This window comes from Bombina bombina, chromosome 1 (genome assembly GCF_027579735.1).
Source record: "Bombina bombina isolate aBomBom1 chromosome 1, aBomBom1.pri, whole genome shotgun sequence".
NCBI classification, from domain to species: Eukaryota; Metazoa; Chordata; class Amphibia; order Anura; family Bombinatoridae; genus Bombina; species Bombina bombina.
The window spans coordinates 527,809,863-527,881,951 of NC_069499.1; the positions used below are offsets into that span (position 1 = coordinate 527,809,863).

At 37.0% G+C, this 72,089-nt stretch overlaps 2 protein-coding genes across 3 annotated transcripts; one reads left to right on the top strand and one right to left on the bottom strand.

The window, feature by feature from the left end:
- Window positions 1-11,225: 11,225 nt before the first annotated feature.
- On the bottom strand, window positions 11,226-22,001 carry LOC128638542 (gamma-crystallin-3-like). Of its 2 annotated transcripts, XM_053690574.1 has the most exons (4): window positions 21,993-22,001; window positions 18,125-18,367; window positions 12,025-12,045; window positions 11,226-11,477 (listed from the first exon to the last, which is right to left on the bottom strand). In XM_053690574.1, the coding sequence occupies exons 1-4, from the start codon at window positions 21,999-22,001 to the stop codon at window positions 11,226-11,228; spliced, it is 525 nt and encodes a 174-aa protein (XP_053546549.1). The 2 variants fall into 2 exon arrangements, with proteins under 2 accessions (XP_053546549.1, XP_053546540.1); XM_053690565.1 differs by lacking the exon at window positions 12,025-12,045 and having other exon boundaries at window positions 11,226-11,501.
- An 8,573-nt stretch (window positions 22,002-30,574) lies between these two features.
- On the top strand, window positions 30,575-36,956 carry LOC128638556 (gamma-crystallin 1-like). Its single transcript, XM_053690585.1, has 3 exons — window positions 30,575-30,589; window positions 35,866-36,108; window positions 36,681-36,956. Exons 1-3 carry the CDS (start codon window positions 30,575-30,577, stop codon window positions 36,954-36,956), a joined length of 534 nt encoding a protein of 177 aa, XP_053546560.1.
- Window positions 36,957-72,089: the final 35,133 nt, after the last annotated feature.

The window sequence follows — 72,089 nt, forward strand, 5'->3', positions numbered from 1 at the left end:
AGTTTATAAAGAACCTTTTTCAAACAGTCGCTCCTCTCACTGAATTGACAAAACAGAACAAAGACTGTAAACATTGGCCTCCCAAAGCCATAAATGCCTTCACCTGTCTGAAAAGGGCTTTCTGTTCAACTCCTGTGCTCCGCCATCCTGATCCTGACCTGCAGTTCACTTTAGAGGTTGATGCCCCCGAGATAGGGGCTTGAGCAGTTCTTACCCAAAGGGATCCTTTGACTTCCAAGTCACACCCTGTAGCCTTTTTCTCCAAACGCTTTACTTCTGCTGAGAGGAACTACGATGTGGGTAATCGTGAACTCTTAGCCATTAAGATGGCTTTGACTGAATGGCATCATTGGTTAGAGGGCGCCACCAATCCCATTCACATTTTCACCGACCACAAGAATCTTACTTAGAGTCTGCTCATCGACTCAATCCTCGACAGGCCAGATGGGCCTTGTTTTTTTCCTGTTTTAACTTTGTGGTCTCTTATCTTCCTGGGACCAAGAACAAGAAGGCAGACGCCCTTTCCAGTCAGTTCCCGCACTCAAGTGACTCCTCTGAAGCTCCTATTGAACACATCATACCTCCCTCCTGTGTGGTTGCTCAACTAAATACCACCCTTCTGCGTAGAATGCAATATGCCCAGTCTAGTAAACCTCCTGGAGCTACGTAGCCTCCAATATCCTCTTTGTACCTCTGAACCTACGCACTCCTGTTCTATCCTGGACTCATGATAGTAAACTCTCAGGACATCCTGGTTTGACTAGGACTTTTAAGCATCTTTCCCATCACTTATGGTGGCCTACTATGAAGTCTGACATTCAGGAATATGTGAAAGCCTGCACAACTTTTGCTGCCAACAAAATTCCCCCGATCCTTGCCTCCTGGCTTGCTCCAACCATTGTCCATTCCCAAACAACCATGGACACACATAACAATGGACTTCCTTGTGTACCTTCCTCCTTCTGACCACCATACAGTTATCTGGGTTTTGGTGGATCGCTTTTCCAGACTGGCTCATTTTGTACCCCTAACCAAACTGCCTTCTGCCCAAGAATTATAGTCTCTTCTTCTCTTGCATGTGGTACAATGTCATGGCATTTCTGTAAATATTGTTTCTGACAGAGGTCCACAGTTCATCTCTACCTTTTGGAGAGCCTTTTGTAACTTGATTGGAACCACTGTTAACTTGTCTTTTGGCTACCATCCTCAGACCAATGGACTAACTGAGAGAGTAAACCAGGATCTTGAAGCCTATCTTTGTCAACGCTCGCCATAACAACTGGTCTGAGTTGTTACCCTTAGCTGAGCTGGCAAGAAACACTCATTGGCACTATTCTCTTAAATGTTCTCCATTTCAAGCCGCAGCAGGGTATCAACCTTGTGTCTTCCCTCTCTCTGCTCAGTCCACTGGGGTTCCTGCTGCAGACCAACACGTCACTGGACTCACCACTCATTGGCAACATATTCGCTCTCAGCTACCTCTAGATATAAAAAGTTTGCTGATTGTCATAGAGCTTCTGTACGTGCCATCCCAGTGGGTGAATGTGTTTGGGTCTCTACTCGACATATTCGTCAAAGTCAACCCTGTCACAAATTGGGGCCTAGGTTTATCGGCACTTACAAGGTCCTGAAAAGATTGTCTCCTGTTGCCTGCAAAGTGGCCTTACACAAAACCCTGCGCATACACCCAGTCTTCCACATCTCACTACTCAAGCCTTACATCAAGAATAGATATACCTGGCTCCTCCTCCTCCACTCCTAGTCCGTGGTGACCCTGAATATGGGGTAGCTAAGATCCTGGACTCCAGATACAGGTGCAGACAATTGCAGTATCTGATACACTGGATGGGTTACACTGGATGGGTTACTCTGTGACAGATAATTCCTGGGTTCCTGTCCGTGATGTGCATGCTCCATCTTTGGTCTCCAGATTCATGCTGCTCATCCTTTGAGGCCGGCTCTGGTTCCCAGAGGGAACCCTTGAGATGGGGGCTATGTCACGCCGCATCACTCTAGCCCTTGCTAGGGGCGCAGCATAACTTTCCCTGCTCATTGCCAGGGGCTGTGTTGGGTCTGGATGCATGCAGCGCTGACGTCATTGCTGCACGCTCCTCTCTCTCAGATGCCGGTCTGGATTCCTGTGGTGCAAATCCTGCACCTATGTAAGTTCCTCAATTACGATCTATCACTGCCCAAGTATAGGTGTTACTTTGTGTGGTCCTGGGTGCGATAGATAATTACTACAGTATTGCCTTAATGTGTTTGAACCCTTCCTGTATGACTACTCTGCCTGTTATACCCCTGATTTGCTGGATTGATATACTGCTGTCTGACTACTCTGCCTGTTTAACCCCTAAATTGTTGGACTGATATACTGCTGCTGAACCCTGCCTGTCTGACAACTCTGCCTGTTTAACCCCTAATTTGCTAGACTGATATACTGCTGCTGAACCCTTCCTGTCGGACTAATCTGCTTATTAACCCCTGTTATTCTAGATTGCCTCTTTTTTGCCGAACCCTGTCTGCCTGACCATTCTAGTGGTGCCCTTGTTCTGCTCTACTGTTGTCAAATCCTGCCTGTCTGACTATTCTAGTGGTGTGCCCTTGGACTGATTTGCTGTTTCCAAACCCTGCCTGCCTGACCATTCTAGGGGTTTGTCCTTGGACTGCTCTGCTGTTGCCGCTGGGGACTGTCCTACCTGTGGTGAGTGCCACCCTCCTCATCTTACTAACTTTCTCTGCTCTGGGATATTCCCTATCATTCCGGCTTGATGCCGGGATAACAAGACTACTGGCTGAGTTTGGTCTGATAGAGGTGTATCCCACGAGCATTACTAGAACAAATATATGCCATTGTATATAGGGCAGAAGTCCAGCTCGGGGGAGATTTTCGATTCCAGGCTTTAGCTATTCTTAGTTTATTAGCAGTTTTCAAATCTGAATGGCTACATAGTAAAAATTCTCCAATATGTCCTTTTGTATCTCTCTCAACAGCTGTTGCAATGAATGTCCACATTCCAGTCTACATATAGGCACTGTGGAGGTAACTCCATCTCCAAAATCCAAGATATTAGTTGTATGGCCTGATGCATTTGACACTATAGTAAACCATTTAAGCTTTATCTTAACCATCTTCTTGTGTATCTTTAATGTATTCAAATGAGTTTCTGTCAATAGAACAACACTTTCACAGGATTTTAGAAGTTTGCAGTTGTACCATTGCTTCCACATTTTTCCTATTTGTGTACAATGCTGTACAATAGACTTGTACAGCATTGAAAAGTCTGTTTCGTACAAATCATTCAGAATGAATATTCTGAAAAATTATTTTTCAGAATATTTGTGTTCTGCACTATTTGGTTAGTTTAAACGGAGCCAAATACTGAATATTTGTTAACATTTATTTTAGTTTTTTTTTTTTTTTTTCAAACAAGCTTTATTGACGTAATTAAAAGTTTTACAATTGCCATGGATTTTATCCAGAGTTATACAATTAAATCAATAAAAAAAAAACATAAGACAGGGACGGAACTGTCCATTTTGCTAAGTTCTGGGGTCCATGGTGTTGCACACCTAGAAAATCATCTCAATAATTCAAGATAGCTTGTAGGGTTTTCTTTTTTTTTTTTTCAAAACGTGTGGATAAAACAACCACATAACATAACATTTATTTTAGTTTTATTAAAACAAATATAAATGTTCAAAAACAACATCCAAAAGTATGGTGCACACGGATTGAAATTAGTGTTAGCGAAGGTATATGTGCTGGCAGTCCCAAATTAAATATATTGCACTTATAGAAGAAAGGGATAGTGGTATGAACTAACCAAAGTAAGACAAGGCAGCACCAAATACACAAATTACGCTTTTATTGAGAGATTTACAATCCCCTAAGTATACCATCCCCTTGAAATAAAAACCAATAAAATACCAAGAAGATAAAAATGAGGAACACATAAACATTAAGTCATCCCCACATGCTAGCATGTCCCTAAGTCAGCTATGGAAAAGTCAGATGTTAGAACGGGCACTCAAGTGTTAAACAACATGCTCCGGTAAAGCACAGAAAATACAGACTGATCCACAATCTCGCAAACTGACTCCGAGCACTCGTTCTAGCAGACAGCTTCAGTGTAATATCATACACTCCCTGTTCCGGGACCTCTGCATCTTGGAGACCTTGCGTACCACTACAAACACTGCAAGACTTAAAGCTTCTTATCGTCGGAAAATCAGCGATGGGGGTGGTGGTGGTTTAGAGGTTAATAATGTAGAGCGGTATTTTGCGGTGGGGGTTGTGGTGGTTTAGGGGTTGATAGATTAGTGGGGTATTTTGGGATGGGGTTGTGGCAGTTTAGGGGTTAAAAGTGTAGTTTAGTGCAAATATTTCTTTCGGGCAAAAGCTTTAAAAGTTTGAGCTTTTAATAAGATTTGCGTTCAAGTGATCGCATTTACTTTCAATTTGTAATACGAGTGGACATTACCACTCAACACCGCCCATAGAAAATATAGGAAGCGTAAAAATATGGGAAGTAAAAAAAAATTGCAGTAATTTAAACAGGGCGCCACTAGTAATATGGATTTGAGTGTAAAAAAACACAGCAAACTTGTGAATGCGTTTACGCTCCTAGCGCTAACAATAGTGCTCCTCTCGTAATCTGGTCCCCATTTGGATATAATCGTTAGCTAAAACAAAATGAATATCCGTATTTTTGTTATGAGTTGACATTCATAAAAAAATAAATGTACATCACTACTTTACAATGTGTAATTGGGTGGTTCAAATCTAGAATTCTTCTTCTGGCTTTTTCTCTAACCTAGAATTCAGTATTACCTGCTCCAATAATAGCTGACCTTTTCTTTCAATGTTCTACAATGACGATAACAGCATTCCCTTCATGTCCAGCATTGCCTGAACCTGATGTGAGCTCTATAAAAGTTCGCAATAGAGGACAAAGTACATAGGGAGAACCCAGAGTAGCTTTAAACTTCAATATTACGCCTAATACAAATCACACTACACTGTTTTCAGTTAACTGTACCTTAAAAACGCTGTTAGTATGAATAGGTTTCCCTTTTCAGATTAATTAGTTTTTTGAGTGTTTTGACAAAAGCTTGCCACCTATTAAAAAAAAAGTGAAAAACAGTGAGATCTGTAGGTAGATCTGAATGTTTCCAAAATTACGCAGGAATTTGAGAGACAATTTCATATACAAACATGGAACGCCCAAGTTTATTTCATTTTATGAAAAACAACAATTACGCTTTGTATTTTTTGCACACCCAGATTACTTAAATTACAATTTATGCTGTGCATATTTAATATGATTTATTTCTGTCTAATTTACACAAGAAAATTAATTTTTTTATAAAATGGTGAACAATTTCATTATGATTTTTGATGCACATTAACAATACATTTTTTTCCTGCGTATTTTTCAAAATTGTTCAATTTTTAATTTTGTATAATTTTTAAATTATGATTTCCATTGTACACTTTTGTAATGCATGAATCTCCTTACTATATGAAAATGCATTATACGCCCCTTAGCTAGACTGTTTACAGGGTAAAAAGTTGCTTTATAGAATTCCACCAGGGAAATAGAAGGACTGGCGAGCATTCTTATATAATCTCACCACCCCAGAGAGGTTTCGGTCCATGAATACCTAAGACAGCTATTGTCTCACAATGATATCATGTAAAAAACTACATAAAGCTATTACAGCAATCATGCTATCATTACCAATAGTGCAGTTAAAGGGACACTGAACCCAAATTTTTTTCTTTCATGATTCAGATAGAGCATACAAATTTAAGCAACTTTCTAATTTATTCCTATTATCAATTTGTCTTCATTCTCTTGGTATCTTTATTTGAAAAGCAAGAATGTAATTTTAGAAGCCGGCCCATTTTTCGTTCACAACCTGGGTTGTTCTTGCTGATTAGTGGATAAATTCACCCACCAATCAACAAGTGCTGTCCAGGGTCTGAACCAAAAATTGTCTGGCTCCTTAGCTTAGATGTCTTCTTTTTCAAATAAATATAGCAAGAGAACGAAGAAAAATTGATAATAGGAGTAAATTAGAAAGTTGCTTAAAATTGCATGCTCTATCTGAATCATGAAAGACAAAATTTGGGTTCAGTATCCCTTTAAGTTTAAAGTGATTTGTTAGATAAGGTATATTGGAACAAGAATCATTCTGAGTATTTCATCAACGAGATTTAACCCTAGATAGGCTAAATCTAGCAGTGTTACAATTTTAAAACTGCTTAACAATTTACAGAAATTGATGAATTGTGACAAATGGTATTACATGCATCATGCCTTTTTTAAACATAGGGGCCTGCTGGTGAGAAAAAAAAATCGATCCTGTTGTCCTAAATACCAAATGATATAGCGTAAGGTGCTAAATCAGGCTTATATACCTTATGACCCAATTTTTCTAAACTCAAAATTATATGCCCCTGAAACAAAGCAGACTTTGCCTCTCTCTTTGATTTTATAACAATACTAAAGACAACTATGACCTAATTAAAACCAAAAGCAATAAACTCTAACCACAAAGGACCCACTGTGACCTATGTGCCCTATGCTCCACTTGCAGACCTATCCTACCCCATGCCCACTAGTCAAAACTTGCTCCATATGCAACACAGGTCACACTATTCTACTTGGCACCTCTGGTCTAAATTGGTTCCACGCACAATTTCTGCTCGACAGTAAGACCTCTAATACAAAATTCACTTAACACTCTCAGCAACAGCAAAAATATGCGCTGAAACAAAGCAGGATCTGTCAGCACTTTAAAGCTGCAAATAATTTACTTTTCCCTACTTTATATTAATTCTAGCTTGCACAATTTTCAACCTCTTTAAGCCAGAACAAGAGATGAGAACAGGTGATAGGAGGTGGAGGTAGGGGTCCATAGGTTTAAATGTTAGAAGGTTTATAGGTGGGGGTATCACACTGTGTGTCCCTTGGATGTTGGGGACATTGTGTAGTGGAGCCAGGCCAGTGTGACTCCATCATGATTACAGTTAATAGCAGTAGGGGCTAAGTCAAATTTAAAGATTGTTCTGGTCTGCAGGGCCAGATCAGCTGATTTTAGGATTTTGTTTTGAAGGATCACATTGCAATTAAAATTGATTGCATTTGGGTGAATGGACTAAGTGTGCAGGATTATTTCTTATTGATTATTGCCATTAAAGGAACACTAAACACTAAATACATATCATACACCTCCCTCTAATCATGATGAGCACTGTCACCATAGATCTTAAAAATTATACTGCAGGTATCTGAAGGAGAGTTCCTGCACACCTGCAAACAGGTCACCACTGGAATGGAGTGAAAGAAAGATTTCAACATGGCGCCCATGATTAGAGGGAGGCGGGGAATAAGTTCAATTCTACGCTTATAAAATATACCTAGTGTTTAATGTCCCTTTATGGTATAGGTTGCCTTGTGGCTAGTTTAAAGTGACTCCAACATCAAAAAATATTATTTTGTAAATCAGTTATATACATTTATTGAAAGCTTTATTTGTCCTTTAAATTAATCTCCATTAAGGTATTTTGAGTACTGTCAAAGTGCTGTCTTGGGGGCATCCATTTTCTAAGGTCTATTTGGAAAGAATTGTCAAACTGTCGGCAGATATGCTGCCAGTACATATTACCTTAGTACATGTAATAAAAGGGCAGCTGATGTTAAAACATTTTTCCCTTTTATTATTATTAGGAATTGCTGTGGGTGACTGTGTTGTGCAAAGTGTTCTTAGGTGACTTACCTGATTGCCAGGAAGCAATGATACACAGAGGAGAGAAGAGGAAGCTCTATCAGTGTGAGCGACAGCATAACAGGAAGGAGCTGAGTGAGAGACTGTGCTGGATGATTGAGGTGTGTAGAGGGTAAATGCGGATAGCAGAAGACGGCAGATGTTAGTGGTGAGGTGATGCAGGTATTAATAAGCTCTGTTGTGGTAAAAGGTACTTGTTTTTGATGAAGTTATGCAATATAGATGGTGCTGAAAAGATGTTGTGGCAATACTGCATGTGAAATAAATGGAACAGCACCACCTACTGGTAAACCTGAATAACACGTGTCCCAATACTAATAATTAAAGTGAATGTCAACTTTCATGAATTAAAGCCCTGTTTTTAAAAATACTATATAAAACAGGGGGACTTTCATTCATGAAAGTTTACATTGAAGCCGTTCTTTTAAAAAACTTGTTTGGTAGGGTTAGACTGTCTAGCTGGTGGGGAATCTAGCACACCTGAAGTAAACTTTATCCCAAAGTTTAAAGAGTTATAATTAGTTGTGGTAGGTGGCGCAAACCAAGTTGCTATTCCCAATGTGTCTTGCTGCAAGACACACTGGGAATAGCAACTTGGTTTGCGCCACCTACCACAACTAATTATAAACCTTTTAAAAAACTTACCTTTTATTCCTAGCAAGCGTGGAACACCGGAGCAGCAATTCCTCCACCCCCAGGACGTCTCTTCTTACTTCAGAAATGACAAATCCAGCTTCCTCCAATCACTGCGTGGCCTCAGGCAATGTTTACTCTGGGGGGGAAGCCATTATTGGAGGAAGCCGGATGTGTAATTTCTGACGTAAGAAGAGACAACCTGGAGGCGGGGGAATCGCTGCTCCGGTGTTCCACGATTGCTAGAAAGAAAAGGTAAGTATTTTAAAAAAACGGCTTCAATCTAAACTTTCATGAATGAAAGTGCCCCTGTTTTTAATAGTATTTTTAAAAACAGGGCTTTCATTCGTAAAAGTTGACATTCACTTTAAGGTAGTACTCTGTAGTAGCCTGGGAAAACTGTGCAGTCAAAATTGCGGCAATCAATTTCATTACCTCATGTGTTAAAATAAAAAATACAAAGAGGGGCTTTCTGAAAACAAACTGTGACTCCCTAAAAAAATATACAACATAGGTTTTTTTTTGGTTAAGCACACCACAAAAAGACTATTTGCAACCTAGCACACACATTGTGGAATGTGCACCTACACTTTCTTGTTGTTTTTTTCAATTAATCCCTAAAAAAATCCCACATAACTCATTTATCTATAGGAAAAATATGTATTTGCAATAAGAGGGTTCCTTTAAGTCATATAAGGGCAAAACAGCTGTAAATAAAAAAGAGTCTTGGTCGCCAGATGCACAGCAACAACAGCCAGAGGCCCCTATTTATCAAAGTCTGGTGGACTTACGCTCTCCGTATTCAGCATTGCACCAGCAGCTCACAAGAGCTGCTGGTGCAACGCCACCCCCTGCAGACTCGCGGCCAATCGGTCGCCACCAGGGGGTGTCAATCAACCTGATCGTACTCGATCGGGTTGATTTCCGCCGATGTCTGTCCGCCTGCTCAGAGCAGGTGGACAGGTTATGGAGCAGCGGTCTCTGTGACCGCTGCTTCATAACTGCTGTTTCTGGCGAGTCTGAAGACTTGCCAGAAACACGGGCCGTCAAGCTCCTTTCGGAGCTTGATAGATAGACCCCAAAGTATTCTGTTCTTGTTTTAGTGTAAGAGATACCAAAGAATGTGATACTTGGCGCTATTATTTGGAAGCTGCTGCTACATATTTGTGTGGCTAAAATTTTATTTAATCATCATTGCCTGCTCTGAGCGGTCCACCAGTTCTTTGCTCTCACCACTTAATTTTACCTATATTTTTTGAGCAATGTGCACATTTTTTTTCTTTTTGCTCTGTACCATTTTTGACCAAGTGTATGTTCTTCTCTTTAAATAGAATATGTATGATTTTAATTTATAAATATTATATGATGCAGAAAACAAGACACCAGAGATCAGGCACTTGTTTTCGTTAATTTATAAATTGTTTTATATTATATTTTTCATAAAAAAATGCCAGGGATGTAGCACTCATTCAGACAGTTTAGTCTCTTGGTCTCCTTAAAATGTCCTGGAGTTAATGCCACTATCTATCAGCACAGCTATCAAGGTAGAGATGCCTCTAGTTGCCATTTCAACCACTCATTGAGCACAGCTCCTTCTTTATACCATCCTTTTAGTATGTGTTGTTATAGGCACCAATTGATTTTAGGCAGGGGAGGCTACTGAATGCAGAAAACAGCCTGCTCTAACAGAGCAGTATGTTAGTCATTAAACTTTTTTTTGCAAGATATATATATGCCCACAGACCCTCCTAGACCATACACAATGTTCTCAGGACCATAGAAAAGACCCATGACTCCCGACATCAGATTAATGCCAGCTGTATGTTCTTGTTGCACCATATTTAAGCTTTTTATATACCAACAGAAAAGAGTCCACATACATAACTTATGCACACACCTGAGGCCTCTTTATGACAGATATATATTGCCATTAAACCTAAGAACAATACATTAGCTGCCTTTTTCTGCTGCTCTCAGATATTTGCTTCTTGCAGGGAATACATGAAAGGTCTGGACGCGGCATCTTTAAAGTAGAAGAGACACTATGAATTAAGTATTAGAGTCCTAGCAATGGTGTATTGCACTAACTTCTGAGCAATACTCACAATAAGAACCTTAATTTAAAAAAAGAATTTTCTTTCACTATATAAAATAAAACATTCTTGTACATTTTTATTGCAATGCCTGCTGCCTAACTGGTCTAAAACTGGGGCTACAGAGTCTGCAGGACATGGGATGAAGGGCTGGTCGTACAAGAACATACAGTGCAGCATAACATTTCTGCTTTCTTTCTCTCTCTGTATTATATCCTAACTCACTGGATTAGTACAACCTACAGGTAGAGGTGAGCACATACCTTATGGGTACTGCCCCAAAGTAAGCTGTGTGCACTTGAAAATGTAATGTGATTGCTAAAAACTAGGTGTGGGCCCACACCTTACAGAGAACAGTGGCTTATACCAATCCAGATAATATTTAATAAACAGCTACTTTTGTTATTTTGTTAGAGCTAGTCTAGCCTTAGCAGGACAAAACATGTATTGCCAGCTAGTTAATATGCAAGTGAATATGCTAGAACCTATATTTTACACTTAATTATGTCCAACATATTAAGACTGTTCCCTCACTGGCAGTTTTTAACCTTAAACTAAATAAATTATTTGATCTGTTCATATTTAATTCTTTTTTTACTAGCCAAATTGTTATCACACTATTAGTCAATCAAATCACAACTGCAATGAAACTTTAATGTGCCTATTTTATTTAGTGGCAATTTAGTAAGTTTTTAAATACATTTAGTATAAATACTGCATTCGCCTGAAAGAGCCAATTTTGGGATTTGCAGAGCCCCAATCACTGTATCTCCTGTACTCTCCAGGTCTCAGATAGTACTGTTGTCCTCTGTAATTTGCTTCCTCATAGAACACCCAGTGACCATCAAACACATTACAAGAGTGGATATTGGGGAAACGAAATCTCTCATTGACATTGGGACAATCTTCAGAAAACTCCATCATTTGGCCTTTAAAGTCTTCTCTCTCATAAATCTTTATTTTAAATGGACCACGGTACTGTATGAAAATAAATACAAAAATAATAATGTTAAACAAAACACAATAAAAAGCGCCCCATCTAAAAGTATATGATTCACTCAAAAGGATATATGGTAATAGGAAAAGTTCTGTGTAGTGGCACAGTAGGATAAAAATGCTGGAGTTGCTGCCCCTTGTCAATCACGGCACTGGAAACCAGATGGTAGCTGTATAGAGAAGAATAGCAAACAGGGCGCACACTGCTCTAAGCGTAGTAGGTTAAAACCAAAAAGAGTTATTAAAACAGTGACAAATAAACACTCACAAGTTACGACCTCAAACAACTATGAGGTATGAATCAGGCACTCAGAACACCATATATATGTCTCTCAACGATATCCCCCAAAGGACAGTGGCAGAGTCTCAAAAATTCCTCCTTTATTCACATACGTGCATTGATAGTCAATGTAATCCTCCTGTGCTCACTGAAGGGGATCGTTTCCTCAGGGATATCCACGGCGTAAAGATGGTGGGTGTGGCCTTACACATTTTGTAGGGAAACGCGTAAGGCCACACCCGCCGTCTTTACGCAACAACAATGCTGTTCTAGTGAGCCGGCTTTGTTATCGAGCGGCAGTGTTGTTTGCGGCTGTTGTTTTATACAGTTTATAACTGTTTCCACTTGGACTTGCCTTTGAATACCGTGGATATCCCTGTGGATACGATTCCCTTCAGTGAGCACAGGAGGATTACATTGACTATCAATGCACATATGTGAATAAAGGAGGAATTCCTGAGACTCTGCCACTGTCCTTTGGGGGATATCGTTGAGATACAGGCTTCTAAGCAGCATGTCCCCTTTCCCTATATTGTGCATTGTAAATTTTAAATAAAGTTGCGCTGTGACATCATCACGTCATTGCGCAAGACATCACCACACGAAGTGGGAAGCCCCGGTGATGCCTGTCACTATACAGGCCCGATCGTCAGGGAGTCGATGGGAGCCCCCAGATTGCCCTCAAGTTGGGTGAGTGCTAGTGACGGCTCTGAGCCATCGTCAGCACCTGACTAGGACAATTTGCAATGGCTCAGAGCCGTCGTTAGCACTCAAGGGGTTAAAACTTTTTGCCTTCTGGGATTTGCACTATAATTTAAATTTGACTTAAATAGAACATTTCTTTGTGGAAGTGTGCCTGATGGCACAGGACATGCGTCAGATCGTTTTTGTTGGTATGAAATGGAATTGAACATGATGTATATAACTTAATTACAATAAGTAATAGACTTTTATCTGCACCAAGGTGATATCTGAATTGTTTTCTTCTAATGGGTGTTTATAAATTAGAACATAGAAAGAATTTAAAATTCCCTTTTCGGTATATAGACTATATACGAACTGTATTGTGCATTGTAATATATAAAGTATTATCTCCTACAAAATAAGTATGTCCCAGCTCATTCTAATAATTCTATTGATTCTTAAGTATAATATAATGTATTTATTTGGAAAGGGTAAAACAAATTTCTGGAATCAAAATGTTAATTAATTTCACATTCTTATATACAATGCTATACATAAAGTGCAAATTAAGTATTAAGTCTAGAAAGTCTAAACTGTCTAAAACACAAAATACAAACTACAAATTCTACAAAGTCTAAACATAATAAAACTAAAAACACAAAATCTAAAGTGAATTAATACAAAGTACAAATAGTAAATATAATAAAACCTTAATTTCAATGAGTACGTCAGTGTAACGCATTTGTGTCTTCTTCACATGAGATGCAGAGCTCTCAGTATAAAACTTGCCTTTCTAAAATCCTATGAGGGACCTTTAGTATTAATCAATTTTAGATGATCTTACTTAAGTTATGGTCTTATGAGAATCTACACCAAATATGTTTTTCCTTGAAAAACTTGTTTATGTTATCTCCTGTGAAGGACTATAACAAGCTTGGCATATTAAGGACAAGTACCTGACTATCAGCCCTGGTGATGGTGGAGGTGGAAGTCACGTGCAGGTTTACTTTACAAGATCTATTCACTCCCTCTTCTGTGAGTTATGTGACGCAGGATTTAGCACTGCAGCCTTCCTATACCTTCTAATATGACTTTCAAAATTGAGGAAGTTTTCCTTTGATATAATGACAATGAGTTGCTGGTGCTCAAATTATGGCCTTGATTACAAGTAGAGTGCAAAAATATTAGTGCTCTTTGTGTTAACAAATTGCAATCAATAGTGCTTCTATTTTTTAACTCAAAGTTTGCTTTTATCCCTTGAGCTATAGTCTACATGTTGGATAGTGCGGGTGCACTAAATCTCTTATATAATAGACTTCAAAGGAGGCATTCAGTAAAATTGAGAATGGATATTTCTTGAGCACTAATCTGATGGTGCTCTAAGCCAATTATGCACAAATAGCAGAGTTGTTTATGTAGTTCTGTGCTATAATATTAATAATTATGGTTTACTTCAGATCTTAAAAAATAAAACATTATACAGCAGTATTTTGGACTGTGCTTGAGCACAACATTTAAAGGGACAGTCTAGACCCAATACATCATTTTGATTACTTATTGTTACATGCCAGAAAAACATCCTGCAACTGGTCCCCCATCTATAAGTTGCAAGAAGTACATAATTGAACTACATTTTTTTTATAATAATTCTTTAAATGAGAACTTTTTTCTGTAAATGTCCCCATATTTATGTATGAAGTTTAGCATTTATTTATATGTTTTATATAACAGAAGTTTATTTTTTACTAAAACAGAAAAAAACAAGTTATTTTTATTCAGGTTGATTGAATTGTCAGATGGCTAAAAAAAATATATTTGCTTAGAAGTATAATGTCCTGGGTTTACTGTAAATCCAAGCTTCTGACTTTTTGAATAATAATAAAAAAATGCTTAGACATTCATCTATTATTGTTTGTAGTAATATATTATTAATTTATTGCTACAAAATGAATATGACAAACTACAATCTTCATTTTAAAATACAACCTATTAAAAACATTGAACGTCTGATAAATCAGATGTGAAGAAATTCTTTACCATCTCAACAGATTGAATTGCCAGATAGCTCATTAAGTATACTGCCTAGGAACTGAATATCTCAAGTTCAAATCTAAACTTTTCAAATTGTATTAATTTCCCAATTTTTATCTATTGATATTTAATATTTCTTATTTAATAGGCTAAGCTTCTTACTTTAAAATAAGCAACAAGCATTTTATAGTATATATTTGAAAGATAAATGTTTTAACATTACTAACATTTACATTTACCCTCATAATCTATATATTTTTTTGTTAAGTATAAATCTTAGTAAGAAGGTCTGTACATGCTTATTATGTTTCTTATTTAGTTTTTTTATGATCAGTGATTACTTGCATATAAAGTCTCTTTAAAATGTAATGGACTTTAAGTGACTGACTATCCAATCATAACTGAGAACCAGATATAAAAGACAGATGGGAAAAGAGGATCATCATCCTTGAAAAAGCCATGGTGAAACGTATGTCGGAGAAGTAATAAGCACAAAGAAGGGTCGAACTTTTAATGGACACAAGTCAATGTCTTTGGGTGACTCTTAAATATGGCCATGCAGTGTACATGTGTATGATTATTTTGTAAAAGGAATTGTAGTTCACATTGCTTTAAATTATGTTTAAACCCTAACGCCTAGATTTAGAGTTCTGCGTTAGCCGTCAAAACCAGCGTTAAGGGCTCCTAACGCTGGTTTTTACCGCCCGCTGGTATTTAGAGTCAGTCAGGAAAGGGTCTAACGCTCACTTTCCACCCGCGACTTTTCCATACTGCAGATCCCCTTACACCAATTGCGTATCCTATCTTTTCAATGGGATCTTCCTAATGCCGGTCTAACGACAAAACTCCAGCCGCAGAAAAATGTCAAGAGTTAAGAGCTTTATGGGCTAACGCCGGTTCATAAAGCTCTTGACTACTGTGCTCTAAAGTACACTAACACCCATAAACTACCTATGTACCCCTAAACCGAGGCCCCCTCACATCGCCGCCACTCTGATAAAATTTTTTAACCCTAACCTGCCAACCGCACACCGCCGCCACCTACATTATCCCTATGTACCCCTATTCTGCTGCCCCTAATATTGCCGACACCTACATAATATTTATTAACCCCTAATCTGCCCCCCCAACGTCGCCGCTACCTTACCTACACTTATTAACCCCTAATCTGCCGACCGGACCTCGCCGCCACTATAATAAATGTATTAACCCCTAAACCTAACTCTAACCCTAACAGCCCCCTAAGTTAAATATAATTTAAATCTAACTAAATAAATGATTTCTTATTAAATAAATTAATCCTATTTAAAGCTAAATACTTACCTGTAAAATAAACCCTAATATAGCTACAATATAACGAATAGTTATATTGTAGCTATTTTAGGATTTATATTTATTTTACAGGTAACTTTGTATTAATTTTATCTAGGTACAATAGCTATTAAATAGTTATTAACTACCTAGTTAAAATAATTACAATTAAAGTTACAATTAAACCTAACACTACACTATCAATAAATTAATTAACTAAACTACCTACAATTACCTACAATTAAATCAACTAAACTAAATTACAAAAAAAACCCACTAAATTACAAAAAATAAAAAAAGATTACAAGAATTTTAAACTAATTACACCTACTCTAAGCCCCCTAAAAAAATAACAAAGCCACCCAAAATAAAAAAATGCCCTACCCTATTCTAAAATAAAAAGTTAACAGCTCTATTACCTTACCAGCCCTTAAAAGGTCTTCTTGCGGGGCATGCCCCAAATAAATCAGCTCTTTTGTCTGTAAAAAAAAACATGCAATACCCCCCCCAACATTACAACCCACCACCCACATACCCCTAATCTAACCCACCCAAACCCCCCTTAAAAAACCTAACACTAAGCCCCTGAAGATCTCCCTACCTTGTATTCACCCAGCCGGGTATCACCGATCCATCCAGAAGAGGGTCCGAATTCTTCGTCCTATCCAGCAAGAAGAGGTCCTCCAGAGGGTCCGAAGTCTTCATACTATCCGGCCAGAAGAGGTCCTCCAGAGGGTCCGAAGTCTTCATCGTATCTGGCCAGAAGAGGTCCTCCAGAGGCTCGGAAATTTTCATCCAGGCGGCATCTTCTATCTTCTTCCATCCGGAGCGGGTCCATCTTGAAGCAGCCGGCGAGGATCCATCCTCTTCTAACGATGTCCTAAGTCCGAATGAAGGTTCCTTTAAATGACGTCATCCAAGATGGCGTCCCTCGAATTCCAATTCGCGTTCACCATTCGCAAACCCAAATTTTTAGGTTCGCGACATCACTATTCATTATATATTTTTTAGTATTTTGCACATGAAACATTTGAATATTCATAATTTGTCAGGAGTCAAAAATGGCCACCAAGCTACGCCCACCTCTAAATTGTCATACAAAAACTGGACACAAAGAAAGCTGTAGGTGGAGCTTGGTGGCCCTTTTTGGCTGCTATTAAATGATTATTTTTTAAAAGTTTAATGTACTTTTTACAAGCTTATAGATGTGAAACCCATTGTAAAATGCGTGTCTGGTATGTAATAACAAGTAATAAAGAATAAGTATTGGTTCTAGACTACCCCTTTAACAAACCAGATGCTCTCTGCTCTATCTATTAAAATTATTATTCTTTTTTTGGCTGCATTATGATACTTTAGTTTAAATTTATAAGCATTCACTTGTAATACTAGACTATACATTATTCTTTGCACTAGGTTGAGCAAAACAATATGCACTCTGCGCTATCAGTTGCACTCCATTTGTAATCTAGCCTTACACCAGTAGGGAAAATTGTCTATAAGAATTTAAAGAATTTAAAAAAGCAGAATTGGGAGGATAGGAAAACTATTCTTATTATTAAATGGAGATAATATGCTAAAGACCCAATGAGTGCCTCCTGCTATTGTGAATGTTGAACGCACCCTGGACAGTTGCGATATTGTTACCATGAGTGCCTTTTAAGGATTTTATATATATTTATATATATACAGTATATATATATACTGTATATATATATATATATATATATATATATATATATATATATATAAAGATAAATAATAAAAACTTGAATGCTGCCTAGGGAGTAAAAAAGTGCAGTACGTGAGCACATGAGGGTGGACACTCTCATTACCTATTACAATTCATGTACCATGATTGACTGAAGAAAAATGTCTATCACAGTCCTGTAAAATCCCCTAAGCCAATGTGTGGCAAGGCTGTGGTGGGGAATAAATGAAAAGGGTCTGACATTTAAATAGTTAATAACACACACACACACTGCCTAGCTAAAAAACAGTGCCACTGACACACAGTGGGGAACAAAAAGGGAGCTAAGAGTTATAAAAAATGGAATCTCACCTGCTCAGATTCCTAGCCAACAGTCAATTTTTTTTAACTTGCCACTTTTGTTCATGTAGTACAAAATTTGTGCTTTTTGGTTTGTATTTTATCTTATTTATTTCTTACAGTGTTATGTGGATTATATGATTATCAATTTAACCATGTGTTGGGCCCCTGAAAAGAGTTTGCAGTGTTTAAAGAGTTTGATTTGTGTTGATAGTTTTTATTACAGGTTTATAAATATATTATTCTTACGTGTGGAGTTAGACGGCAAGATCTGATAGAGTCATTGAATCCCATCCACTGACTGAAGTCAGTATACTCTCCTCTTTTAAGGTAGTACTGGTGTCCTCTGTAATTGGGATATTCATACAGTATCCAATTACCGTTTTCTACTCGGATTGAGTTGCAACGGTTAAAATATGAGTGAAGGTCAGAACAATCTGAGCTGCACTCATAGGAGCGGCCCTGGAAATTCCGGTCTTCAAAGAAGATGATCTACAGAGACATATTTAGAAACAAAATGCAATTTAGTAAACATATAACTATACAATACTTTATTTTAACTCAGTAAAACTCTGTACTCTAAACCCATTACAAACTTTAACTATTTGTAATCTGCCCAGATAAGTTATTGCATTGTATAAAATTATCTTTCCATTTTATTTACAAAACAAAATATCTGATAGCACTATAAAATACATACAAACATTTTATAGATAACAATATGAAAAATTAATTTAAACAAAAAACTACTGAATTAGGTAGCTTCATCTTCTATATCATGCAGTTAAAACTACTGAATTAGGTAGCTTAATCTTCTATATCATGCAGTTATTATTATTATTTATAAAATATCAAAGTATTCGTAAATGATAAAAATAAAACAGTATGAGAACAAAACAAATTATAAAATAACATATTGATAGAGTCATGGACCCGGTTCCCTTCTAAAACCAAATTCCAAGAGACCTATTTACTAATATGCGAGCAGACATGATCCGATATTGCGGATCATGTCCGCCACACATCATTGCATCAGCAGTTCTTGTGAACTGCTGGTGCAACGCTGTCAATCAACCCGATCGTATTGGATCAGATTGATTTCCAGCGATGTCTGTCCGCTGCCTCATAGCAGGCGGACAGGTTATGGAGCAGTGGTCTTTAGACCGCTGCTTCATAACTTGTGTTTCTGGTGGGCCAAACATGGAGCATCAAGCGCCGTACGGAGCTTGATAATATGCCCCCATGTATTTAATTGGTGTAAAATCCTTTTGAGTGACATATTTTTTTAAGCAGCTAACTTGTGTACTCCTTGAATAAATAAGCTTTCAGTAAGCATTTAAGGGAATGACAATTGTTACAGAATTTGAAAAAGAGAGACAGAGAGTTCCAAAGAGAAATTGTTGCAGCTTAACATGGTGGAGGGGAGTTAAGAATCAGAATAGCAGAATACAGCTGAACCTAGTGTTGAGTAGGGATGGGCGAATGTTTCTAAAAATTCAAAATTTAAAACGAATTTTGATACATTCGTTCGTTCGAATTGAATTTTGAATGTTTATATAACATTCTAACATTCTATTTTCGAATTTTCATTTTCTAATTTTTCAATAAAATTCGAAAATATTTGTTCGAATAATAGAATGTATAGCTATGTATTCATTCAATTTCGAAATGTAATATTCGAATTCGAATGTGACATTCGAATTCGAATGTGACATTCAAATTTGAAATAGTATTTCTAGTCTACAACTGTGTTTAATAAATGTAATATTTGAATTAGAATGCTACATTCGAATTCGAATGTCACATTCAAATTTGAAATAGTATTTCTAGTCTAATACTGTGTTTTAAATGTGATATTCGATTCGAATGTGATATTCGATTCGAATGTGACATTCAAATTCGAAATAGTATTTCTAGTCTAATACTGTGTTTTATAAATGTAATATTCTAATTCGAATGTGACATTCGATTCGAATGTGATATTCGATTCGAATGTCACATTCGAAATAGTGTTTCTAGTCTACAATTGTGTTTTATTAATGTAATATTCAAAATCGAATGTGACATTCGAATTCGAATGTGACATTCGAAAACTGTAAATAACATTCGAAAATCGAATTTTTAAGAATATTCGTTCTTATCAACATTCTATTATGTAAATCGAATTTGTACAATAACATTCATTCTAACATTCAAATTCGGATATAAACACATTCGCCCATCCCTAGTGTTGAGAACATGATTTTTATTGTATGATTGTTTGCAACGTAATGTTTGGCAATGTTTCTGATGTTAGATAGGAGATGTTACATTGCGTTTGGAAATTGCTGTGTTGAATGCCATTGGAATTTCTAGGGATTTAAAGAGGAGGTTGAGGAAGGTCAGGTTTAGCCGGCATTGAAAAGCTGTATGACTGTATATAGAAAAGCTATGCAATGTGTTTTGCATGGGTTCTATTATGCAATAAGAAAATTACTGGTAGGGGGCACAAAAATGTTAAATCAAGTAAAGACATAAAAAAATACATATGCTAATGAATATAAAAGTCCATTGTAGTACAAGTCACCCAATAAGTACTGCAGTGGTTCTTAGATGTAGTCCCCAACACAGGTCAATTGGTCACAGACTGGTCTCACAGTGTAATATTTCTAGAATGGCACTGCAATTAAACAAGAAGGCCCCACATGTGCGTATCAATCAGTCAGCAAATATCAAGGACAACAAAGGATGACACAGGGTACTAACAAGATGTGAGCACCCTGTCTTGTCGTTTGTTGTCCTTGATATTTGCTGACTGATTGATAAGCACATGTGATGCCTTATTGTTTTATTGATTATGCATCTTATAAGAAAATTTGTTTTCACTTGTCTTTCTATTTTTTTTTTCTAATACAGAGAACAGTAACATTCCTATAGAAAAGTTTATCAAATGATTTATCCACAAAGATCCCCTAGACTGTAATTGTTAATTTTGCAGGAAAATGATTAGTTAACTTTTCTAAAGGATTATGATCAACCCCATACCATGGTTGGACTCAGACAACCAGTCAACCACTTTGCGTTGATGGAGAACCAAAGGTTTTCTAATGCATGAAAGAACACTTTTTGTGTGGATTTTTGAATAGTGTTTTGATAGAAACAGTTACCAATAATAAAATAACAGTATGATCAAGTCCCAGGCTTTTTATTCTACACATAAGAATCAAAGTTTAAACTTCTTAAAACTTGCAGCACAGACATATAATTGAAAATAATTAATTATAGGTCCCTTAAAATGTATCTATCTAGCTTGTTCTTTCTTGAAGGAGAAACATTTTTATATCATAAACATGCAAAACCAAAATATAAGCTTAGGGCTTTGGTCCCCATTGTTTGACCCATGCCAGCAGGAATGATGGACCCTGCCACAGGTCTATATAAGTTTAGGGTTATGTTTGCCCAAATCAATAAGATGGTACACAATACAAGGTCAATTCAAAAAAGCATTTTTTAGCTGTCACCATATATACTTAAGTAATTTTGCAGCTGCAAATTAGGGAAATCACAAAGGCAACATAACATTTATAGCATGATTGTAAAAGTTATATTAAGCATGCATTACACTGTATTGAGAGTTACTCACAAAACGGTTGACTGTTGTATTTTACAATGTAACCTAATTAATGCTTAATGTTCAAACAAATATGAATGGTTAAGCATTTTACTTAAAAAAATAAGAACACAAAAAACGTATTTCTAAAAAATATTTTTAAGTTGCTTGTATATATATTATTTTTCAATAACTGTATTGTCTTGGTCATTTTAAAATGAATTTGTTTCAGCTACAGAGATTTAATTTAATTTACTTAATTAAAATATAACATAGACTTACATTACAAAGCCCAATCTTAGCCTAGATTGCATTTTATTTGTGTACCGAACAACTGGTTCTAAAAAATAAAAAATCTCCATTAAAATATGGTTTACAAATAAAATGTTTTCATAGCTTTACTTTTTGTGACGGTGTAGAATTGTTTTTCTAGATTCTGTGTTGTTTTCACATATTGTGGTTTCTGTAGTTTAACTCCTTAGATAAAAAAATTTTTCTAAAGTATATCTACCAAGAACAATGCCTTACCTTTCCCATCTTGTCTGTAGGATTATTGTAAAAGAATGCAGATCAGGTTTACTGTAGGTTTAAATGAAACCTGTTTTTATACAGGCCCTTGATTGCTGATGTCTGCATGCACTGAATTGCTCTATTCTTGTCAAGTAAGGTAAATGTATAGATCTTTTATGCTTTATTGTGTGTGGGACTGTTCTGTACTTGTTTGGATTCAGTGCATAGTCATGCTCACTAATACATTCTACAACTTCACATAATATATTTAACTGATGCTATTACATTTAAACCGGAATATTATTCAATATGGTTAATAATATCATTCTGAAAAGTGACAGAATTCATGTCTAGGCTGCAACCTCCCACAAAATCACAATATGCAAAAGCAATTCAGGTAAATATGCATGGTGTAAAATGCACATTCACAATTTATTTTATTTAAGTGATTTTATTTTACCTCTTTATACTTTTTCAGTATTGATTAGTAAAGTACTTTCTAAAAACCAAAAACCAATTAAAAACTAAAATATACAAAATCTAAATATAGTTTTGAATTAGATTTTTTTTTTGTTCTGATAAGCATATCAAGATGCCAATGAATTTCAACCTTACAATACCCAGTCAAACATTTCCTATGGATTTCACCTTCTGGTATTCTCTATTTCCAAATATGTGGAGTAGATTCTAATCTTGGGCGCAATCCCATATACGGCGCAGGTTTCGGCCTAAGCGTGGGAACCTGCGCCGCCCGTAATTTCACCTCGCACATCGGGGTATTACATATACCCCGCCGGCAGTTCCTAAAGTGCCGTAAGTCTGATAAACTAGCGATGTCCAGAAATGAGCATAACTACAAATTTCTGGAGTCGCTAGTGACTTACTGCACTTTAGAAACTGCTGGCGCCTAAGAAAAGTAAATATAATTTTAAATCTCCCGTAACAGTCTAACCTGCCTCCCAAAAATAGCCTGACACGTAAAACCCCTATATCCGCAATCCCCCCTCTCAATACTAATAATAAATGTATTAACCCCTAATCTGACAACCCCCCACAGCGCAATAAGCCTAATTATTAACCCCTAAACCGCCATAGCCCACATAGGCTATTAAATGTATTAACCCCTAATCTGCCGCCAACAACGTTGCCGCCACTATAATAAAGTTATTAACCCCCTAAAACTAAGTCTAACTCTAACCCTAACACCCCCCTAACTTAAATATTATTTAAATAAATCTAAATAATATTACTATTATTAACTAAAATATTCCTAAATTGGTATCCAATATCCAGCGCAAGGCCTTACGTGGCGAAAATGGAGAAATCTTACTCCATTTTCACCTCGCTATAAAAGGCAGCCGTAGCAGGCCTTGCGTTGAGTATGGGAGCACCGTAACTCCCGAAAATGCCTGAAAAAATAAACTAACACCTAATGCATGCGCAATGTCTATCTACCTGTCAACCGCAATCCCCCACCGCAATAACTAATAAACTCTATTAACCCCAAAACCGTCATAGCCCACACCGCAATTGACCTATTATAGTATTAACCCCTAAACCTCCATAGCCCGCATAGGCTATTAAATGTATTAACCCCTAATCTTCCGCCGCCAACGTCGCCGCAACTATAATAAAGTTATTAACCCCTAAACCTAAGTCTAACCCTAACACCCCCCTAACTTAAATATTATTTAAATAAATCTAAATAATATTACTATTATTAACTAAATTATTCCTATTTAAAACTAAATACTTACCTATAAAATAAACCCTAAGATAGCTACAATATAATTAATAATTACATGGTAGCTATTTTATGATTTATTTTTATTTTACAGGCAACTTTGTATTTATTTTAACTAGGTACAATAGCTATTAAATAGTTAATAACTATTTAATAGCTACCTAGTTAAAATAATTACAAATTTACCTGTAAAATAAAACCTAACCTAAGTTACAATTACACCTAACACTACACTATCATTAAACTAATTAAATTAATTAATAGTGATGTCCCGAATAGTTCGCCCGCAAATAGTTCCCAGTGAACATAGCTTGCTCGCATTCGCTGCGGCGGGCGAACATATGCGATGTTCGGTCCGCCCCCAATTTGTCATCATTGAGTAAACTTTGACCCTGTACCTCACAGTCAGTAGACACATTCCAGCCAATCAGCAGCAGACCCTCCCTCCCAGACCCTCCCACCTCCTGGACAGCATCCATTTTAGATTCATTCGGAAGCTGCATTCTTAGTGAGAGGAGGGACAGTGGTGCTGCTGCTGATTTAATAGGGAAATCGATAGCTAGGCTAGTGTATTCAGTGTCCACTACAGTCTGCCAGCGTGTGTGTCAGGCTCACAGCGTATACTGTGCCCACTTGCCCAGTGCCACCACTCATATCTGGTGTAACAGTAGTGTACATTTAAAAAAAAACAACACTTTTTTGACTGTGAAATTATAGCAGTCAGTTTCCTTCACACGTGTGCATTTCAGGGCCTGCCAGGGCACAGTGTCACACCAGTGCAACTCATATCTGGTGTAACAGTAGTGTACATTAACCCCTTAACGACCGAGGACGTGCAGGGTACGTCCTCAAAAAAAAAGGCAGTTAACGCCTGAGGACGTACCCTGCACGTCCTCGGTGTGGAAAGCAGCGGGAAGTGATCCTGCTTGCTTCCAGCTGCTTTCCGGTTATTGCAGTGATGCCTCGATATGGAGGCATCCTGCAATAACCTTTGGTAGCCATCCAATTCAGAGAGAGCCACTCTGTGGCCCTCTCTGCACCGGAGATCGGTGGCTTTCCTCGTTGGTGGGTGGGAGCAGACTAGGGAGGCGGGTGGCGGCCATCGATGGCCCTGGTCATATGGAGGGGGGCGGGATCGTGGGTGGGGATGGCCGGGGGCGCGCCCGGGGGCGCGCACATGCACGGGAGGGCAGGGGCGGGCACGTGCACAGGGAGGGAGTGGGTGGGAAATGCTACACTACAGCAAAATCTGTAATAAAAAAATGTTGAAAAAAGTAAGTAAGTAAAGTAGAAGTAAAAAAAAACAAACAATCAGTAAGGTGGTGGGGGTTTGTCTTGGGGGGGGGGGGAGCTACACTACAGAAAAAAAAAAATAACAAAAAAAGCCCTTTTTTTTTGCAAACTAGGTACTGGCAGACAGCTGCCAGTACCCAAGATGGCCCCCAATAAGGCAGATGGGGAGGGTAAGAGAGCTGTTTTGGGGGGGGGGGGATCAGGGAGGTTGGGGGCTAAGGGGGGATGCTACACCACAGCAAATGTAAATATGCTAAAAAAAATTTTTAAAAAACTTTTATTTTAGTACTGGCAGACTTTCTGCCAGTACTTAAGATGGCAGGGACAATTGTGGGGTGGGGGAGGGAAGGGAGCTGTTTGGGAGGGATCAGAGGGTCTGATGTATCAGGTGGGAGGCTGATCTCTACACTAAAGCTAAAATTAACCCTGCAAGCTCCCTACAAACTACCTAATTAACCCCTTCACTGCTAGCCATAATACACATGTGATGCGCAGCAGCATTTAGCGGCCTTCTAATTACCAGAAAGCAACTCCAAAGTAATATATGTCTGCTATTTCTGAACAAAGGGGATCCCAGAGAAGCATTTACAACCATTTGTGCCATAATTGCATAAGCTGTTTGTAAATGATTTCAGTGAGAAACCTAAAATTGTGAAAAATGTAACTTTTTTTTAATTTGATCGCATTTGGCGGTGAAATGGTGGCATGAAATATACCAAAATGGGCCTAGATCAATAATTGGGGTTGTCTACTACCCTACACTAAAGCTAAAATTACCCCAAAAAGCTCCCTACATGCTCCCTAATTAACCCCTTCACTGCTGGGCATAATACACGTGTGGTGCATAGTGGCATTTAGCGGCCTTCTAATTACCAAAAAGCAATGCCAAAGCAATATATGTCTGCTATTTCTGAACAAAGGGGATCCCAGAGAAGAATTTACAACCATTTATGCCATAATTGCACAAGCTGTTTGTAAATAATTTCAGTGAGAAACCAAACGTTTGTGAAAAAGTGAACGATTTTTTGTATTTGATCGCATTTGGCGGTGAAATGTTGGCATGAAATATACCAAAATTGACCTAGATCAATACTTTGGGATGTCTTTTAAAAAAAAAATATTTACATGTCAATGGATATTCTGGGATACCTGAAAGATATTAGTGTTCCAATGTAACTAGCGCTAATTTTGAAAAAAAGTGGTTTGGAAATAGCAAAGTGCTACTTGTATTTATGGCCCTATAACTTTGAAAAAAAAGCATTGAAAATGTAAACATTGGGTATTTCTGAACTCAGGACAAAATTTAGAAACTATTTAGCATGGTTGTTTTTTGGTGGTTGTAGATGTGTAACAGATTTTGGGGGTCTAAGTTAAAAAAGTGTTTTTTTTTCCATTTTTTCCTCATATTTTATCATTTGTTTTATAGTAAATTATAAGATATGATGAAAATAATGGTATCTTTACAAAGTCCATTTAATAGCGAGAAAAACAGTATATAATATGTGTGGGTACAGTAAATGAGTAAGAGGAAAATTACAGCTAAACACAAACACCGCAAAAATGTAAAAATAGCCTGTGTCCCAAACGGCCAGAAAATGGAAAAGTGCTGTGGTCATTAAGGGGTTAATTTTTTTTTAGAAATTTGACTGTGAAATAATAGCAGTTAGTTTCCTTCACACGTGTGCGTTTCAGGGCCTGCCAGGGCACAGTGTCACACCAGTGCAACTCATATCTGGTGTAACAGTAGTGTACATTAAAAATAAAACTAGAAATTTGACTGTGAAATAATAGCAGTCAGTTTCCTTCACGCGTGTGCGTTTCAGGGCCTGCCAGGGCACAGTGTCACACCAGTGCAACTCATATCTGGTGTAACAGTAGAGTACATTAAAAAAAAAAAAACTAGAAATTTGACTGTGAAATAATAGCAGTCAGTTTCCTTCACACGTGTGCGTTTCAGGGCCTGCCAGGGCACAGTGTCACACCAGTGCAACTCATATCTGGTGTAACAGTAGTGTACATTTAAAAAAAAAACTAGAAATTTGACTGTGAAATAATAGCAGTCAGTTTCCTTCACACGAGTGCGTTTCAGGGCCTGCCAGGGCACAGTGTCACACCAGTGCAATTCATATCTGGTGTAACAGTAATGTACATTAAAAAAAATACTAGAAATTTGACTGTGAAATAATAGCAGTCAGTTTCCTTCACACGTGTGCGTTTCAGGGCCTGCCAGGGCTCAGTGTCACACCAGTGCAACTCATATCTGGTGTAACAGTAGTGTACATTAAAAAAAAACCTAGAAATTTGACTGTGAAATAATAGCAGTCAGTTTCCTTCACAACGTGTGCGTTTCAGGGCCTGCCAGGGCATAGTGTCACACCAGTGCAACTCATATCTGGTGTAACAGTAGTGTACATTAAAAAAAAAACTAGAAATTTGACTGTGAAATAATAGCAGTCAGTTTCCTTCACACGTGTGCGTTTCAGGGCCTGCCAGGGCACAGTGTCACACCAGTGCAACTCATATCTGGTGTAACAGTAGTGTACATTAAAAAAAAAACTAGAAATTTGACTGTGAAATAATAGCAGTCAGTTATCATCACACGTGTGCGTTTCAGGGCCTGCCAGGGCACAGTGTCACACCAGTGCAACTCATATCTGGTGTAACAGTAGTGTACATTTAAAAAAAAAATACAATTTTGACTGTAATAGATTGAATAGCAGTTAGTTGTCTGCAAGCGGGTGTGTCAGGCCTACAGCGTTTTACTCTGCCAACTTCTGCCAGTGCACAGTGCCACTCATATCTGTTGTCACAGTAGCTTGCACGCATAGTACCACTCATCGAAAAAAAAAATGACAGGCAGAGACAGGCCACCCCGCAGGGGCCGTCGTGGTGCTGTGATTCCCTTTGGCCCTAGAATAATGCCCAGTGTTCAGAGGCCACGTACCCTGAACTCGAAAAGTTCTGAGGACATAGTTGACTGTTTAACACAGGACACCCAATCTTCTACAGCTTCCGCTCGGAACCTTGATGCACCATCCTCCTCCAGCTTAGCTACGGGCACCTCTCAAGTTAACACTCGCCCCCCTGCCGCCACCACCAACACTAGCACCACAGCTGCTTCACTTGATCTGTCAGAGGAGTTATTTACACATCAGTTGGAAGAAATGAGTGATGTGCATCCATTATTGCCAGAGGATGTAGATAACAGGGATATGTCTCAGTCAGGCAGCATTACACACACGGACGTACGGTGTGATGATGTTGTACCTGCTTCTGCTTCCTTTGCTGAGTTGTCAGATACAAGTGAAGCGGTTGATGATGACGATGCGTCCGTGGATGTCACGTGGGTGCCCGCTAGAAGAGAAGAAGAACAGGGGGAAAGTTCAGATGGGGAGACAAAGAGGAGGAGGAGACAAGTTGGAAGCAGGGGGAGGTTGTCGCAAGGAGATAGTGGCACAGTCAGACAGCATGCATCGGCACCTGGGGTCAGCCAGACAGCACGCCAATCAACGCATGCTGTTGCCACCACCATAACGCCGTCATTGCAGAGCTCAGCAGTGTGGCATTTTTTTGTGTGTCTGCCTCTGACAACAGCAATGCAATTTGCAACCTGTGCCAAAAGAAACTGAGTCGTGGGAAGTCCAACACCCTCCTAGGTACAACTGCTTTGCGAAGGCACATGATCGCACATCACAAACGCCTATGGGATCAACACATGAGTACAAGCAGCACACAAACTCAAAGCCGCCATCCTCCTCCTGGTCCAGCATCTTCAGCCATGTCAACCACTGCTGTCCTCCTTGCCCCCTCTCAACCATCCGCCACTCCGTCTCTTGCCTTGAGCAGTTCCTGCTCATCTGCCCACAGTCAGGTGTCTGTCAAGGACATGTTTGAGTGTAAGAAGCAAATGTCACAAAGTCACCCCCTTGCCCAGCATCTGACAGCTGGCTTGTCTGAACTCTTAGCCCGCCAGCTTTTACCATACAAGCTGGTGGAGTCTGAGGCGTTCCAAAAATTTGTAGCTATTGGGACACCTCAGTGGAAGGTACCCAGCTGAAATTTCTTTGCACAAAAGGCAATCCCCAACCTGTACTCGATTGTGCAAAAGGAAGTAATGGCATGTCTGGCACACAGTGTTGGGGCAAGGGTCCATCTGACCACTGAAACCTGGTCTGCAAAGCATGGTCAGGGTAGGTATATCACCTACACTGCGCATTGGGTAAACCTGCTGACGGCAGCCAAGCATGGAATGCGTGGCTCTGCAGAGGAGTTAGAAGACCGAGTCAGAGGAGGAAGAGGATGAAGGAGGAAGGTGGCTTTGAGGAGGTGGAAGACCAAACAGCAGGCGTCCCAGGGGGCTTGTTGTCACCTTTCAGGGACCCTTGGTGTTGTACGTGGCTGGGTGGAGGAAGAGACCTTCAATGACATCAGTGAGGACAAGGAACGGGACATGGCTAGCTTGGTATCCAACCTTTTGCAAATGGGGAGTTTGCGGTTGTGCAAATGGACTGTTTGTGGTTGTTTGCGGTGCGTTAAACGCGGAGTTTGGTCTGTCACTTTGAAGTGTTCATAACCCTTACACTACCTGATCGATACAATATCATACCTGATGTTTTAAAGAACGTTATTCCAAACAATTTAGGAATGTTAGGTGATTTATGTCCTTTATGGATTAAAACCAGACTCTGCATCAACTATGTAATTTTCCATGGGAGTTTTGCCATGGATCCCCCTCCGGCATGCCACAGTCCAGGTGTTAGTCCCCTTGAAACAACTTTTCCATCACTATTAAAATTTGCCTGCCTATTGAAGTCTATGGCGGTTCGCCCGGTTCGCCGTTCGCAAACATTTGAGGAAATTTGCGTTCGCCGTTCGCGAACGGAAAATTTTATGTTCGCCACATCACAGTTAATTAACTACAATTAGCTAAAATTAAATACAATTAAATAAAATAAACTATAGTACAAAAAAACACTAAATTACAGAAAATACATTTTTTTTCAAGAAGTTTAAACTAATTACACCTAATCTAAGCCCCCTAATAAAATAAAAAAGCCCCCCAAAATAATAAAATTCCCTACCCTATACTAAATTACAAATAGCCCTTAAAAGGGCTTTTTGCGGGGCATTTGCAATCGGATTGAAGTTCAATCCAATTGGCTGATCCAATCAGCCAATAGGATTGAGCTTGCATTCTATTGGCTGATTGGAACAGCCAATAGAATGCAAGGTCAATCCAATTGGCTGATTGGATCAGCCAATAGGATTTCCCCTACCTTAATTCCGATTGGCTGATAGAATCCTATCAGCCAATTGGAATTCAAGGGACGCCATCTTGGATAATTTAGTCGTTAGTCTGTCGGCCAGGAAGGATGCTCCGCATCGGATGTCTTCAAGATGGAGCCGCTCCTCGCCGGATGGAAGAAGATAGAAGATGCCGCTTGGATGAAGACTTCTGCCCGGATAGAGGACCTCTTCTGCCTGGATCGGATGAAGACTTCTGCCCTTCTGGAGGAACACTTGTGCCCAGATCGGATGAAGACTTCTGCCCGGCTGGGGGAAGATGGCTCAAGGTAGGGTAATCTTCAATGGGGTAGTGTTAGGTTTTTTTAAGGGGGGATTGTGTGGGTTTTAGAGTAATGTTGGGTATGGGTGGTGGGTTTTAATGTTGTGGGGGGGTTGTATTTCTTTTTTACAGGTAAAAGATCTGATTACTTTGGGGCAATTCCCCGCAAAAAGCCCTTTTAAGGGCTATTTGTAATTTATTATAGGGTACGGAATTTTATTATTTTGGGGGGCTTTTTTATTTTATTAGGGGGCTTAGATTAGGTGTAATTAGTTTAAACTTCTTGTAATTTTTTTATTTTTTGTAATTTAGTGTTTGTTTTTTGTACTATAGTTTATTTTATTTTATTGTATTTAATTTTAGCTAATTGTAGTTAATTAATTTAATTAGTTTAATGATTGTGTAGTGTTAGGTGTAATTGTAACTTAGGTCAGGTTTTATTTTACAGGTACATTTGTAATTATTTTAACTAGGTAGCTATTAAATAGTTATTAACTATTTAATAGCTATTGTACCTAGTTAAAATAAATATAAAGTTGCCTGTAAAATAAAAATAAATCATAAAATAGCTACAATGTAATTATTAATTATATTGTAGCTATCTTAGGGTTTATTTTATAGGTAAGTATTTAGTTTTAAATAGGAATAATTTAGTTAATAATAGTAATATTATTTAGATTTATTTAAATAATATTTAAGTTAGGGGGGTGTTAGAGTTAGACTTAGGTTTAGGGGTTAATAACTTTATTATAGTAGCGGCGACATTGGCGGCGGCAGATTAGGGGTTAATACATTTAATAGCCTATGCGGGCTATGGAATTAATACTAGAATAGGTTAATTGCGGTGTGGGCTATGACGGTTTTGGGGTTAATAGAGTTTATTAGGTATTGCGGTGGGGGATTGCGGTTGACAGGTAGATAGACATTGCGCATGCGTTAGGTGTTAGTTTATTTTTTCAGGCATTTTTGGGAGTTACGGTGCTCCCATATTCAGCGCAAGGCCTGCTATGGCTGCCTTTTATGGCGAGGTGAAAATGGAGTAAGATTTCTCCATTTTCGCCACGTAAGGCCTTGCGCTGGATATTGGATACCAATTTACGATGCGGTCCCATGTTAGCCTATGGGAGTAAAAATTGCAAGCAACGGGTGAAATATACGGCCGTAACTTGTATGCTATGCCGTATATGTAATACTAAAACCGCGCAAAATTTGGCGTCGCCGGCTTTTGCGGGTGACGCTCTATATGTAATGGAGGCCCTTATCTCTAAACCTTTCCTTACCTGGTGAACATCACCTGATACTCATTTTGATCCCATAGAAACTCTAGTCATTTAATATTGTAAAACTTTGAATATGTGTGGACAAGGCACTTGTGTTTCTGTCAGTGAAAAAATATCACACAATTATATTGAATCTTTCCACTATAAGGTTATTCTCTGCTCAAACAGCTCACACACATAGGTGATTGATTGTTTAATGGGTCTTTTCATATTCAGGGGCGGGGGGGGGGGGTGTCTGCTCTTCTTGCTTTCTCAGCCACTTTCAGTGGGTGTCCCAACCTAAACTCATCAACAGTGCTAAACTGGGAGCTTCTAAGTAACTTTTTCAAAGATTTTATACTGGATGTTTAGATCAGTATTTGTGCATATTCTTCTTTATAGTAATGTCTATTAGATGCAGTTAAATGTAAATTGGTGTATACTGTCCTGTTAACTATGGCAGCCATCATTTTGTCATAGCACACAACACATTTTGGTTATACAGATGTTTACTGAAACCATAATATCTCAGCTCAGGATGGTCCTAGCTCCTTGGAACAAAAATTGATCTCTAGATCACATTACAAGGTACATGTACATATATAGTCAATCAGGAAGGGCTAGAGCAAGATGCTCTAGAGAGGTGCGCTTGTGTGGAACAGGGGCAGAGTCCAAACAGGAGGCAGCACTCTTGGATACGAGAAGTAAGATGATGTATCCTGCAGATACAGAAGAGAAGTGGAGCTGAATAGAACAATAGAACAATATCGGTCTGATACAACAAGCACACAGAACAGTAGTGAGGACCCAAATTAAAGATTACTACTCACAAGAACAGCTGCACAAACTGAGTGCCAAACACAGCAGATCGGGACCAACAGAGTCGCCCAACAGACTCGTCCACACGTCACTGGGATGGTCACGTGGTCTCCAATCGCCAATCTGATCACAGAGATCCCCCGATGAAGACCGAACACCAATCAGCCACAGGGGTGTGTGGAGGGCATCCTGCCAGTCTCAATGGTGATAGGGTAGAACAACAAACCCCCAGGAAACAGATGGCAGCATTATTACATTAAAATAACAATAGAGCAGGCGTAATAAAAAGGATGAATTTATTAAAAATCCAATAAAAACACAGCAACGCGTTTCTCAGCTAGGAATAGCCGTTTCATCAGACTGTAAAAACAATAGACACCTCCTGCTCTATATAACTAATATGTTAAACAATCGAAGGGCCGCACTACTACACACCTCCCAAAGCATAGGTAACAAACTAGGATGTGTCATCCAATCGCAATGGATAAATCACAACCTTGTGGAGGTATGTAATCATGCTGCCCATCGATAGGAACCTAAGTTTGATAATACTACAAATATCCATATTGTAAATAAATACATAATGATAATATCGATCTCAATACATAATAATACACAAAAAATTGTTATTTCTTGAAAGTGAAGATACGCATGAAATGGACATTTGCTCTACAAAGCTAACAGAAAATATTAAAATAATATTTAATAACAATGTTCCTGACAGCTAGGTCTATATTCAAGTTGAGACCAGCAGGATGCATGCTCTTGAGCACATGGATCCAGTAAATCTCTCTCTGCCTAAGCCTGGATAGTCTATTATATAAATGGGACCTAGGGACAAATTCAATAGGCGTAACAGAAAACTATTTTGTGTCCCCATTATGTTGGAAATTGCATTGCATTATGTTGGATACACTGTGATTTTTTTAAATTATTTTTCATATTTCGTTGATGCTCAGACCATCTGGTACTGAGTCTTCTGCAGGTACGACCAATATACTGTATCCCACAGAAACACGATAGCAAATATACAACATAATGGAAGGCACAAGAAATATGGCCAATAATGGAGTATTGCCATCCAGTAACATTAGACTGACATGTCTATTGCTTATGTGCAATATAAGCACACAGCTTACATCTACTGACCCTACATTTGAAAGAGCCTAGAGGGGACTTACTTGACACAATTGTGGTAGAAGTGTGAATGCTTTTATTTTTCACAATTTTACTAGGGGCCGGAATAGTTTTTAGGTTAGGCGCTTTTTTAAAAACTATATTCAGTTTTGCTCCTATAATACTACCCAAAATGGGGTCTTTGGTTAAAATGTCCTAATGTTTTGTGATGATTTGTGTTATCAGATTATGGTGGCAATTAAATTGAATAATAAACAGAGCATGATTCTAAGTGATACTAGATTCTGCCTCTTTTTTTCTTTTTGGATTTAAAAAAATAATTGTCCCTGTCATCAAATTTTGCTCTTCTATAACCAGTATCAATAATATAAGCTGGATATCTCTTTTCATTGAACCGTTCCTTAAGAATCAAACTTTGGTTCTCATAGTCTGCAAGTGTACTGCAATTGTGACGTACACATTTGAACTGACCGTAAGGAACGTTCCATTTCCACGGATAGTAGTGATTGCTCATAAAATCTAAGTAGCGGTTACAATCTACTGTCATAAAATATGTAGTGCTTATCACTTTCTCATTCTCGAATTTAAGTTTAAGTTTAATGGTAGAAAAATATCACAAAATATAACTAGAGTTTTCTAGTCAGTGGAGAAAAGTTACTAATCCAAACTTGCTCATTTGCTGCAATTTTTAACTTTCCTGGACTAATAATAATTGCATCAATGTGTGGGATATTTTATTTTGTTATCCTTCCAGGAAAAATGTTTACTGAAACCAACGCCTATGGTATATATTAACTATTTATACATCTAAATGAAATTATTATAGCAGATAGAAAATCATTATACAAGTTACTTGTTTTGAAAAGATGATCACAGTATATGATTAAGGAAATGTACCTGGAACGATTGAGACTCAAATGACTATAAAGTTTTAAACAATGAAGATAAATACAGGTTTTATTCTCAGTCTTTGAAAACATATTTTAAATGGTAGTCTTAGTTAGCAAGTATAAACAATAGCTCAGCACAGAACAGTCTACAGCACAATGAATGAAACAACCATACGTTTAACTTAACAAACAGAAAACAGCTGACATCACTTTCAATGTATGCCCACATCAGCAGTGTTAGGTGTATATAAGGGCAGACGCTTATTTCAATCAACAGCATCCAGCTCTCAACTGAAAGCATCATCCAAAATGGGAAAGGTAATACAACTGCTTCATTCATAGCATTTCACAAGTAAAATATGGTACAGCTAGTTCCAAAATAGCACAGGCGCACCACTCAGCTGCTACCTTTTTCATAGACGCATACATCATGTACTTACTTTTACCTACGGAAAATAAAAAACTGTTACACAAAAGCTACGTTGAAAACATTTATACATAAGCTGTGAATATAAAGGAAATGAACCCAACATTTTTCATCCATGATTCGGATAGAGCATGCAATTTTAAACAACTTTCTAATTTACTTCTATTACCAAAATGTATTTGTTCTCTTGTTATCGTTTGTTGAAAAGCAGGGTCGTAAGGTCAAGAGAATGCACATGTCGCAGAAGTTTTGCTAGAATGTTATCCATCTGTAAGAGTACTAGATGGCAGCACTACTTTCTGCCATGTAGTTTTCCAGACACCTACCAAAGTATCTCTTTAACAAAGAAACCCATGAAGCAAATTTGATAATAGTAATTTGGAAACTTTTTTTAAATTGTATGCTCTCTCTGAATCACAAAATACATTTTGGGGGTTTCATATCCCTTTAATAGAAGGTAATGTTTAAAACATATTTTATACCAGGACTTCCTACATGACTTTAAGAATAACAAATGCTTTTTTTGAAGGAGTCATAATATTTAGCCATTATATTAAACTTTTTTTTTGTAGGATAGGGTCACCAATACCAATGTACATAAATAAATGTATAGATTTAAGCTGTCTGTATTTTGGTAAAATCATTTCAGGACCAAATAATTATATGTAAAATATTGTTAGAAAATGAACTTTATAATGGAAATGACAAGAAAATCACAACTTTAGCTATAATTTGTGTAATTGATATTTTTCACAGATTATCTTCTATGAGGACAAGAACTTCCAGGGCCGCTCCTATGAGTGCAGCTCGGATTGTCCTGACATGTCTTCATACTTCAGTCGCTGCAACTCCATCAGGGTAGAGAGTGGAAACTGGATACTCTATGAACAACATAACTACAAAGGACACCAGTATTATCTTAGGAGAGGAGAATATCCTGATTTCCAGCAATGGATGGGTTACAACGACTCTATAAGATCGTGCCACCTGACTCCACAAGTATGTATTATATTTTATTTGCACGTAATGTCAATTTGTCTTATTAATAAAAACAGCTCTGAAAAAAGTACACATTATAGTAACATTTATACTGACTAGCACTAACATATCCATGGATGGGTGTAATGAAGTTGAAAACTTAAAGGTACATGAAACCCCAAATTTTTCTTTCGTGATTCAGACAGAGCATACAATTTTAAACAACTTTCTAATGTACTTCTATTATCTAATCTGTTTCATTCTCTTGGTATAATTTGTTGAAGGAACAGCAATGCACTACTAGTTTCTAACTGAACACATGGGCGAGCCAATCACATTGAATATATATATGCAGCCACCAATCAACAGCTAGAACCTAGTTGATAACAAGAGAAGGAAGCAAATTAAATAATAGAAGTAAATTGGAAAGTTGTTTAAAATGTTTGGGTTTTATGTCCCTTTAAGACAAAATTGACTATGTAAAAAGTGTATTTTTTTACACTAAACTAAATTAAAACTGTTATCTTTTTTACAGGTAGGATATTTTACATACTTTTGAATCAGTTAATATGATTTCATAATTTTTTTTTAAGCATGGTGGTCCATTCAGACTGAGGATTTATGAGAGAGAAGATTTCAAAGGCCAAATGATGGAGTTCACTGAAGATTGTCCTCATGTCTATGAGCAATTCCGTTACCATGACATCCACTCCTGCAACGTGTTTGATGGTCACTGGGTGTTCTATGATGAACCCAACTACAAGGGGCGCCAGTACTATCTGAGACCTGGAGAGTACAAGAGATACAATGACTGGGGTGCCATGAATTCCAGAGTTGGTTCTTTCAGAAGAGTTCAATACCTTCACTAAACATCAGGCAATACTAAAATATCTACCTTTAGTTATCTCTCTTTTGAAAATAAAATATTATTGACAAAAAATAACTGTTTATGACTTTTATTCTATTTTTAAAGCTTCTTTACTACTTTTAAGACATTGCAAAAAAAATAAATAAAAAAAAATAACTCTCTCTCTCTCTATATATATATATATATAGAGAGAGAAAATAGCTCATTGTGTAGTTCATTAACAAATCTAGACAGGCCCAAAGGCTTGTTTTCCCACAGAAAACCTCTGAATTATATTGTTTCCAATACAGCAAAGGATTCTGGGTAAGCTATGCAAATTAAATACACAATGACACACCTTTTTACTTCAGTCTGCTTTTCAGCAGATTCCCTTTACGCCGAAGTATCACTGTTCACACAGCTTATAAACTCAGCTAGGGTTAGTGCAGCGATTCATAACCATCCCAGGACAGACTGTTTCGTAGTTGTTGCTACTCATCAGCTGGGAGAAGGTTTGAATTACTGCTGGGTGAAGTTGATTCCGGGCAGAATGCAACAACATTTTAAATTAGGGGGAGATAAAAGATGAGTTTAAAATCCTCCACTACGTACAAAATATAGAGAAAATAGCTCATTTTGTAGTTCATTAACACATCTAGACAGGCCCAAAGGCTTGTTTTCCCACAGAAAACCTCTGAATTACATTGTTTTCAATGCAGCAAAGGATTCTGGGTAAGATATGCAAATTAAGTACACAATGACACACCTTTTTACTTCAGTCTGCTTTTCAGCAGATTCCCTTTACGCCAAAGTATCGCTGTTCACACAGGTTATAAACTTAGCTAGGGTTAGTGCAGTGATTCATAACCATCCCAGGACAGACTGTTTCGTAGTTGTTGCTACTCATCAGCTTGGAGAAGGTTTGCATCACTGCTGGGTGAAGTTGATTCCGGGCAGAATACAACAACATTTTAAATTAGGGGGAGATAAAAGGTGAGTTTAAAATCCTCCACTACGTACAAAATATAGAGAAAATAGCTCATTGTGTAGTTCATTAACAAATCTAGACAGGCCCAAAAGCTTGTTTTCCCACAGAAAACCTCTGAATTACATTGTTTCCAATGCAGCAAAGGATTCTGGGTAAGATATGCAAATTAAGTACACAATGACACACCTTTTTACTTCAGTCTGCTTTTCAGCAGATTCCCTTTACGCCAAAGTATCGCTGAAAAGCAGAGTGAAGTAAAAAGGTGTGTCATTGTGTACTTAATTTGCATATCTTACCCAGAATACTTTGCTGCATTGGAAACAATGTAATTCAGAGGTTTTTCAGAGCCTTTGGGCCTGTCTAGATTTGTTAATGAACTACACAATGAGCTATTTTCTCTATATTTTGTACGCAGTGGAGGATTTTAAACTCACCTTTTATCTCCCCCTAATTTAAAATGTTGTTATATATATATATATATATATATATATATATATATATATATATATATATACACACAGTATCTCACAAAAGTGAGTACAACCCTCATATTTTTGTAAATATTTTATTATATCTTTTTATGTGACTGACACTGAAGAAATTACACTTTGCTATAATGTAAAGTAGTGACTGTACAGCCTGTATAACAGTGTAAATTTGCTGACCTCTCAAAATAACTCAACACACAGCCATTAATGTCTAAACCGTTGGCAACAAAAGTGAGTATACCCCTAAGTGGAAATGTCCAAATTGGGCCCAATTAACCATTTTCCCACCCTGGTGTCATGTGACTCGTTAGTGTTACAAGGTATCAGGTGTGAATGGGGAGCAGGTGTGTTAAATTTGGTGTTATCGCTCTCACACTCTCTCATACTGGTCACTGGAAGTTCAACATGGCACCTAATGGCAAAGCACTCTCTGAGGAGCTGAAAAAAAGAATTGTTGTTCTACATAAAGATGGCCTAGGCTATAAGAAGATTGCCAAGACCCTGAAACTGGGATGCAGCACTGTGGGCACAGGACAGGTTCCACTCAGAACAGGTCGACCAAAGAATTTGAGTGCACATGCTCAGCGTCATATCCAGAGGTTGTCTTTGGGAAATAGACATAAAAGTGCTGCCAGCATTGATGCAGAGGTTGAAGGGGTGGGGGGTCAGCCTGTCAGTGCTCAGACCATACGCCGCACACTGCATCTAATTGGTTGTCCCAAAAGGAAGCCTCTTCTAAAGATGATGCACAAGAAAGCCCACAAACAGTTTGCTGAAAACAAGCAGGCTAAGGACATGGATTACTGGAACCCCGTCCTGTGGTCTGATGAGAGCAAGATAAACTTATTTGGTTCAGATGGTCTCAAGCGTGTGTGGCGGCAACCAGGTGAGGAGTACAAAGACAAGTGTGTCTTGCCTACAGTCAATAATGGTGGTGGGATTGTCATGGTCTGGGCCTACATGAGTGCTGCTGGCACTGGGGAGCTACAGTTCATTGAGGGAACCATGAATGCCAACATGTACTGTGGCATACTGAAGCAGAGAATGATCCCCTCCCTTCAGAGACTGGGGTGCAGGGCAGTATTCCAACATGATAATAACCCCAAACACACCACCAAGACAACCACTGCTTTGCTAAAGAAGCTGAGGGTAAAGGTGATGGACTAGCCAAGCATATCTCCAGACCTAAAACCTATTGAGCATCTGTGGGGCATCCTCAAATGAAAGGTGGGGGAGTGCAAGGTCTCTAACATCCACCAGCTCTGTGATGTCATCATGGAGGAGTGGAAGAGGACTCCAGTGGCAACCTGTGATGCTCTGGTGAGCTCCATGCCCAAGAGGGTTAAGGCAGTGCTGGAAAATAGTGGTGGCCACACAAAATATTGACACTTTGGGCCAAATTTGGACATTTCCACTTAGGGGTGTACTCAACTTTGTTGCCAATGGTTTAGACATTAATGGCTGTGTGTTGAGTTATTTTGAGGGGACAGCAAATGTTCACTGTTATTCAGGCTGTACACTCACTACTTTACATTATAGCAAAGTGTAATTTCTTCAGTGTTGTCACATAAAAATATATAATAAAATATTTACAAAAATGTGAGGGGTGTACTTACTTTTGTGAGATACTTTCACCAGAGGAAGGAAGAGTTGTAAAAAGTTCTGTTTTATTTAAAAACACTTAAAAGTTGCTGTGCAACGTATATGCATCAGCGTATAAAAATTTTTTTTTTTTAACTATGTATGGTGCACCTATCTGCTTTGTAACATTAGAACAACTGTATATGGTCTCAGAGCCTGAGGCGGTATCTAATGAGGTATGGGGACTTGCTAGTCTCTTTTGAAGGGTCTTTTATGTATATGGCAGGCCAGCGTATACCGGTCTTTGCATAACACATAAACTGTGCAGCCGTATGGTGTTTCACCTACAATTGGGTTACATATGCTTTGTTTGCTTGCTAAGATTATAATATATACCCCACCAGTGTATATCCATAGCAGATTGAGAGTATTGGAGGGACTGTATTGTTGTATCTCCTAGCGCTATGTGTATGGGTTTGCCTTATTTTTATTTTTATTTTTATTTTTTCTATGTTTATTTTCATTATTTGTGGTTTTATTTTTCTGCCTGCAAACAATTTGGTGGTGGGATTACGTATTGATGCTGTGTTTTGGGTTTTTAAATCTGTTATTTTTTCTTCTTCGTTTAACAGTTGTTCATCTGTCTTGATGAAGGCTTCTATGTAAGCCGAAACGTCGACCTATCCTTATGACTTTCTAACGTTGTTGTTATAAACAATAAACTAACTTTGATGTATATAAATCCTGAGAGTGCCCTCCCTTTCCTAGCTCGTATCTACAATCCATTGAGGATTGCACTCAGGTGCTTCATTATTAGTTGAAGCTGGAGTGCTGGAACACGTGCTAATTGGATTATATAGATATATATAGATATACAGTATATATATACCTTGAAACAAGTTTTATACTGTAAATTATGGATCTTAGCAGACAAGAAGTTAAGTAAAAAAGACACTGATCTAACATTAGTAGGTGTTTTAGTGAGTAGCCATTCAATTCAGCCTTGAAAAAGGTAGCGCACATGCATTTTTATGAAAATAAAATATTTTACTGTTTTAAAAATGTTTTTTAAACTCACATTACAAAATTGAGCTTTACATCCTGTTAAGATTGTCTCTTTTACACATTGTTTCCACTTCTCACAGACACACACAAACACACACACAGATAAGATAAAATAAGTATGCAATCTGTTAAATATTAAATTTAAGCATGCTTAATACCATTGCTGGATACATCCTGTGTAATGCAAATCTGGGGTCAGAAATTGGATGCCTTGCTGATTACACATCAGAATTCCCCTCTCTCCACTCACTATGCTAAATTATACCTTTGTTCAATACATTTGCTCAGATCAAAATCTATGACTTAAATAATTGCCCTAATAAAAGTCATGATAGATGATGACCCCATGCAGGAAATACAGTCGCTCGATCTAGAGCTAATCCTTGAAGCACAAGTATATGCAAGAGTTAATTACCCTATGCTAAGTTGAATACACAACTTCCCACAGACATGTGGAAATAATGTGAATTAATCTTCATATAAGTTAATATTCTCTATACTCAGATCATATCGAAAATATCTATCTATCTATCTATCATCTATCTATCTGTCTATATATATATATATATATATATATATATATATATAAAACACACAGAGAAATATATATATATATATATATAAAACACACAGAGAAAACCCAGCACTCACTTACAAGCTCTCAGCTAAGATTTAAAAGCAAAAATGGAAAGGTTAGTCACCGCATCTGGCCAAATGGGACAAGCTCAGGTACCACGTCAAGGTCCTTTCCAATACCTGAGACCCTAAAACAGCCACACAATGCAAGCTTTCAAATCCAAACAAACTGAAAACAAGGGCTGATCATGTTGCAGGGTCATGGGATGTGTACCCGGTCCGGTATGAGAGTGCAGTTCCCTTCCGTGTTTTGTATATGTCTAGGGTGGTTACATATTCCTGTGCACCCTTCCCTTGTTTTCAGTTTGTTCGTAGCTGAGAGCTTGTAAGTGAGTGCTGGGTTTTCTCTGTGTGTTGTATTAATTTGATTTGTAATTTTCCCTATGGTTCTTGCACCCAGACCTGTCTGGGGTTAACTGCTTGTGGCTCTGGGGACAGCACAGCTTCCTGTGAGTGCCAGTGGCACCCAGGGCTGAGCATGTTGCAGGGTCATGGGATGTGTACCCGGTCCGGTATGAGAGTGCAGTTCCCTTCCGTGTTTTGTATATATATATATATATATATATATATATATATATATATATATATATATTTACATTGATCTGAAAATAATACTATATTGGATGAATGTCTGCTAAATTAAATGTAAATAATAGCTACATTGATGGATTTTAAATGTCTACTCATTTCAAAATGAATAACAACATTGTTTATTTCATTTCAGACCTTTGAGAAACCAGTGTTGTCCATTTAAATATATGATATCTGTGTTTTCATGCATTCAAAATAACCTTATAAAGAGATGCACTAAATCAGAATATAAACTGAAATATTAATTAAATTCATGCTGAAAGTATTAAAATCCTTTTAAATACCCTCATAAAAATGTGATTTTAAATACATCTCTTAAAATGTTATAAGTAGAATTGTATGGAAATATACATCAGATAGGTATATTATGTAGATTTAAGGTTGTGCATAAACCTAATATCTGAGTTTATAGGAGGTGTATATATATATATATATATATATATATATATATATATATATATGTTTGTAGGAATACTATAAGTAATATACTCATGTTTAGTATGAAAATATTCAGGGTAAGTGGTGTGAAATGGTCCCATATATATTGGACATGTAATTTGTTAAATAATGCCTAAAAAGAAAAAAATTATTTTAACATCCTGGAATGTCGGGGGTATTTCTTCTCCAATAAAACGCAAGGCAATAGTCTCACAACTGAGGAAATATGATTCTGATATAGCCTTTATTCAGGAGACTCACCTGAATACGGAAGAATCATTAAAATTTAAAACTTCCTGGGTAAAGGAGGTATTCTATACACCCAGTATTGGCAGGAAAAGAGGAGTGGCCATCTTAATGGGGAAGAGGTTAACATATGAAGTGTTATCAAAATATTCTGACCCAAATAGTAGAAGTTTAATTTTGAAAATTAAACTGGCGAACTTTGTCTTTATACTTTGTAATATTTATGCTCCCAATAATTTTGACTCTAATTTTTGGGACTCTGTACAAACCAATATCTTACGCATGGGTGAAGGGAATGTCATATTAGCCGGGGATTTCAACATGGCACCACAAACACCTATTGATAGACTTAGGCAAACAAATATTACCCTTCAATCCAAGAGAGATAAATTAGAGGCCAAAATGTTTAAAACTCTATCGAGCAACTTGGCTCTTAAAGATATCTGGAGGCTACAACACCCAGATGAAAGGGAATTCACCTGTAAGGCCAAGAATGTCAATTCTCTCTCAAGAATTGATTTATTTATGGTTAGTGATGAAATAGTCAAGATTGGCCTCACTACTAAAATTTTTCAAATAACTATTTCAGATCATGCCCCAATCTTATTAGAGATCCCAATTTTTGGTAAAAGGCATTCCTCACGATGGTTCTTCTTCCCTAAATTTCTATTAAAAAATCTAAAGTTCAAAAATTGGTTAACAAATAAAATGAATGAATTTTTCTCCTTAAATTTGGGCTCAGTTAATGATCCGAACTCACTGTGGGAAGCAGGTAAAGCTGTAATGAGGGGGGAGATTATAGCGTATATGGTTAACTTCAGAAGGAAAGTTAGTCTTAGAGAAAACCAGGCATTGAAAGTCTTGACTAATTCCTATAATAGGTATTTATCTCGCCCCACTACTGTAAATTGGAGACGATATTCTGCTGCCAAGAGAGAGAGAGATACTTTACTGACCCATATTTCAGCCCAAGCTGACCTAAAAATTAAAGAAAAATTCTACCGCCATGGGGACAAAGCTGGCAAATTTCTGGCTAAGCTTTGTAAAAACTTGCAAGGGAATCCCTCTATTGATTCACTCCTAGAACATGATTCTTTGATTATTGACCCGAAAGAAATATTGGAAACTTTTTCGACATATTATAAAGGGATTTATTCCTTTAAAGAGTCTGACTTGGAGGTCTCAAGAAGCTTTTGGGAGGGTTTGGAATATTCAATTTTAAGTGAAGATGCAGTAAATAAAATTAATGCTCCCATATCTGACCAAGAGATTCTTCAAGCCATTAAAGAGTTGCGGTTGGACAAAGCTCCTGGGCCAGATTTCTTGCCTAATGAGTTTTATAAGATCCTGGCCCCGATTATTACTCCCCATTTGAAGAACCTCTTTAATTACTTTTATGTAGAGAGAAACCCTATTCCCATATCTTTTCTTACATCTACTACGGCATTAATTTTAAAACAAGGTAAGGATCCTTTAAAAAAGGAAGCCTATTGGCCAATAGCATTACTTAATTCCGACTACAAATTGCTATCATCGATCCTAGCTAAAAGACTACAGAGCGAGATTGGGGTCCTTATCAATAAGGATCAGGCGGGGTTTTTAAATAAGCATAATCTAGTGGCCAAAGTTAGAGAACTCTTTCTGGTCCTTGACTATTTTTATAGTCCTCGGGAAATACCCTCACAAGATCAACTAGACTTAGCGGTGATAGCTCTGGACGCAGAAAAGGCGTTTGACTCAGTACATCATCAGCATATCTTGACCTCTCTCTCTCGTTTTGGTTTCAAAGATAATTTTGTATTTTTCGTCAAAAGTCTTTGTGAAAACTCATCAACAAAATTGATCATTAATCAATTAGAATCCGATTCAATTAAACTTCAAAGGGGAACTAGACAAGGATGCCCTTTATTGCCTCTGTTGTTTGACTTAGCTATAGAGCCCTTAAAATAAGAAAAGATCTTCAGGGTATAAAAATTGGGTCTATGGAACAAAAAATCGCTCTATATGCTGATGATGTACTGGTCTATGTCTCCAACACCAGAGTTAATATTCCTAGGTTAATTTCGATTACAAAATCTTTTGGAACCTTCACAGGTTATAAAGTTAACGCCTCTAAATCAGAGCTAATTTGGATTAGGAAAAATAAGATCTCTATAACTGAGACACTGTTTAAGGAGGTCATCTCTCACTTTAGATACTTAGGCATTAATATATCGGCAAACCCACGAAATTGGTATGACCTTAATATCTCCCCAATCCTACTTAAGGTAAAAGAATATATGAAGAACTGGCAAAATGTTCCGCTTTCATTAACAGGTCGTATTGCACTTTTTAAGATGGTTCTTCTCCCCAAGATTCTTTTTCCTCTGCAAAACGTACCAGTTCTGCTGAAAACCAAGGATTGGAAGAGTCTATGTAGGGCCCTTCGATATTTTATCTGGAAATGCAAAAGACCTCGAATTTCGATTAACAGACTTCTTCTTCCTAAGAGGTTTGGTGGCATGGCTCTACCAGACCTCAGCAGTTACAGTATGGTCTTTTTGGCACGGATCGTAATAGACTGGATACTAAATAAGGACTATTTTACAAATAATACTCTTGAAATAAACATAGTATACCCATATAACCCTATAGCTTTAATCCATTGTCCAATGTATTTGATGCCAAAAGAAGTGAAACATATTAGCTCTGTATACACTGTAATACAGGCTTGGAAAAAACTAGGTTTCAAAGAGGTACTCAATCTCAGGTTTTTCAGAAATGGCATGAAGCAGGTCTGATTTACCTCACACAATTTATAGATCAAGAGACCCAACTAATTAAGACTTTTGAGGAACTAAGGCAGGAATTCAAATTAAGCAACAAGGACTTTTTTGCCTACTTACAGGCCAGACATTACCTTTCTTCACTTATTTATAAATATGGTTGGACCTGGTCCTGGGGGAAGCTAGACAACTGGCCGATTCTTGTTAAGAGTAACCTGTTCTCCATTTCAACCTGGTATAATTTGCTGGTTAGTCAAAAGGGTGAACTTAATTTACAATATATATCACAAAAATGGAATCTTATGTCTCAGGAGATAGAAAGTGGGGCAGACCAAGTGGAAAAATCTATAGCCACGATAACACAAACTACTCTATCGGCTAGTTGGAGAGAATCACACACAAAGCTATTATACAGGACTTACTATACTCCACTGAAAGGATTCAAATGGCATAATTTTAATTTTAACGCCTGCCCAAAATGTTCATATCCAGCGGTGGACCTTGTCCATATGATATGGACTTGTCCCCGCAGTTCTGGCGGAAGATAGAATTTTGGCTTACTAGGGTATTAAGGTTACCGCCTTACTCTCTCTCCTTGGCAGAAGTTGTCTTCTTTGTTGAACCCTCTTCCCCATATGAATTTAAGAAAATATTGAATATGACAATCCTGGCCGCAAGGAATTTAATCTTTAATAAATGGCGAGATATAACAGTACCGAGCATATCAGAAGTCAAAAACTACATGAAAAAACAGTGTATTATTGAACAACTGGATACAACCTTAACATCTGAGAGGGAAATAACTATTTTTCTTCAGAAATGGGCTAGATTTATTAGAATTTTCCCCCCGGAAGAAATAGATAATCTAATATACCCCTTTAGACACTCTGAAATAATTTTATTGGATAGGTGGTAGAGGAGGGGGAGGTTTCCCCCTCCTCTCCCCTTTCCTTTCCTCCACCCCCCCTTTTTCACCCCCCCCCCCCTTTTTTTTTTTTTCCTCCCCCCCATTTTCCCACCCCCTAGACATGTTAATCGATTGACTGAAGAGATAAAACTTTGTTAACATAACCAATGGCTTTAACTATAGATGTATTGTCATAACTACTGATTTGTACTGTATGTTCATAAGGTATCAATCATTATTTTATTTGTAAATTGTTTAAAATGAGATTTTCTTTTTTTTGTATACCCATTGCTGTCGGACCCGACGACTACCTGTTTGTGTTGTTAATTTAACTAAAATCTGAATAAAAATTATAAATAAAAAAAAAAAAAAAACATTTTAAAGGTTGGATATTACATTATTGGCAGTGTTGATAATGAAAATGCATTTCTGGTGGTCTGCTGCCCTCTGATGGTATATGCAAGAATTGCAACCAAGGGGAATTATAGTATCAGATGGCCATGTGTTTCCAGGGCCAATGATACGTTTAGCTCCGAGGACCACTGGGAGACAGACTTTGGTAAGGGCCTATCACATTATTGTGGGAATGATTAAAGAGCAGAAGGAGGGGTTACATCTTTGATAAAACACCCACACACTAGAGACACAGAGGCAGACTCAAAGAGGCATAACCTTTTGACTGAAAGAGAAACACACAGGTTGGTGCCAAGTATCTTCTCTGCAAATTTTGGGACACTTTCTTGGAATAGATAGATAACAATTTTGAGGCCTGTACACTTGTAATAGTGGACTAAATCCTTCTTATATGACCCACAAGAAACTCTGGAAGCTGCATTCTTATCCAGTTATGTGGTAACGTATAGCAGTGGCTATAATTTAATATTTTAAAGCAAATGCATTAATTTTTGCTACAGTTTAATTGAAGGTGGTAATTTAAAGAGCATATTCAGTATTTTAAGTTTATATTCATAGCCCTGTGTAGTTTAGAACTAGTCACATTAATGGTAAATCATTTTATTTGCTAGAAAATAATTTGTACTTTATATTTATGTTAGTTTCACTATTGTGAAATTTCATATACATTGGTAATTGTAGTTAAATCTCTCTGGTGTTTATTAAGTTATTTGTAGCTATTGTGATATATTTTAAAACTTGTTTTATTGCAGCTAAATAAGAGGTTATTTCAGCCCACATTAATTGGCATATACATTGACTATTGCATTAACAATGCACAATTTCTGGTGGTTTAACTGGCTAATTATAGACTGTGCTGGGATTCCCATTTGTGGTATTTAATGTAAGTATGGTTCATTTTAGGGATATATTTTGGTTTGCTTTGTAAATAATATTGTAACAGCATAGTCATATATTGGTTCATAATCTAGTCTCTACATAAATATAATTCAAGGTGTCTATAAAGATAACTAGTCTAGAACTAAGGAATAAATATTGATTTTAATAAATATATTGTTAAGTATATATATATACATTTTAATTGCAGGTTACTTTAAAGATAATAATAAATAAATTATATTGTAACCCTGGTATATACCGACATATAATCTATAGGCACTGCAGAAGATTATTATCTTTATCACATTGTTATAATATATTTTGTAGTAAATTTAAAAAAATATTTATCTAAAAAAAAATGTATATTAATATTTTTTTTAAAAAAATTCTCGTTTTATTTAAACGAAATACTAAGTCTAATAATATCTGTTACTAGAAGTGAATCAATTAAATCTGTACTCAGTGTTGAAATATGTTCCCCAAAATTATCCCTCACCAAGGGGGACGTTCTTAGAATGGATGTTATAGGCCACATTAAAAAAAGGTGTAAGATTGTGAGTGATTTAAATGATTATATTGGTATGCTTGCAACTAAGGCCAACAATATTGCTATTGATAATGGAAGGTGGAATGAAAAAAGTGAATTATTCCAAGAATTATTAAAAATTAATCAATGTAACATTTTTAAAAAGCAAGATGAGCTAATACTAAAATTCTGTCCCCTTGTAATATGCATTATTGACAAAATATTCACACACCTTATACAAAAGGAATTGCAATGACAGGAGCTAGAAGATGATATTTGCTCATCACGCAAATATGAAGAGAATTTAGAAATAGCCGAAAATGAAATTGTTACATTTAAACAAGACATGGCTGCCTTAGATAAGCATAACCAAAAATTACTAGCCCAAATACATGGTTTATATAAACAACTCGCAGAGAGCTAAAGAGATTTAAATGAATTAAAAAAACAATATTGCCATAATGAAACCCCCTCTCTTGATACTGAAAATAATGAAAATAATAATGCAGGTTTTTTTAAAAACCCTAAAAGAATTTATGAGAAATGAACATTAGGGAAGAATTTATTCAAATGACCCCTATTGGATCAGAGGTAAACTTCCCTCATAGACAGCCACCTCATGTTTTAAAGTCAGGATAGCGGAGCCAGCTATCCAGATAGCCCATGTAGTACTATTGTACATAAGGGATCCCCCATAGTAAATATAGGGCAGATAGGGGGCACTCCAGCCAAAAATAAGGTCCCTAGAAAAGCCAAAGATACATCTAATAAGGTACAGTATATTATACCCCTAAAATATTTTTTTTTTATTTAAATTCTTTTATTGAGGATTTTCAAAAAGACACAGCAAACAGTAATTGCCAATTTATAAATGACACAAACTCATATACATATTAACATAGAAATGCATTAACAGAGTATACCTCTATTAATAAGTAATAAAGAAAGTAACATGGCATAAGCTTATAGATCCTCCATTTTATGATAATAAATTCTCCACTGGTCATGAGGGGTCACTTTTAAACCCAAAGTAAATATATACGTCAACAAGGAGAACTGAGAAAATATAGATAGAGCAATGATATAGGTATGTGATATATCATTAATAGCTTTCATAATTGACTGAATAGCCGACCTTATGTGGGCCGTTTGCAATAATTCAAACTGGTATATCAAAGATCCTATGGTGTCTAATTACACCAAGGGGTTATAAGTATTACAGCGGGTAAGCACCGCTTCCAGTTGTACTATAGAGGGGAGGGGGTGGGGGGGGTGGAGGGGAGAATGTTAAGAGTTAAAGGGGGTTAACAAAATTGATAAAATTGATAGCCTATTTTGGGGTGATAATGCCTCTCTTAAACTATAATAATGTAGAGGGTGAGAGGTGGGCCATGTATAATAGAGTACTGTAAGTTATGGGGTGGTAGCGGTATTATTATGCAGTGGAGATAGCGCATACTATCACTTGTTGTCCTCCAATTCCCCCGTCGGCAGAGTAGTAATTTTTTTTTTTTTTTGGGCGGAGGGGCTGGCTTTGTATGCTATATGACAGTTTTGAAATAAAATAAAATAAAAATAATTAGGAACTCAACACATATCTAATTGCCCCATATTAGTAAAACACTGCACAGTAACTTATATGCTTAACTTCAAGAAGGAGTGATGTACCACTTATATTAGCCCCAAACTCTGAGAGTAATAATACTGGAACAGTACTGGAAGTTTAAGGTATGTGATCTAATTTAAGAATAACGTAGTTGAGATATAGTCCCTCTTAATGTTGCTGGTCTAGGTATACTCTCATATTCGCCAACTATGTGGTGCAAGGTGAGACTCCCAGTTTTAAAAGAACTAAACATAGATAGGGTTTATTCCATAGGGTATTGTGAATATGGTAGTTACTGGAGCTCATAATCATTATTAAACATGTGTCTAGGCTGGTCAGTGAGTATCAAAACATAGCCAAAGGTCCTACATAGAGGAAAAACTAATACTAATCAGACAATCATACATAGTCAGCTAACTCCCATATGTTTAAAATTGGAGTCCCATTAGTCATCTTTTACTTGTGCATAGTAATACAGACACAGCGTGCAGTCTCGGCCACAGACAGCACTCTGTCCTTATGGAAAACATTAACACTGAGATATAAAATATCTTTATAGATTCATAACGAGGATCCAACCTTATATGTAGCAGTATTGTGCCTCAAAGGAAGAAGCCTCCTAGTACAATGTATGAATTGTTTTTATTTTGAAAATGTCTTGGTAATGATATACCTTTGCCAGTTTAGTTAATAAACATATAGCTGCGTCAAAAGGGATACTACCTACATATACTATAATATGCTGTATAGCTTTGTCTAGGCTGCTATATCTCCTAAACTAATCCCATTTATACTCAAATAGCATTGCAACCCTTTTTACCCCATTATATGTTACCTTGCTTGCATTACAGTGATATGTTAGGGAGCTGGGTAAAATATGTTAAGGGTGGCATGCAGGCCAGAATAGTTGTACTAACCATCTTGTGTCACATCAGAAACTACAGGATGTATAATCCCCATGTATATGTGGTGTTTTATAAACATTGGCAATACAGTGCTATTTTAATAAACACAGATATGTCATAGCAAGGAAAAAGGATGCACCAGTATTCACAGTAGTAGGAACAATTACAATAGTATGTGAACAACAAACTGGGCTAGAATAGCTCAACATTTCAAACCTGGTTATGAACAAAAATCAAGTCTAATTAAACAATGTGCCCTAAGACACCAGGTATTAGGACGGTCTCTCTACTTCTGATGGTAATGCAGTTTTAAGCCCTAAAGAGACCATATAGCCGAAATGGGTAACAGCCTCCGCCTAACCCACTCCAGAAGCATCAATCTAGGTCACATGTTGTATGTAGTGAGAGTGGAGCATAAAGTAAGAAGCTGGGTCACTACTTTGTAGATGTGTATGGTCAAGCAATTTACAGTTCTCAGGAGAGAATACATCATGATAGGTAAAGTTGATGAGTTTCTGTGGGATGTCGACATCATTTAATGCCTCAACGGAGGTTTCTCCTAGGCTCTTGTGTATATCGTCATTCTTTGCTATGTCTGGCATCAAAGACTCCTCCCGGCTCCAGATATTAGGAAACATGCTCGCCCAGCACTTTCTCATGGGGATCTTCCTCTGTACACTCGAGTACTTAACTTTCTGCCCAAAGGGGCCAGCCGCAGCTTCCGGACTAGAACTGTCACATAGTAGAATGGGTCCGTTGGATGCACTGAAGAAACTGGTGCTAAGACCCACAGTATTTGCCATGATTTGTTCCCCTTGTAAAGGGGATTGTTCTTTGCGGTTTAGCAGTTTAGTGCAGCTCATCTCGTCATGCACCAGTATCACACTTTGTGCCATGATAGACCTTATGGTGACTGATAGGTCGGCAAACCCAGCTAACATTCTCATTTCGAGCTCCTTCAAAGCCTCATAAATAGCTGGGGGAACTTCCTCTCCACTTGGCGCCATAACTGTTGAAGGCCGTAAAAGCCTGGGTGTTCCCCAGCCGGTAATGACAGACAGTGAGAATGTCCACTTCAGCCGTAAATCGGAGGGGTCTGGAAATGGTATAGATGTTATCCCACATAATCAGGGCTGCTTTTGGGGCAAATTGTAGAGGACCAGTCCAAACCGTTATAATAGATAAATAGATGCAGGAGCTCCGTCTGGCATGTCTTCTCTGCTTAGCTGCTGGCTCTGCCCCCCCAGAATTTGTGAATTTATTTTACGAAGCATTACCCGCGCTAGAGGTTTTTATGAGCACTGCTCATTGGACTGACTGATCAAAGAGAGTACAAAGTTATACTCTATTCAGCAGCTGAATGAACAGGGGGGTAAAAGGGAACCAAGGCCAAGACCAAAACTAGGGTGTCACCTAGCCCCCTCAATTTGGAGTCTAAAAAGAAGACTTATAAAGAAGTGGCCTGAGAAAACAGGCCTTCACCACAAAGTTTTAACTCTGCCCCTCAACAAGGCCTGAGGTGCAGAGAGAACATACTTAAAATGGAGGGCATACCCAGACAAATAGTTATCCCCAAAGAGATGAACACCCATACCCCCATAAACATAAATATCAAAAGTGGAGAAAATACTCTCAGGATAACAAGACACCCCAAGTAAATAGTGCTCTCCAAGATATTAAAGCTGAACAAGTTGAACCCCAAAGACAACCACGTCAAAATACAAACAATAGCTATGAATCTGAGGGATCCCAAGGATCCAGGAATCAGTACCCTTGGATATAAAAAAATCGGTCCATGGTAGAAATAGCTTGTCCAATCAAGTGGGCCAACTCAGTACGCAAGTAAGTCAATTATGTACACTAAAATATTTTAAAGTCTGAGAGAGTAGAGAATATTGCTGTATATTAAAATTCGGTGCTACCATTAAAATACAATGAAAAATAGCAAAAAGGGAGAAAAAATATTAGGACACATATGAATGTCCTAAAAAAGCAAGGGAAATAACTATAGCACACGAAAATATATTTTGAAAAATCCAATTTCTTTATTTAAATATCCCACCTCACATTCAGTGATTAATCTATTCCACCGGGCTACGGCAGTTAGAGTGACATCTACAATTTAAAATAAAACAACAAAAGGTCTATGTAAAGCTAAAAGAATGTCCCAGTTCCTATGCATACGTATGCAAACTACAAATGCCTCAACCTATAAGATAGCACATATAGAGAGATATATACAGTGTAATAATAAAGAACAATCCTATGTTAGAGGTATCAAGCTAACAGCGGTACATCCTGCAAATGAATATAGACATTAGAACAGCTTTAAAGTCCATGCCCCCACTGTAGATGTAAACAATGGCTCCTGAGACCATATAGTGGCAAGTCACGGAAGGTACCGGTATGTAAAGGACCGCAACAGTTCCTGCTGCACACTAGGTCAGACCGATACACAGCTTTTGAACATTAGGCAGAAAAAGGACCGTACTTATCTTTGGTCCTTCAAAGTAGAGTTGCGATGAAACTTTTCACTGCTGATCCGTAAATCCTCGGCGTGTGACGTAACCCCCAATGGGGGTGGCCAACTCGTCACTGCAGCTCCAATTGGTTCCTAGTACATGGACCTGTTCCTATTGGTCCAGGAAATCCAAAGGAAAGATAACCAGTCGCAACTCTGTGTATCCTTGTCAGGGGATCCGATAGAGATGCCAGAATGTATCGTTAGCGGAAAAAGTTCTTAGCACACATTAGTAGTTAGTCACCACCTCTGTTAGCCGTTCTCAAGCCCCACAAAAGATTCCCAGGCATACTTCATGCGCTATCATCTCAGCGCAGGTTCACAGTCCACAAATATGTCCTGTTTCATCGGCTATTTCAGAATCAGCAATAGAGGCTGTTTTGTACTGGAATAAGACTTCATCTTTCACGCATTACCAATAAGACCTCAGAAAGTTGTTGACTTGTTTCTGAGGTGCTATACACACAGTGCCTTTTAGCTTTGCGTAGACCTTTAGTTGTTTTATTTTAAATTGTAGATGTAACTCTAACTGCCGTAGCCTGGTGGAATAGATTAATCACTGAATGTGAGGTGGGATATTTAAATAAATAAATGGGATTTTTCAAAATATATTTTCGTGTGCTATAGTTATTTCCCTTGCTTTTTTAGGACATTTTTTCTCCCTTTTTGCTATTTTTCACTTATGTACACTATTTACTAATATGAGTCAAGCTCTGATGGCTCAGAACCCTAATAATCCTTTTTAAGGGGTACAGTCAGTGGTCAACAGTGGGCCACAGGCACAGTCATAAATACTCCGGTATTACCTGTGGGAGAGGGGAGAGATATACCAAATTAAATGGTAAATGTCAATAATGGTACTAATTATGTTCTCTCCTTGCAGCGCAGAAATGGACAATTTAGCTGTGATGACGAGCAACCTCAGCCTGGGAGCTTTAACAAACCTCTTCTTTTGCAGTTGTCCCCTAACCTTATTCCCACAGATGCAGTACACAGGAACCCTGTCAGCCATATTATAGAGAAAATGACCGGTAAGAGTGAAAATTCTTCTGCATCAGGTAAAGTGGTTGATACAGGTAAAACGTGGCGAAGCCCACATTTGTGTAAACATGCAAACTTTATGTGTGAAATGGTAGAAACTGCAGGAAGATATTATGTATTAGCTGAGCTCCAGGATTCAGTTTCCAACCCTATCATGGGATTAATTGATACTGGATCCCAGGCAACTATTTTATTCCACAAGTACTACACGCAGCTAAATCAGCTAACACCCCACAAACCTAAACTAAAATAATTTGATGGTTCACTAATAGGTGTTGGGGGTGACTCTCTCAAAGTCTACGGTACTGCATGGTTAAAGCTAAAACTGGGGAACAGGTTACTAAGACACCCTGTCATTATAGTGGATCTGCCAACTGATCGTTTAATAATTGGTATAGATCTCCTGAAGCAATTGAACACTATAATTGATTGCATAAACAATATAATTTGGTCACAAGTGAAAAGACTTATAAATTATGAGCGGTCCAGCATATCTCACACCAGACATAACTGTCATGTGGTGGAAGAGAAGCCAGATGCTGTGGAGATTCATTTCAGGAATAACTCTATACCTGAAGTCACTATCCTACAAAGGATAATCAGATTCCCCTAAGTGACTCTGATAGTAATACTTTTAAAATTTTGCCTGGAAAGATAGCCCATATTTCCTTAGACGGTGATGTATTAACCATATCTCTCCACAAGGGGGACCCTAAATTCCCTAAAGGGGAGATGACTCTCAATTTCTTGCAGAAAAGTTAAAGATGATCTATTTATCCCTATACAGGTACATAGCCTTGGAAAAAACAGGTATGTCAAATTGAACTTAAAACAGAAAGCTAGCTATATAAGCAAAGGCTTATTAGCGCAGATTGCTGAACCTAAAATGTTAAATTAAATATCTTTCTCCCCAAGACCACTGGGTCTATGACCTAGATGACAAGTCTGAAAGCTATAATGTCACAGCTAAATGTTTATTATCTATCTCCATAGGTAATAAATTAGCGAAGCACCTGTTTTTAGTTTTAAATAATCCCCATAATCAAATATACATTGGCAATGATCTCTTACATATATATGCCATACAAATAGATTTGATTAATCTTTGCCTCTGGAGCAGGTTAAAGGGGGACCCTGAAGTATTTCAGGATGAAAATGCAGCCCTGAAATCAAACCAGCAAATGCCATATGCTGTGAATATGCAGGTATCTAACAATGTTGTAATCCCTGCTGGGGCTGATAAATTCCTCTTATCCTCACAGGTAAAAAGAGGTCAGAAATTAAAAACTTCTGAAACACTAATATGCATCTCCCATAGAATGAAAAATCTGGGTATAAAAATTACCCATACTCCTATGGTAAATAATGGAACTGTTCCAATACATGTTATTGTACATAACATGACCCCACAGGATATCACCTTATCCAAGAGAACTACCATAGGATATGCACTGGAATCGAGTTATTACACTTTTGGATTCCAGAATAATATAATTGGGTTAATACCTGAAGGATACTTAACTGAAGAACAATTAATAGAACAATCCTTTGCATCTATGCCAGAGGGATTGTTTACAATTTAATCTATTTATCCCTTCAGCTCAGAGGAAGGGACCTGTAAAATTGAAGAAGCCTCCCTACTATTTGATCAGCCGATCAAAGAGCAAGAATACACCAATTACCAGAATCATGGGAGCAATGTAAATTATAATCAAGGGGATATTACCTCTAGCTTGGAAGAAGCCTATGAGATAGGACAGCCTGAAATCTTTCCTGGATTTCAGCAAATAGTCAAAGAGCAAATCTCCTTAGCTAATGGCTGTTCCAGTGATGATGAACGCCAACAGCTACAAGAACTACTGATGGAGTACAAGGATATTTTTGCCAGGGATTCTTATGACTGTGGGACTACAGACTTGCACATTGCAAGAATCCAAACAGATCCCAATGCACCACCTGTCTTTGTTAAACAATACCAACTTCCTTTAGCCTCATATGATTCTCTTGCAGAAATCATAAAGAACTTGGAAGAAAGGGGTATTATCCGACAGGTGCACTGCTCTTATAACAATCCTATTCTAGGTTTTCTTAAGCCCAATGGACAATGGCATTTGTGTGCTGACTTAAGACAGCTAAACAAACAAGTGTACATGTCTGACTGAGCTGTGCCATATATTGACCAGTGCCTAGCACAGATGCAGGGATCCAAAATATTCAATGCCACTGATTGTGCACAGGGATATTGGACCATTAAGGTACACAAGGAAGACAGGTATAAGCTTGCATTCTTGTTCCAAAAGGTCCAGTATGCATTCCCTTTGGATACATAAATTCAGGACATGAATTTGCTGTTTTCATGCATAAGGCTATGCCTGATGCACTGAAAAGGTGGACGTTATCTTATGTTGATGATGTTTTGATCAAAAGCACAGACTTTGAAAAACACATCACAGAACTTAAACATGTCCTCAGCCAACTTAAAAGGGCAGGTGTCAAATTATCCCTACAAAAAGCCCAATGGTGCTGCACTCGTGTAAACTTCTTAGGATATGAAGTTACTTCTGAAGGGTTAAATCCTCAGAAGAAAAAGGTGGAAGCTATAATAAATTCTAAAAACCCGACTAACTTATAGGAATTGAGATCATTCCTGGGTATGAAAAATTATTCTCGCAAATTTATTGATAATTATGTAGAATTAGCTAAATCACTGCTACTTCTTTTACAGAAGGATGTGAAATGGCACTGGAGTGAGGCTCAAGAAACAGCCATCAGAAAGCTGAAGAGAAAACTCAATCAAGCACCTTGCTTAGCATACCCTGAAGGGGGTAAACCTTTTTACTTAGAGACAGGTTATACAGATATAAGCATGAGTGCTGTTTTATGCCAAAAGCATGATAATTTAGGCAAAGTCATTGCTTATGCGAGCAAAATTTTTTCCCCAGTAGAAATAAAATTTAGTGATTGCGAAAAAGCCCTCTTATCTACTGTATGGGCTCTACAAAACTTCCTCAGCTATATGCAGGGCGAGAAAATTATTGTAGAAACGGCCCACCAGCCTTTGCTATATCTGCAAAGGGAGAGAATAAGAGATGGGAACCTGTCTAATAGCCGCATAACAGCTTGGACTCTTTCCTTACAAGGCTGGCCCTTAGAAATTCGCTATAACCAAAACAAAAAGAATCCAGTCGCATGACTGTACTGCTAAGGATCATGGGGAAGAATTATTAGAAGAGGATTTCCTGGAGGAACATTTGCTTTCCCCATACAAAATTTATAATGAGAACCAGTGTCAAACATTGCCTTGGTTATATGTTGATGGTTGTTCTTACCATCCCACTATTGATAATGAATGCAGATAAGTCACTGGCATTGTTATAACTTGGGCAAATGGATCCCCAAAAATTTCTGTAGGTTTCAACATCGGACCAAGATCCTGTCAAGTTTCAGAATTAACTGCTGTTCTAAAAACCATTGAGATATCTATTATACAAGGTATTCATGAATTTGTGATTGTTACTTACGCAAATCATGTGCATGACGGTTTTGTTGAATACCTGACAACTTGGAAAAGAACTGGGATGCAGAAAACTAACAACAAACCAGTCAAACATGGCAAGTTGTTCTGCGAAATTGATAAGTTAGTGGTGTCTAATGGTTTAACCATACACTGGAAAAAGACCAAGGGTCATTCCAGGATTCTAGGTCCTGATAACAAGGAGCCATAACTGGAAAACTCCTAAATATCGACCACTTAATGGGTGCAATTAAGGTAGAAGCCTTACCAGAAACCAGGCTAAACAACAAAATGAGCCTAACATGGTAAAATGGAGTCAGTATTCTCCTAGTGAGGACCTGATTACTAGTCAAAAGAAAGACCCCATTATAGGGTTCTTCTATAAACACATAGGCCTCTATTTATCAAGGTCTGGCAGACCTGATCTGACAGTGCGGATCAGGTCCGCCAGACCTCACCGAATACGGAGAGCAATACGCTCTCCGTATTCAGCATTGCACCAGCAGCTCACAAGAGCTGCTGGTGCAACGTCGCCCCCTGCAGACTCGTGGCCAATGAGCCACCAGCAGGGGGGTGTTAATCAACCCGATCGTATTGGCAAGGAAGATCTTAGAATCTTAATGAAGTCCAGATCACAATTCAAGTTATAGGATGGTTTGTTAATTAGAACCTCAAAAACTGGCATCCAGCAATGGGTGGTACCTACCAAGTTCAGAGGTCTCATGCTTCAACATGCCCATGATGCTCCAACATCTGGCAATCATGGTGCCAAATTAACGTATGAAATACTGCGTGACTACGCCTTTTGGCCGCACATGCTGAAAGATGTTCAAACCTACTGTCAAGGTTGTTTAATCTGTCCACAGTTCTAACCCACTGCGCCAATGCATAGAGCGCCATTGCAGAAAAGGGGGATGGTAATGCCATGGTCAGATATCCAAATTGATTTTATTGGTCCAGTAGCTAAGTCATCAAGAGGTAACAGATACATATTAACAGTGACATGCCTTTTCACTAAATGGGTAGAGTGCATCAGTGCACATAACAATAGTGCTGAAACATGTGCAGTGTTGCTAATCAACCATGTGTTTTCCAGATTTGGTTTTCCCCAGCGAATCGAATCCGATTGGGGGACCCACTTCACTAGCGAAGTGATGACCAAAATGTTGAAAATACTAGGGGTTAAAAAAAAGCTCCATATTGCTTATAGAGCAGCCTCAAGTGGTGTAGAGCTTTACAACCAGTCCATTGAGAAAATCCTCAAAAAGTTTGTGAGTGAAACAGGTAAAGACTGGGATGTAAAATTATCTCAACTCCAAGTAGTGCTACCAAGATGTCACCTTTTGAATTGATGACTGGTAGAAGAATAGTTCTACCTCAGCATCTACTGTACCATAAATCAGACCAGAACTTGATAAAGGCTGCCAATACACATCAATATGTGGAGAGCTTAAGGAAGCACCTGCAATATGCCTTTGCATTTGCTCAAAGGAACATAGAGAAGGCAGCAACTGCCGCTAAAACCTATTATGATCTCAAAACTTCCAAAAAGGAATATGAACTAAATGATAAAGTTTATATTTATAACTTTAGAAGACATCAGGTTAAGGAGAAGAAGTTTCTTTCACCTTGGAAGGGTCCTTTTGTCATTACGGACAAAATATCTCCAGTTGCCTATAAAATAAGGATACCAAAAAATGATACCTTTATAGATAAATGGGTCCATATTAATCAGTTATGAGCAGCGTGTCATCCTAGATCCCAACTACAAGTCATAGAAGGAGAATGAAATGTCATATCCCCAAATGCACTAAAGAAGTATTGTAGTTTAAAGATGCCTAGCTAACGAGCATAAAATTGAGGATTGAAAAATAATGGACTTCATAATAAGACTGTCTATGATGCATACTGTCAATAAACTCACCAAGTACCACTGACTTTAAGCCAATTTAAATACATGTGTCCTACATATATGGAAATTGGAAGGGGGATTATGTCAGGGTATCTGTGAATGTCAGTAGATTATATATATATATATATATATATATATATATATATATATATATATATATATATATATATATCTTAAGATAAAATACGTATGAAATGCTTAATACCATTGCTGGATACATCCTGTGTAATGCAAATCTGGGGTCTGAAATTGGATGCCTTGCTGATTACACATCAGAATTCAATTCAGACCCCTCTCCCCACTCACTATGCATAATTACACTTTTGTTCAATACATTTGCTCAGATCAAAATCTATGACTTAAATAATTGCCCTAATAAAAGTCCAGATAGATGATGACCCCATGCAGGAAATACAGTTGGTTGGTCTAGAGCTAATCCTTTGAAGCACAAGTATATGCAAGTGTTAATTACCCTATGCTGAGTTGAATACACATATAAGTTAATATTCTTTATATTCAGATCATATTGAAAATATCTATCTATCTATCTATCTATCTATCTATAGATATATATATATATATATATATATATATATATACATTGATCTGAAAATTATACTATATTGGATGAATGTCTGCTAAATTAAATATAAACAATAGCTACATTGATGGATTTAAAATGTCTACTCATTTCAAAATGAATAACAACATTGTTTCTTTCATTTGAGACCTGTGAGAAACCAGTGTTGTCCAATGAAATATATCATATCTGTGTTTTCATGCTTTCAAAATAACCATATCAAGATATGCACAAAATCAGAATATGAACTGAAATATGAATTAAATTCATGCTGAAAAAATGTGATTTTAAATACATATCTTAAAATATTATAAATAAAATTGTATGTAAATATACATCAGATAGGTATATTATGTAGATTTAAAATGGATAAACCTAATATCTGAGTTTATAGGAGGTGTATGTATATATATATATATATATATATATATATATATATATATATATATATATATATATATATGTTTGTAGGAATACTATAAGTAATATACTCATGTTTAGTATGAAAATACTCAGGGTAAGTGGTGTGAAAATGGTCCCATACATATTGGACATGCAATTTGTTAATGCTGGGAATTAAAGTGTATTAAATAAACATTTTAAAGGTTAGATATTAGATTATTGGAAGTGTTTATAATGAAAATGCCTTTCTGGTGGTCTGCTGCCCTCTGATGGTATATGCAAGAATTGTATATAGTATCAGATGGCCATGTGTTTCCAGGGCCAATGATACATGTGTCTCCGAGGGCCAATGGGAGACAGGCTTCGGTAAGGGCCTATCAAATTCTTGTGGGACTGATTAAAGAGCAGAAGGAGTGGTTATATCTTTGATAAAACATCCACAAACTAGAGACACAGAGACAGACTCAAAGAGGCATAACATTTTGACTGAGAGAGAAACAAACAGGTTTGTTCCAAGTATCTTCTCTGCAAATTTTGGAACACTTTCTTAGAATAGAAAGAAAACAATTTTGAGGCCTGTGCCCTTGTAATAGTGGACTAAATCCTTCTTATATGACCCACAAGAAACTCTGGAAGCTGAATTCTCATCTGTTTATGTGGTAACATATGGCAGTGGCTATAATTTAATATTTTAAAGCAAATGCATTAATTGTTGCTACAGTTTATTAGAAGCTGGTAATTTAAAGAGCATATTCTGTATTTAAAGTTTATATTCATAGTCCTGTGTAGTTTAGAACTAGTCACATTAATGCTAAATAATTTTATTTGCTAGAAAATAATTTGTACTTTATATTTATAAGTTAGTTGCACTGATGTGACATTTCATATAAATTAGTTATTGTAGCTAAATATCTGGTGTTTATTAAGTTATTTGTAGCTATTGTGATATATTTTAAAACTTGTTTTATTGCGGCTAAATAAGAGGTTATTTCAGCCCAGATTAATTGGCATATAAATTGGCTTTTGCATTAACAATACAAAATTTCTGGTGGTTTAACTGGCTAATTATAGACTGTGCTGGGATTCTCATTTGTGGTATTTAATGTAAGTATGGTTCATTTTAGGGATATATTTTGGTTTGCTTTGTAAAGAATATTGTAACAACATAGACATATAATTGGTTCATAATCTAGTCTCTACATAAATATAATTCAAGGTGTCTATAAGGATAACTAGTCTAGAACTAAGGAATAAATATTGATTTTAATAAATATATTGTTAAGTATATACAGGTGGACCTCGGTTTACGCCGGTTTAGTTTGCGCCGTTTCAGAATAACAACCTTTTTTTCAGTCATGTGACGGCTATTGAAAAGCTTTGGAAAGCAAAGTGCACTAATTAAAATAGCCAGTAGGTGGAGCTGTCCGCTTGTTTTGCAGCAAATCTATGCAATTTAACAGCCTGAAATTGATCTGTGTTCACAGAGCAGACAGCTATGGAGCAAAATGTTTTAGCAGGCACTTCCCTATTATCTTCCTGTCCAGCTGCTTGAGGTGAGGGTGCTTAAGTGCCTATTAATCACTGCAGATTGAAATGCATAGAATAGGTGCAGACCCAATATTATCTAACATACTAACAATGCAGAGAACTGATTGCAGAAAAATGCAAGTAAAAAAACGTTTTTTGTTCATTAAACTTAGTTTGATGATGATGCAGTCTGTTGTTTGATTATTTAATTAGGTGCTGTTAGCAAATGTTTTTGTTCATTAAACTTAGTTTGATGATGATACAATCTATATTATTAGGTTTATAATGTTGTTTAGCATTTAAAGTCTTCATTTCAAAGCTTTAAAAATAATGTATTAGGTGTTACTTATGACAATTTTGAGAGGGAACTGGAACCTAACTCCATCACTTCCCATTGACTTACATTATAAACTGGGTTTCAATTTACAACAGTTTCGATTTACAACCATTCCTCCTGTAACCTAAGCCCGGCATAAACTGAGGGCTACCTGTATATACATTTTAATTGGAGGTTACTTTAAAGATAATAATAATAAATAAATTATAGTGTAAACCTGGTATATACGAACAAAACCCTTATATTCAAAACCTCTCTGCTCAAGTGAGATATTCTAAAATGATCCTCCAGCACTGCAAGATCCCTAGTGAAATGTTCAATAGGCAAATTTTGCTTTACTTCAAGGGGCATTCACTGCATTTCTGTATGTGAAGGAGAGGCAGACATAGTGCAATATAGCACTGTGTGACATGACAGTTCTGCTGCATATACACTTTGTGCTCTCTATTTTATATCATTTTGCACTTCAGATTACATTTTATTACTTTTAAACTTTGCACTATCTATTTTGTATTATATTTTGTATACAGCAGTGTATTAAGGATTGTGATTTTACAAATTCTGATTATGCCTTCACAATTTCTGGGTAAAAAATTAGGCTCATACTTTGTATATGTAGGTCTATCTTTTACAAATTAGTTTGCACTTTGCATGTCTTTTATTTAAATTTAAATTCAAAGTGAAAAACTGTATGCTTCAGTTTCCCAGAGAGTGTCATTACTTTCTATGGGCCAGATAATCAAAAATGTTATAGTTTGGAGAGAGCTTATAGTGCTAACTTCACATGGGCAGAACTCTAAGAAAGGGAGGAAACCAGGAAATAGCAGAGTAATGCCTTTCATAGAAAGTAATTAATATATCTGGGATACAAACTTTCACATGGGAGATAGATGGTAACTGGAGAACACCTGGGGCTGATATAAAGACTCAGTTTGCATCAATTCCAAAATAAACAGAATTGTTTCACTACATTTTAACTTGCTTTGAATATATTGTAGTATATATTACTTTTCTGTTAGTTAAAATAAGTGTATTGGGAATTTTGAAACTTCACCTGCATACAGCTGGTGAGACCAGCTTGTTTAAAATGCTTACAACATTTAACAAAACTTGTGAGAGAGCTTTGGATATACCCAGGGAACTGCTCTGTCCCTCCCACTTTCTGAAACTGTCAGTTTACAATGGTGAAATTACAAAGACCAATGTAATTTGTAAAAGATATACAGAAATATATAAAGTATGATCCTAAATTATTAAAGTAACACAGAAACTTTCAAAGTATAATCAGAATGTGTAAAATCGATGCTAGATCGTAATTTTAATGTGTTAAAATACAAATGAGAATGTGTAAAGCTTAAATGCAATAATACTGAAAGGACCCAATCTTAAATGTATACAATGTGCAAAGTGTAAGTGTAACAAAGCTCTCATATCATGCAGTGCTATATTGCACTGGATTTGTCTCTGGTTCACATACATAAAGGAGAGCGACCTCGTAGTGCTGGAGAGTTCCACCCTTTTTCTTTGGAAAATTCAGTGAGTTCAGCTTTTTTGAAGTCTGAACTAAAATTTCTCTCCAAGCTTGAGAATCTTTGAATATCAGGACATTAGACAGTCTTACACACAAACCTGTGCACACATTTGTAAACAATTGCAAACACAGCACCTCTAACTCTACAGGCTGCCTTGTTTCCACCTTTCCTTGTGATATTTTAAATAGATATGTTTTAATTTTTGATATTACTATGACCTTCTACCCCAATCCCCATCTGATCATCAAGAACCAAACCAGGGAATAACACACCTCAAAAGTGTCTTAGTTCCTTACATTTTTTAGAGCCACAGGCTTTGATACTGGCAACAGAAAGTGGTTCCCACTACATAGCAGTGAGTTACAGCTACACCATGCACTTGGAATGTTAACCAGCATAGGCACCAGTCCACCAGTGACCTCCTCTCTATATAGTAGCCTGTACACAAACTGTAACTGTTTACTGTGGTAGGGTTTCAATATCTTCTATAACTACATTTTAAACAAATGATAAGCACTCATTGCTGCTGCAAGCCCCACCAAATTGTATTTATCTGTGCTATAGCTCTGATTTTGCAAACTCCCAGTGCTAGAGATGGACCACCATCAGTATAGAAATGGGGAAAAAAAATATCTTTAAATTGATATGAACACTTTCAAATTACATGTGTGCTGGCTTGAGAAGAGGTGTGCATGCAGGGGACATGAATACCACCATCAGCAGTGAGGAAGCCAAGTGCATTTATCATTTTTCAAACTTGGAAATATAGATAACAAATGCTTATAAACCTTAGTGACCTATGTGTCGTACAACGTTTATGGTGCAGTGGAAGATATCAAGATGGTTAAACTGTGAAAAAAGATATTTATAGGAGGTGAATGTGCTTAGAACATTAAAGTGCATTCTCAAAGCCTAAACAGAAAGCATTGTTATATTAAAGGGATATGAGACCCATTTTTTTTTCTTTCATGATTCAGATAGAGCATGCAATTTTAAGCTACTTTCTAATTTACTTTTATTTTATTCCATCAGCCAATAGGATTTTTTCACCTTTAATTCTGATTGGCTAATAGAATTCTATCAGCCAATTGGAATTAAAGGGACGCCTTCTTGGATGACGTCATTTAAAGGAACCTTCATTCGTCGTTAGTCATTGGAAGAATAGGATGCTCCTCGCCGTATGTCTTAAAGATGGAGCCGCTCCACAACGGATCGATGAAGATAGAAGATGCCGTCTGGATGAAGACTTCTGTCCGTCTGGAGGACCACTTCTGCCGGCTGGGATGAAGACTTCTCCCGGCTTCGTTGAGGATGGATGTCCATTCTTCAAAACTGTAAGTGGATCTACGGGGTTAGTGTTAGGTTTTTTAAGGGTTTTTTGGGTGGGTTTTATTTTTAGATTAGGGCTTTTGGGCTGAAAAAGAGCTAAATGCCCATACAAATGCCCTTTTCAGGGCAGTGGGGAGCTTGGTTTTTTTTAGTTAGGATTTTATTTGGGGGGGTTGGTTGTGTGGGTGGTGGGTTTTACTGTTGGTTGTTTGTATTTTTTTTTTTTACAGGTAAAAGAGCTGATTTCTTTGGGGCAATGCCCCACAAAAGGCCCTTTTAAGGGCTATTGGTAGTTTAGTTCAGGCTATGGTATTTTTTATTTTGGGGTGGCTTTTTTATTTTGATAGGGCTATTAGATTAGGTGTAATAAGTTTAAATATCTGATAATTTCTTTTTTTATTTTGTGTAATTTAGTGTTTGTTTGTTTTTGTAATTTAGTTAATTGTATTTAGTTAATTTAATTTAGTTAATTGTAGTGTAATGTTAGGTGTTAGTGTAAGACAGGTTAGGTTTTATTTTATAGGTAAATTTGTATTTATTTTAACTAGGTAGTTAGTAAATAGTTAATAACTATTTAGTAACTATTCTACCTAGTTAAAATAAATATAAACTTGTCTGCAAAATAAAAATAAACACTAAGCTAGCTACAATGTAACTATTAGTTATATTGTAGCTAGCTTAGGGTTTATTTTATAGGTAAGTATTTAGTTTTAAATTGGAATGATTTAGGTAATGATAGTAGGTTTTATTTAAATTTATTTTAATTATATTAAAGTTAGGGAGTGTTAGGGTTAGGGTTAGACTTAGATTTAGGGGTTAATAAATTTAGTATAGTGGCAGCGATGTTGGGGGCCGGTTAATAAATGTAGGTAGGTGGAGGTGATGTTAGGGGGGCAGATTAGGGGTTAATAATATTTAACTAGTATTTGCGAGGCGGGAGTGTGGCGGTTTAGGGGTTAATATGTTTATTATAGTGGTGGCGATGTCCGGAGCGGCAGATTAGGGGTTAATAAGAATAATGTAGGTGTCGGCGATGTCGGGGTGGCAGATTAGGGGTTAATAATATTTAACTAGTGTTTGCGAGGCGGGAGTGCGACAGTTTAGAGGTTAATATCTTTATTATAGTTGCGGCTATGTCCGCAGATTAGGGGTTAATAATTTTATTTTAGTGTTTGCGATGTGGGAGGGCCTCGGTTTATGGGGTTAATAGGTAGTTTATGGGTGTTAGGGTACTTTTTAGCCCTTTAGTTATGAGTTTTATGCTACAGCTTTGTAGCGTAAAACTCATAACTACTGACTTTAGATTGCATTACGAATCTTGCGGGATAGGCTGTACCGCTCACTTTTTGGCCTCCCAGAAAAAGCTTGTAATACCAGCGCTATGGAAGTCCCATTGAAAAAAGACTTTATGCAAATTGCATGTTAATTTGCGGTACGGCCAAAAAAGTGTGCAGTGCCACTAATTCTGCAAGACTCGTAATACCAGCGGTAGTGAAAAAGCAGCATTATGATCCTTAACGCTGCTTTTTCACTCATAACGCAAGACTTGTAATCTAGCCGAATGTAATTTATCTGAGAAATGTCAAAAATGTGTTAGATTATAATATTGAGGATTACAAAGATGGCCTATTTATGTTTTTTTACATTTTAAAGTTGGATTATTATAGATGATCACATTTATTTTAATTAATTTAATTAATGTTGCAAATAGTAAATTTGTTTACAAGTAATAATTTGTAATTAATTTAATTTTAAATTGGAACCATCAAACAGGCACAAAGGATCTTCAACAAAGAAAAACTTCATCATTTGGAACAAAAGAAGAATCCTGAATTCTTTAGCTTTTCCCACTTCATAAGCATGAATAGTTATTAACAGTATTGTTTTGCTGTGATAACTAAATATATGTTTACCTGAATTGATTACTTTGAGATAGGAAATCAAGGGACATTAATATTAATATATATATATTAATATAAACTGTGATAGCTGTTTCAGAGCCCGTCTACTGCAGGTTCACACTAGCAAGTCTGCAGCCGACACAAAGCAGCAGTCAGGTGTTCCTACCTAAAACAGGATGGAGTAGAAGAAGCATTTTTGGATTTATATGACATTTTCTTGCTGTCAATATTTGGTCATCATACAGCAAAAGTTCTCAATAAACCAATATTGAATTGAGTGTTATTTACAAGGCTCATTTGAAATCATACTAACGATTGCACTTGTATATAATTTAATACATAAACAAACACTATTAAAAATCTGCACTCCCACTTCAGTACGTGTGACTCTTCTCATTCCTAAAAAAACATGAAGAATCCTGCCTGGAACTTTTATGAAGACCGTGAAGTCTGAAGATCGTAGTTTGAAGTAGAGTTTAGGATTTGATGTCTGAGAAGATGGTTACATCCTGCCCATATTCTCCTTTTTTTTTCTTCATGTTTTCCCATATTCCCTTTAGCTAAAAGTTTGTACTAACCTAATGCATCTAGGGAAGCCTTATTGTATGCTTTTAAACCTGATTTTCTAACAACAGTTCATTTGTATTGTGTATACTGGTATGCCTATTTAGGAAAGTTATGCTGTTTGCCTGTCTGCTCAGTGTAAAAGTGTCTGCTCATCTGTGTTTTGTACTATGTTGGGTCTGTTTAGTACAGGTCTATTATATGCTGGCAGATAATGGCCATTAATACCTGCTCATTGATAATTGATACTTTATTAGGACTGTCCAGGGCAGTTTTTATTTATTTTTCATTCTCACTTGCTACGTATTTAAAAACAGTTAATTAACGCCTGCTCTAATATGTGTTGTTTATTATGAGGCCCAGAACGGGTTAATAGTACTGTCAGCCCTACTTTCCTATCTGGGGTATGCATCGTTACACATTCCAAAACTTCCCACAGTTTAGTGGCAAGCACTGAAACCAGAGCTGTAGATTTTACTTCCCACTAGAGATATACTGAATGCTCTGTGATATATAAAATTAATGACCAGAAGGGCCGAAATAGAGAACTGGTACAGTGTTAGCTTTTTATTAATGACGGGTAGCGCAGATCCTTCTACTGTTTATATAAAGTAGTCACGTTCTTATATATGTTTGTTCATGCAAGTGTATTTACATCCTTATTTCTTTCTACTTATGCTTCAGTTTAATAGTATGAATGAAGATTGTAGCCCAAGTTTAGCATAAAGATTTAAAGCCCATAAAATTAGAAAACCAAGATTCATCATGGAAGAGCCAAAAGTGGCCTTCAGGGGTTCAAGGTAGCCTTCTTCAGCTATGTTTATACTGTAATGGGAGGCCCAAGAGTGGCCTCTGAGGGTATCTAGAAGGCTTAGGGCTGGCACCAATATTGTTTCCTCATTTGAGTAAATACTGTAATTTAACCTCAATATTTATATAGTTTGGCTACTGTTGGTTTTATATGTGGAAATTATTTTGCTGTACAACCTTACTGATATGTATATTCTGTATGCCTCTCAATGAATCTTAATAAAATAAATTGTTATAAAAAAAATCTGCACTCCCTATTTTACATCCAGATATAACCATTACCTCATTAGTTGTCCCCCTACTACAGCAGAACAAATCTGGATGAGGAAATATATGGGTAAGGCACTTTTACTCAGCAGGAATAGAAAATACAGGTATTAAAAAGTATATTTATTAAAACTTTCTGTTCATTTAACGATACATGAAACTATTTTTTTTTTCATTCACGATTATGACAGAACATATAATTTAAAAGTTTTATTTAATTTACTTCTTTGATCAAATTTGCTAAATGTTCATGTTTTATTTGTTAAAGAGCATACCTAGGTAGGTAGTGTGCACATGTATCATTAAAGGAAAAAAATGTGTTTCATGTCCCTTTAAATTTTTTTAAAGAGAAGTACATTTTTAAAACCAAATACATCATAAAAAAATCACATAAACCCAATGTTAAATATTTTATGTTGTAGACTACTCATAATAAAACTAGGATGCCTGCTGTAAAATGATTCAATAAACAATATTTAACCCCTATAGGTTTTTTTTTTATTTTTTTGCCACTCATTGCATTTACACATGAAAAAACAGCTTTTTTTCTGAAAGGTACGTCAAGCATTTTATAAAATATGTTTAGTTTGGAAAATATACTAACACGAGAAAACACACACACACATAAATATATATATATATATGTATATATATATATATATATATATATATATGTAAAAGTAGAAAAATAGAGCGCACTCCAGTGGGAATCTTGTTAATAGTATCTCACTTTATTAGTGAACAGACCAGAAAAAGTCCGTCCTCAGACAAGAAAGTGTGTACACACTTTTTTGTCTGAGGACGGACTTTTTCTGGTCCGAAAATGTTCACTAATAAAGTGAGATACTATTAACAAGATTCCCACTGGAGTGCGCTCTATTTTTCTACTTTTATACATTGTTCTGCTGCACCCTGGGCTGTTGACTACGTATGTCTGGAGTGAATTTTGTCTTCGATTTATATATATATATATATATATATATATATATATATATATATAGGCATCCAAAGAGAAAAGCACTCACTGGGTCTTATTGAGCAAAAACACTTTTAATCCGTGACGTTTCGGGGTTGCCCCCGTCTTCAGACAACAATTACAGTTATACACAATAACTCACCCTTTATAACAAACAAACCCGCTCCCAAGTGCAGTCCCGCCGGTGGCGTACCGGAAGTCAGCAGCCGTGCGCAGAACACTACGTCACCGGTTGCCATAGCACCAGGACGCCTCCCGGCGGAATCCCTGTTATAAGTTAAAACTTTAAAAATTAAATAGCTGTGCATAGATACAACATTATATACAAAATACTGAATCAAAAATATATATATGCTGGGAAAACACTTCTAAAGAATGGGCTCAGACATCCAGGTAATAAATCATACCCTAATCATTAGGAAAACATCCTAATCTCCCTAAGTCCCTACACTATAATAATCAATATACAATATCAATGAAATCCTAGATTGAGTGTATAGCAAACACATAATAAACAGGGATAAATTATCCTAACACCGTAACAAACAAGGTAAGCTAAATAAGCAAATCTAAATATATTCCATATTAAGTCTCAAGCAACATAGCATAAGCAATGGCAAAGTATCATTGTCAATGAATCTTGGATCATGGATCAGAAGTACAACCTAGAAATCAAAAAATTAATTAATAAAGGAAACCTAAAAAACGAAGAAAATAAACACCATGTGGAAAAATAAATAAATATAGGAATAAAAACAAAAAATAGTCATAAAAATAGAAATAGAAATAAAAATAAAAATAAAAATGATAACAATAAAAGTAAAAATAAATAAAAATAAAAATAAACATAAAAATAAAAATAAAAATAAAAAATAAAAATAAATATAAAAATAAAAAAGAAAATAAAAATAAAATAAAAATAAAAATAATAATAAAAATAAAAATAAAAATAATAATAATAATAAAAATAAAAATAAATATAAAAATAAAAATAATAATAATAGAAATAAAATAAAATAAAAAAGAAAGAAAAGGATGAAATGTGAATTAGAGCAAAAAGAAGGGGAAAGCCAAAATACAAGAATAAGAAAGAATAAGAAAGAAGAACCAAGAGACATGCAATTTAATAAAAATAGAGGGAGAAATATCATAGAAAACAATGCCAATCCAAGTTGACATTCAGGCCCCGTGGAGCCATAGTGCCCAAATTGAAAATCCATTTAGATTCTCGCTGCAACAATATTCTTCCTCTGTCACCCCCTCTTGTAAGTGGGGGCACATGATCAATAATGATATACTTTAGATCAGCGACTGAGTGTTTCAATAAGGCAAAGTGCCTGGCCACCGGTTGCTCAGAGTCACCACGATCAATAGCAGCTCTTATAGCTGATCTGTGGTTGGCCATTCTTGTACGGAGGTCTTCCACAGTTTTCCCCACATAGAACAAACCACATACACAGTGTAACAAATACACTATGTATTTGGTTGTACATGTGACCCGATGTTTGATACTGTAAGTCCTATTCTTGTAGGGATGTCTAAACACTTTTCCAGTAGTTAATCCACTACATGTTGTGCATCCCAAGCAGCGGTAACAACCAGGTTTAGATTGCAGCCAAGTTTCCTTCATATAACAACCCCTAGGGTCCGTCTTGACAAGCTGATCTCTTAAGGACCTCGCTCTCCGATACCCAATTCTAGGAGGTGCTGTCCCCTCAAACGGCAATTCCGGGTCTGAAGAGATTAGAGACCAGTGTTTGCGTATACTTTCAGCAATAGCTGGTTTGTCAACATCAAAGGTTGTGGAGAACGTCATTCTATTGTCTCCCAAAACTGTTTCGTTGTAGGTTAGCAGATCCTCCTGCTGTAACTTCAATGTATCACTCTTCTGTAGTGCTAAATCTTGT

Bases quoted from the DNA above. Each gene is read 5' to 3' on its own strand.
- LOC128638556 (XM_053690585.1), top strand. The intron at 36,109-36,680 runs GTATGTATTATA...TTTTTTTTTAAG, and splicing joins CGTGCCACCTGACTCCACAA to CATGGTGGTCCATTCAGACT.
- LOC128638542 (XM_053690565.1), bottom strand. The intron at 11,502-18,124 runs GTAAGAATAATA...ATTTTCATACAG, and splicing joins CTTGCCGTCTAACTCCACAC to TACCGTGGTCCATTTAAAAT.